This window comes from Excalfactoria chinensis, chromosome 12 (genome assembly GCF_039878825.1).
Source record: "Excalfactoria chinensis isolate bCotChi1 chromosome 12, bCotChi1.hap2, whole genome shotgun sequence".
NCBI classification, from domain to species: Eukaryota; Metazoa; Chordata; class Aves; order Galliformes; family Phasianidae; genus Excalfactoria; species Excalfactoria chinensis.
Window position 1 is genome coordinate 9,579,015 of NC_092836.1, and position 70,357 is coordinate 9,649,371.

Genomic DNA, 70,357 nt, shown 5'->3' on the forward strand with positions numbered 1-70,357 from the left:
TCTGGAACACCTGTCAAGCAGGGGCTGGACTGAGCCCAACAACTCATTCCAGATGCCACCAAGCAATCCTTAGCTTCTAATGACTCCTAGCTATTGCTTCTCTGAAAACAACTATAACTGGTAACCTTGGAGTGAAAGAGTTTCTTCATCCCTTGACTAATTTCCTCTGCCATTCAGACCGGTCACATTAGTTTGTGTGCATACTCCATTTTGCCAAACAATATTCCTTGGAGGTAAATCAACATTGTTTTTCTCCCATATCCACAAAGCATCAAACCAGTCACTATGAAAGAAAATCAACTCTATTCCAGCCAAAACCAGGACAGGAATGTTTGCTGCTGTTTGCAGCAGAACGCAGCTAAGAAGTCAAACACAGCAGTTCAGAACACAGATTGGAAAAAAGCAAGAATGAAGTGGTTGCCTGAGGAAATATCCTAACAAACCAGAGAGAGATTTCAAAATGTTCATTTGTGATTTACTTAAAATCTCTACAGCACAGCTGTGCCCTAAGGAACAGCCATCTAGATTTATTTCCTCTTAAGTAAGAGGCATTTTTCTGTGGGGAAGGGATGCTTGATGAGAGTTTTGTTTCTTTTCCTTAGGAGCAATGATAGGTCTCTAAATATATTTAACAGTGCCCAGCATTCTTTGGGACCGAGTGTTTTGAAAGATGGTTTATTTTAACAGCTACAAATAAAAAAGGTTCAGTAAAAGGATTGCTGTCTTGCTTTAAAAAAATCATACCACTATGTCTGGTGGTTCAGTCACTATGAACCAAACAAGACTGAGTGCTTTTGCCTTGTGCTCTCATGTACGCTACAGGGACCTGATGTGCTTAGCACAAATACAGCCATCTTGCTTCCTGGCATAGGTGCAATTGTGCTAAGCAAAACATGCTGAGATGGCTATGGGTGATCATTCATTGTGATATCCTATGTGTTTCAAGGGTCGGGAAGAATGCTTCCTCTTTAATACTTAAAATTGTTAGTTGAATGTGGCATCTGTGCTGTCACCACTAATAAATTTGGAAGATGATGCAGACTGAGTAGTTACCTCTTGGTAGCTGAGAACACCCTGACTTTTGTTTTTCTCTCCCTTTCACTTGCTTTAGCTGTCAGTGGCAGTGAGAAATGGATCCTGCAGGAGAAGAACAGAAAAGCTCCATGAGACCGGGAAGAAAGCTGTGCTATCCATCAGCATTTAAGAGCTGATGATGTACTGGAGGTCAGAATAATGGAAGAGCTTACAGGTGACTCATGAAAGATGCCACACAGTATTTTAGTTACGAAACCTCATGGGATGACATGCCAGTCTCTAGAGGTCTGGATCACTGGGTTGATGGACAAAGTCTTCTGCTGTCACAGAAAGGTTTGGTTTTGTCTGGATCCCGCATTGCTGACCAATATTTCGCTCCGCTCAGTAGCATACTAGAAAGATGTTAGTTAATTGAGGTGAGTTTGGGGAGGGGCACATGAGTAAATGGAAACTTATCTGCCTGCCTAATGGTGAGAGACATGAGAACTGCTAGTTTGGAAATGAGTTTGGGTTGTCATAAGGATATATGTGCATCAGTGGGCTGGAAATTGAGGACAGACAAGTTCAGCCTCATAAAGAAGTGCACAGTGGCTGATTCTTCTATTGCTGGCTGTTATAATGTAGGGTGGGTGCTTTTGCAACAGAAATGCTGCAGTTCAACCCATTTAAAGGTGCACTGTGTCCTTTGAGTCACACAGGACATCGTTTCCTTCTGGCCTTGCAAGGAATCAGCCAAAAAATGAACTGAAAGCACTGGGTTCTAGCCTGGGATCTGAGCTGCATGTGATGTTTGGGTTAAAATATAGTATGCAATGACTGCATTGTAGTTTGCTTTTTCTTCTGTTTTTGTCTCAGGATGCTATCGGTGTTTGGGGAAAAAAGTTTTTCTTCTTCTCTGGCTCAGGCAGTTGCCCACCTCTCAAAGGTGAGATGACATGTGATCTATTTCCTCCTTCCAGGCATTCCTTCTGGGGCGCAAAGTGCATCTTTCCTGCACTGTTATGTAGAGCTTCACAAGTAATTCATCCTGGGGACACCACAGGGCAACAGAGGGCTTGGGAAAGGATGAATTCTGTGATGCATGTCTCTGGTTCTCATGCTGTATTGCTCGTGACAGCTGAGAAAGCCAAGCAATGTAAACATGCCCAGAGGCAGAAAACAACCCCTTGGTCTCCTTTGCCATTCTGTACCAGGAGTTCCCATTTAGTGTTATCAGCTTTCATGGTAAGGGCTGTTAGTGAGAACAGCCACGTATGCGGAGGGCCTGGGTGTGTGTCCTTGGAATGAGGCGGCAGAATCCCATCCCTGACTCTCACTGGCATCTTCTGCTGTGTGCAGGCTTTGGCACCACAAAATGTCAGGTCTCAAAATGGAAATGGGCCGACATTGTTTAGGACCTATTCCAGGAAATGCCTCTTGGATAGAAGTGCTCTCTTGCTGTTCCTTCTTCATGACCGTGTGAGGAGAAGTATCTAAAATAGGTCATTGTTATGCACAGAGAGAGCCCTGCTCCCTCAGCTCCCCTGGTTTCCAACAAAACGAGCTTTGGAGGTAAGTTAGCTGAAAAGAGGCTGATTCATCAGCAACAAGGGAAATTGGAGCACTGGAGAGGTGCCCAGCTGCCCAGAGGGATTTTCGTAGTGACATGCTTCTCTAGTCTTAACAGACGAGCTGATACACACACACGGGCTTGAACTATATCACAATCACATGCTTTCTGGGCTCGTTTCTTATCTCATGTGTTTCTCTGGAGAGTATCAGTTGTTCCAGTCCCTCACAGGGCTTAAAAATGTAAGTGAAAGAGTCACAGTGAGGTATCTTCTACTGTGAGAAAAACTCTCTATCTGTTTTCTTTCCCAAATTAGGTCACCTTGTAAGGCAGTTCTGGATGGAGTTTGTCCCTGCAGTTACACGAGCTGTAAATAACACGGGTGTTACAACGTTTGACAGGATTTGGTTGTGCCATCATTAGCCTATCTGGTTATCATATCCTCAATTAAAAACCAATTAATTTGATCTGCTGAAAGACCCCAACTGTCACCCTCCTGTCCAGAATGAGATCATTTTCAGCATTTATTTGCTTGCAGAGGGAACAGAGCCAATGTGTTCTGGCTTTGCTGCTGAGAGTAGGCTTGTGAATGGAGATGAGCACTCCCCTTTGGCGTATCACCTCCAGCACGAGGAGGATCTTTTGCCTTTCTGTCGGTGTTTTGGGTGGAAATCAGTGCCAGTGATGAGACAGACACTCGTCCATAAGATTAGAAATGAGAACCCACAAATTGCTCTCAAAGAAGTTGAGAAGCTGTTGGACTGTGGAGGTTTTTTGGCCCTTCCTGACCTGGGCCATTGACCTACAAGTGAAGAGTGAAATCTCAGCACGAGCGGAGCGGTGAGTTCTCATTCCGTGTTCACTTGCTGCCATCTAATGGCAAATCGGGAGTAAAAGGGCCTCGTACAATATAAATGTCTTGTTCAAAGAAGGGTAATAGGGCTGTGAGGAGTCTGGAGCACAAGTCTTATAGGTAGTGGCTGAGGGAACTCGGATAGTTTGGTCTGGAGAAGAGGAGGCTCAGGGGAGACCTTATCGCCCTCCACAACTGCCTGAAAGGAGGCTGTGGTGAGGTGGGGTCAGGCTCTGCTCCCAGATAACAGTTGAGAAGATGGGAGGTGATGGCCTCAAGTTGCACCAGGGGATGCTCAGGTTGGATAATAGGAACAATTTCTTCTCAGCAAAAAGTGGTTAGGCACGGGCACAGGCTGCACAGGGAGTGGTGGAGTCACCGTCCCTGGAGGTGTTCAAGAACTGTGGAGATGTGGCACTGAGGGATGTGTTCAGTGGGGTGGGTTGAGCACTGCCCATCTAAATGATACTTCAAGTCCTGCTAGCTCACAGCTTTACAAAAGGGAAAAGTTAAGAGTTGGAATATTTCTTCCTGCATCCTTGCACTGCAGCTGTCGGGTATCCGTGAGCATGGTCATGATGGGTCTGCAGCCCAGGGAGACGTGGAGCAGCCACCAGCAGCCTTAGTGCAGCCCAGTGGTGGCAGGGGAACTTGAACAGCCTCACAGTCACCAGGTACAACACTGGGGCTAACTGCAATCTCTAGACATAGTAATGGAAAGAGCTGTAAAGTTCCCCTCTGCTTGGCTGAAGGGTTTGCTGTCAAAAATAAAGTCCAGGAATGAGGTTATATGGTGGAGTGGAAGGAAAGATGTTTTTCTTTTACTGAAAGTCTTTGTAAGCACTGTGGAGAGAAACAGGAATGAGTGCAGTGAGTCCCCACATGCTTTGGCATTGCTGGTGCTTCCTACACCTCTATGGGAGAACATAGTAGCACACATAAACATAGCTCAGTGGGGAAGGAAATTGTTTAAACGCGGAGTTGCTCAGCTTGTGCTGCTGAGCACTTCCCAAACAGCAGCAAGCAGCTGAGCCGTCCTATCTGGGAGCTCAAGGGCTCCCAGGTCACGGGGGCTCTGTTTGCAATCAAGGTCCAGCAGCCGTTCCCTTGCGTCAAAGGCAGGGACGTATCTAAACAGTGCTGCTGGGCTTCGGGGAAAGCACGATGTTCTCAGATCCATACCCAGGTGGTACACCAGGAACTGGGGGCAGGATGTGGTTGTGTCTCCTCCTGTGCCTAGGACAGGGGCTGATATGGTGTTGGGAACAAGTATGGGAGATCCCTCATGGCATCCATCCCCAGCATGCCCATGTCAGTCACTTCCCAGGAGGCATTTTGCTTGCTCTGTAGATATTTTTCTTGAAGCTCGGTGGTAAAATGATAGCAGAATACATCTTACAGTTCTAAAAATGGCTTGGCAAGGTCATGGGGTTTTAATCCAAGTCCCTTCCTCTCTTATTTCCCATTGGAAAGTGCCGTCTTCTGACCACTCTCAAGGCTGCAAAAGGAAGACATAAAATTACACCAAGTGAGCTGAAATTTAAGCCTCGTGGCTACAGCAGTGCTGTTCGCCAGGTGATGCACGCAGCAGCTGTGGGGTTTCGTTACTGTCACTTACAAAAGCATTCAGTCCCCATTGGTGCACCCTGACTGAGCCACAGCCTGCGGGCCTGGGGGCACCGCTTTGTCATTCGGAGCTCTTTAGCGCAGTTTGGCATCCAATGGACTTCAGCGGGATATAGTGTTGCTGTGATCCTGAGGTATGATTTAATATCCTCAATTGTTTTGGAAATACGAGCCGCGTGATTCACGAGACATGCATGAGTACGGTTCCTTCAGCGCTTAATGGGATTTATGTGCTTGAGTGTGATGGATGCTGCAATCACAGTGCTGACATTGATTTGGTATGGGAAGGGGTGAAACCAATTCAGCGGGCATTTTGCTGTTGATTGCACTGGAGGAAGGCTTTTGCACAGGGGGCTTTTAGTAAGAGCTCTTTAAATGCCAGAACAAGGGTGGAAAAAAAAAAAAGAAGGCAAACAAATATTGTTTGTTCTCAACTTGGTTTCACCTATTCTGCTGCCATGAGCCATGGGGCCAGGGGGCAGCAGGACCCCTCCCGGATCCCCGGGCATTTCCCTGCAGGGCCCATTTCTCGAGCGTGCCTGGGAGTTCATCAGACAAAGTCGCAACCCTGCGCCTGCTGGGAACGGGAAGGGCCGTGACAATGCCGATGACGGAGCGGTTGCAGCCGCTGCCCGCCCGCACGCCGCGCCCCCGGTGCGTGCCCGGTTCTGGGGCCGGCCCGGCGGCTGCCACTCACCGCTCCGCACCGCCCATGCAGCCGAGCCGTCGGGGGCCGGGCTCGAACCCGCGGCCGCCGAGCAGGGCGGGCTCCGAGCCGCGCCCCGGCTGTGGCGGGCGGTCCCTCTGCGCCCGCGGGCTGAGCCCGGGGAGGGCTCCGAGCCGGTAAGCGCCGAGAGGTTGAGGGGGAGGATGCGGGGCGGGTTTCGTCCTGGAGATGGGGATTAAGGCTGTCCATCCTCCCCCCTTCTCCTCCCCCACCCAGCTGTGTCTGGGGCCTCCCCAGATGTTGAGCAGGAAGAGGATGGATTGCAATGGATTGCAATGGGGAAGAGCTGAGGTTGAGCATCTGGGGCGCGTCCTGCAGGATGGGAGGGGCAGAGAGCAGCAAGCAGCCCTTAGACTGAGTGGGTGATGGGGAAAGATTTGGGGCAGTGTCTGTGCCTTCAGCGGGGCAGGCAAGGGTAGCTGACTTGCAGCAAGACGTGATATAAGGGCAGAAGTAGGGGGGACTGATAACTGATAACATGCTTATATTTTCTTAGAAGGTGCTGTGGAGTCAGGGCAGGTTGTGTTTAGGTAGGTGAGTCTCGTAGTACATGCATGGGTGTCAAAAAAAAATGTTGCAAGAGGGAATAAAAGGGTTCAGATTGGACAGGACATAGAAGAATTAACCTGATAGGATGAGGGAAACTTTGTTCAAACTAAAAGGAGGGGGATTTAGATTGGATGTGAGAGGAAGTTTTTTACAGTATATGGGCAGCGAGGCACTGGCACAGGCTGCTCGGAGAGGTGGTGGGTGCTCCATCTCTGCAGACACTCAAGGTCAGACTGGGTGGGCTCTGATCACCTGATGGAGCTCTTGATGTCCCTGTTCATTGCAGAGGAGTTGGATTAGCTTTTATAGGTCCTTTCCAACTCAAACAATTTTGTGATCCTAACGTGCTATTGAGGAGCGATTGGCAGCTAACTGTTACACTGGGTGCAGATTATACCCTTTTCTGCACTGCAGGAAGATCAGGATGTGACCTTCTCCAAGATCATAGCCAGAAATCAGATGCTAAAAAGAGTTGGGTTCTGTTGAGCCCTTTGGTCCTTATCACCCCCAGCACGAGAACTGGTGGACCCATAGCACAGGGTACCTGCAGCTCCCTTCACAGCCTTCCTGGTATTCCCAGTATGAGAGGCAGGATGCCCAGTGAGCACTCTGGTATGAGCACAGGTCTGGGAAGAGAGATGCGGTTATAGAAGGAGAGGAATGATATAGCGTCAAAACAAGGGGAAGGAGGTTTACGTTAGATGTTAGGGGGAAAGTTTTCATTCAGAGGATGGTGAAGCACTGGAAGATGTTGCCTAGAGATGCTGTGGAAGTGCCATCCCTGGAGGTGTTCAAGGCCAGGATGGATGGGGCCCTGGGCAGTCTAATCCCATGGGTGGCAACCGACTCGTGGCAGGGGGTTGGATGAGATGATCTTTGAGGTCTCTTTCAACCATCCAGTTCTAGGATTGGTTTGAGGGTAAAAATAGTGCCAGCATCTGGGTCTGTAGAGCATCTAGGGTGTTGGGAGTAGGTGGTGATTTGCCTTGAGGTTAGTGCACTGACTAAAATACCAGGGGGTTTCCAGTGCCTGATTCATCCCGTACCTTCTTTCATCATCTCATGGGTTCTGACTTTATTTTTCAGAAAAATTCCTTGATTCAAGAAAGGCACCATGAAAGGTGAGGAAGCTCGGCAGAGGAAAAAAGAGGGCAGAACCAGGAATGGAGAGCGATCCAGGCACAAAGCAAAGGGCAAGGGTAAACACAGAGAGAGCCGGCTTGGCAGCCAGGAAGCAGAGGATGTCTCTCTGCCTGCCCAGCAGAAGCTGTTGGCTGAGGAGAAAGTGTCCATGGCAAAATCCCGGGAAGAGTCAGCCAGTGCAATCTGCCTGCAGGTGCTGCTGCCCTACCTCCTGGCCGGGCTTGGCATGGTCCTGGCAGGCATGGTGTTGGATTATGTTCAGGTAAGGGATGGGAGCTGATCTGATGCACCTGGCGTGGGGTAGGTAGGGGATTTGCTCTGAGGATAGAAAGTGAAGACTGTGTGACAGCTGGGAGCAGACCTTGCCTCTTGTGGCAAAGCAATGCAGAGCTTTATAGCGGCAATGAACACCCGATTATAGACAGTTTACAACTGCAGTTAATACCTAGATTATAAATTGCCCTTATGCAGTAGGTGACTCTGAGTGCCGCGTGTGTTTTGCTAACACGTGTTATCTAACCAGCGAGCTGCTGGGTCAGGCTGCCCTGAGCTACCAAGTGCAGTGATACTGAAACTACTGTGCTTGTAGCGGCAGCTTTCACAAATCTGGAGCAGTGTTCTTTCGCTATTAGCCTAGGGCTGACCTCCCTGAGCTAGAAGAATTGCTAGAGGCTTAAGGATGGTGACACAGTGCCCTCAATTGACCTTAACATGCACTCAATACCCAGCAGACTTCGCCTTCAGAGAACACCAGGGCAAATCCAGAACAAGTGGCAGACCTTTGGTCTCCTTACACAAAGTAGGCATGGTGGTGATGGGTTAATGTTTGGACTAGATGATCTTAGTGGTCTTTTCCAACCGTAGTGATTCCATGACTATCATTCTAGGGCTGTTCTGAGAATTTTAAGCCTCGAGCAGCTGCTTGACTTGCACAGGTCTGTGACTTTCGTTTTTACTTTTCAGAGTGGTTGGATTTGCTCATTCCTATGGATTTCTGACATTAAATACGTTTTACCTCCCGTCATGAGATTGCAGCGAGAAACTGCCGATGGAATTATGACGTAGGAAGAGTTTTCTTCCTTTAGAGAGTTTTTGTTGTGTTTTCTTAGGAAGGACTGCACCACTAATTTAAACAGAATGTGAAACAAACTTATTCCTCTGAAACCACAAAAACATGGTTTCTGTTTTATGCAAATAAGAGCTCACAAGGAAGGTTCATGTTAGTTCTTTGAGCCTGGGAAATCAAATCATGCAACATCACATTAGAAAAGTAGGCCTTTGGCAGTTAGTGCAGTGACTTTCCATAGATAGGTGTGGATTTGGATGTATCTTATCAGGGAATCAGAGCCTTTTCTTTGCCTTTTTTTGCACTGCAACAGCACATGGAGATGTGGGACTGGATGAGGTCCCCAACAAATGAGACTGCTTCTGTTTCAGATGGTCTGAAGCAGTGCTACCTATTGGCTGGTTCCTCAGGGTTAGGGGCCAGTGGGGTATTTGTGTGCAGAGCAGGGCAGTGGAGCACATGCCCAGGGTTTGCTATGAAGCGTGGTACAGCCACAAGCAGCACTTTTCCCCCACCTGGTTGTAATCTCGTTCCGGCTGCTTTGCAACGCACTTCTCAGGCATCGTGCGTCTCTTTGTGAGCAAATACAGTGCATCTCCTTGCCAGGAAAATGTGATACATCTCCTTCCTGGTAATAATGGCGTGGGACTTTAGCAGTGATTCCTTAAATGCATAATAAAATGATCTAGCATACAGGCACAGGTCACCTGAACCAATTACCTTTCTGTACACTGATTCATCGGTCGAAGGCTTTTTATGGCGCTTACTTAGAAACAGAGAGCCGAAGTGTGATAAGCTCATAAACCCTGCCATATTGAAGCTTTTGGAACAGGCTGTGGTTTTTAATGTCGTTTGAGTCATTCGGTCTCATTGATATTTCCTTTGCATTAACGTTTCTGCCTGTCAGCCAGTACAGCTGGCAGATATGGTAACATAAGTTGTGCGTGTTATCAGACCTTTGGAAACCAGTGGCTGCTGCCCAGAGCTTGTTCTTTATTCTTCGTTTCCTCGAAGTCTCCACTTTCTAACCAGAACTGAGCCTTCATGCCTTTGCTCCCAAGTTCCTGGCTGGCATAAAGGGATCAGGTCATGTGTCGTTGCTACCGGATTTTTATTAACCTCCCTCTTCCAGCTATTGTGGAGGGTTTCTTTTCCACTTACATTAGCTGAAGTATACTGCCTGTGTTAGCTTTCAGCTCACCAGGCTATTGTTAGGTGGAAGAGGTGCACACAGTCAGTCACCAAGCTAGCGAGGCATGAGGAAAGCTTTTGGGGCTGTCCCAAAATCCTACCTGTAAAGGACAGAGTTTCCATTTGTGGCTTCTCTTTCCCACCCTGCTGTGCTTGTAGAGGTGTGCTGTGCCATCCCAACCCATAGGCTTGGTGCGTTAGTTTGTCATATCAGACCAAAAGAGACATGCCATCCCAGTGGCTGAGGATATCCTTAGTTCACCGTTTATCTACAAGGCAGAAGTATGCTTTGCTAATGCACTTAGCTCTGGGGACCCAGGCATGGGGCAGAGTCCGTGAGTCACTGATCTCTTTACAGAGCATCAGGAAAGGGGATAATTAACACAAAATGTGTCAGTAGGGCAGTGCAGTTTAACCATTGAATTTGAACTGGGCTGAGAAACTTGATCACAAATGTATGCTTTCACTTGTTTGCTTTTGGTAGGGCATAGCTGGGTTTGAACCTACAGTTGAATAGTGAAAAAGCTCAGTTGCCATTCTGCTAAACTGATCTATACCTTTGTGTTCTAAATTGTGCTTTTTGACCCTGTGATCCAGTTAGCTTGCCTGCATTAATTGCTAGAAAGGAGCACCAATAGCACACCCTGACTTCTTCCCCTCATGCTTGACTTTTGAGTTGCAGCATTCACTTCAGTTGTCACCGAGCAGGATACAAATTCCTTGGCCATATGTGGCTGTGGTGCAGCTCTGGTGCTTGGGCTTGTGTCAGCTGTACAACCACAGAGACTCTGGGGTGAGACCCTCCCTCGATGACAATATCTTCCTGGGATCATGCAGAAGCGAAGCGTTGTGCTGTAGGATGGGAAGGGAGACCTGCTCACAGCATGCCCCGGAAATGCGCGCCCTTTCTCTGCCTTGCCCGTGGAGCAGTGAGATTACAGAGCTACCTTAAATAAGCTCTAGCTATGACTCTTATCTTGGCCTTTGCAAACTAGCAGAAAGTTGAAGTGATGACAGCAGATAAGGGTGTTCGCTTTTGAAGCTTATTGGCTGGTTCTCTGGATTTTATTTTTTTTTCCTCCCCTGAAAGCCAGTCATTCAGAGGTACAGCTGGCACAGCACGGTCGTTCCATCCTGCTGAGACACAGAGAGGACGAGGGGGAATGGGGTCTGGAAGGGCAGATCCCCTCTCCAGTCTATTCAGCTGTGCCACTCGCCTGTGGATGGGACCTGCGTGATCTTGTCAGCCCAGGAGAAACGTGGACTCGTGCTTTCTTTGACCTTCCTTCACCTTGGGGGAGAGCAAAACGGATCTGGTTGTTAACTCCCCACCTCTTCAGCGTTGGGACAGAGAAAAGTTCAGCGTCGCTTGTGGTGGGAGTGAGGGGAAGCGGGGACGGTTTGCAGTGGGTTTATATATTAAACTGTCGTATCAAAGGCGAGCCGCGGGCTGACAAGAAATGTAACCTGAGGAGAAAGGACACTGGTGCGTTGGAGCACGCTGAAGGATTCTTGCATGACCTGTCACTCTTTCAGTGCTGTAGCCTGAGCAGGTCTTACTGGTTTTTTACCGAGGTGGTGGGAGCTGAATGGGGTGTGGGATCATTTCTGTTGGTCCACAGACATCTCTACGATCTTCTTTTATCTTTTATAATAACCCCCTGGATATAACTGGGAGAAATAGTGGCCATCGAGTTTGCTGCCACCTGAGCTCAACCCAGCTGAACCAATTTTGGAGGATACCTTTGCTGCAACCCTCGGGACGTGCTCCTAGGAGGAGGAGAAGATAAAACAGCTCATCATCATTGTTGGAGCTTGAGGAAAAACATTACTTTTGACTCCAGAGCGAGTGACCAGGAAGATCCATGTGATGTCCTGATCTCCCCTGTTTGCCCTGCTGAGCATGGGGTAGCAGTGGCTGACCATGGTGGTCACCCAGTTAGAACTGGAGCTGTGCTTTCATGGCCAGAAACTGAGAGGTTTCACCTGCAAGCTAACCAGGTCAGCCAGTGGATTTCTCCCAGAGACGTCGTTCTCCATTGCCTCCCAGATTTTCGTGCCCTTCCTTCTGGCTGGCTTGGGCATGGTAGCAGCTGGGCTCTTGATGGACGTTGTCCAAGTAGGTACATGTGGTTAGGCAGCTTCAATAGAGAGGGGTGGGCTACTTCACCTCGAGTATTTGTGCTGGTTTGTTTTTAATGCGTGTAGTCCTGGCAGCCAGTCAGCCTGGCAGCTGTAGGCTTGTCCTGTGCTAGAAGAGGGATGCTGTCTGTCTCCTACTAGGTCAGTCCATGGGCAACTTAGGAAGTGGGGACAGTAGCATTCAGCTGGTGTGCCCAGATAAACCCTTCAGGTATGCCTGATCAGCCTGCAGCCGTTGCCCCTGTTGGGTGATGTTAGTTCTTTGCTGCAAAAGCAGCTGATACGGAGATCTAGGTCAAGGTTGTTATTAACTACCTCATTTATGGGCAAGTTTATGCTTCCAGTTCTTTGCAAACAACCTAATGTAATCTTTGGTCTAGGAGGTATTTAGATACTGGGATGACAGGCATGCCAGCATAAAGAGATAAGCATTGCCTGCAAACGGAGTGCTTCTTGGCCACGTTCTAAGGTTGGTGTAAATTTGGGGCAACTTGCACTGACTTCCAAGGAGTTGTGCTGAATTTACATCACTCTGCCCACCAGCAGAATCTATCTCATCCACCTTCTCTTTGTACCAGTGGCACAAATAGAAATGCAAAATCTGATCTACTTTGGGGCATCTAATGCCAGTGGATTTACAAATCAAAAGGCTGGCAGAACTTCCCAAGGATATATTCTGCAGTCCGAGTTCGTTGGAGTACATTGGATTCTCTGGCATTAGTACCACAGCAGGAGCTAAATATGGACACGGGGGTGTTTGGAAAGACAATACCTTGCTGTTTTTTTCTTGCACTGGAAGAAACGAAGACATTGAATAAAGGGGAATATGAGTAATATCAAAGAAGGGTTAACTGGAGTGGCACAGCTGTTGCTATGCTGTGTTTGTCGTCTCCACCTTGTTGTGCAGTGCTTAGGCACAGACCTGTCTTGCAGCATTACAGAAGTTCTCCAACTTCCCGAGATATTAATTGTTAGCAGTTATCTTTGGCCAGGTATCTCAGGGAAGGATAAAGACACAGTACGTACCTGCTCCATACCCTTGGCAGGTGAATAGGTCTTTGTTAAGAGCAATCCAACGTGCTTGCTGAGGAGTGTGCTCTGTTAAAAAACATGACTGTATCTGAACTGATGGAAAACATAAGCCTTGTATCCCTACATTACACATGTTTTTTTAAAATACCAGAGAGCAATCTGCTTTGTGTATTTGCTTGCTAGACTCTTAGAAATGGGGTCATGCAGGAGGCACAATAATAAGAAGCATATTTTTTTTTTTGGTGAAGATGTTTCCAATTATGATGAAATAGAAGCCATCAGTCGATGGATTCAGCTCCCAGAGGAGGGAGCTAGTGCTCTAAGAGTCACAGCTGCGCTCTGCAGATGGCAGTGAGTGCAGGAGTTTGTGATCTGCCCATGTTTCAAGGGATGATCTGATGGAGGGACGCTTTGCACTTTGTGCAAAGAAATCACCATGTCTATAGGGAGATCTGTGGGCAAGCTCAAGCATGGTATCTTGGGCATACGTGTGAGTTTGATGGTGCTGCCCTTCTTTTCTTACTCAGAGATGCAGTGGATCTGTGCTGGGAGTCCAACTAGCTCCATCGTTTGTAGGCTGATGCAGTACAAGCAGTGAGAGCACTTATCTGTGTCCATCAAATGTTACAGGAATTAAGCAGTTTCTGACCTGTCAAATCAAGAGACACCAAGGCTTGAATCTGGGTCTCACACTGTAACAAAAGGATGCTCAAAGCAATGGCCATTTGCTGTTTTATCAGGTGAAGAGTCAGGTTGAAGTTGGACAACTGCATTTCAAACCAGACAATTCAGAAGAAAGTTTCCATTTCATTCTCCCCTTCCACTGCCATGGGACACAGTCCAAACTGAAGTCACAGACATAAGACATCCCTATTCTCTGTTGATAAACGCCTTTGCTTGCCTTTTAGAACCCAGGATCTTTTGCTCTTCCTGTTGGCTTGTTCAGGGTTATGGCAAACGTATGAGCTTTCGCTGTTGCTGCTGTGGGAGGATGGGTGCCCCAGGAGAGGTAACAGAGCAAAATTGGGACTGAGGGCAGTGCAGGGACAGACAGTAGAGCTAGGCTGTGCCACGTCACTGCTCTACCTGTCAGCCCTGCAGAGTGATGGCATGGAGACCTGCAGTCTCTAACACAATGCAGTCCTCGCTACTGTGGTATAAATCATTATGAATCTGTCCTCAGGCTCTTAATGAGTCACTAATGAGACGAAAATGGAAGCAATTAAACCAGTCTTTTTTTTTTTTTCTTTTAATTAGTACAGTTATATACTTCTTTTATTGGTTGTTCAAGGCCTTTCAATGTAATTATATGTAAGGCAGCGTCATAAAAAAATCATACCTCAGGTGCTAAGCCTTCTGGTGCGATGACTTGAGATCAGGAAAATTCATCATTAACACAAAGACTGTAGCTTATGTTAATACAGTGAAGTTGTATTGCCCCATAGTGACCCACACATGAAATGCGAAGAGTTGAGTTTGTGTCTTTCTTACCTACATATCTTTTGATGTGCAAAGCATACATCAGATGTCAGCATATTTGTGTTTTCTAAGTGTTTGGGCTTTTTTTGCATTGTGGCTGTGAGCTGTTTGCTCTCCTTTCTTTCAAGGGTGTCAAAGATATGTTTAGATCTTTCTTTATTCCTAACTAAAGGGATAGGGGACAGAGGGATTTGTGTCTTTAAGAGATGTCCACTCTCTTTCTCAGGTATTTAAGTAGCAAATTAACAAATTCAAACCAAATAGTGGAGTGTCAAGTAAGGTCTCTATTCTGTTGTCTGTTATTTACTTTTAACATTTTGAAATGCTACTTTCCAGGTTACCACTGCTAGGATCGATAACAATGTGTATTGATAACAATGTTCAGCCTCCTATCTGCACCCCTAAGGGCAGTCTTGCACCACACATTTGGGTCTGGCTCAGCCCTTCTTTCATTCCCGTTGACTTGAAGGGTGTTGTTAAGTGTTCCCAGCAGACAGCCACACCATTGCTTCCCACAGCTTCCCCTGGCACAGTCCAAGCAAAACACCCTGTGTACATTTCCCATCAGCCTGATGGGGGAATGTGTTGATATCTGTTGGGTCTGTCCACCTCCAGGGGTGGGAATGGATGTGAAAAAGGTGAGCTGAGATCTTTTGTTAGCATTATTTGTCCTCTGGCATCGGAATTCAGTATCTTTGTATGAAACCAGCCAGTGACAAATCCAGAATGGATGAAAGGATGCGATCTTTTGTGTGATGCGTAGCTAAGCCACGGGATGACATAGGGGCTGGAGGGGAGGGATTAGGTGAGTACCTGAAAGAGAAATCGTAGAATCACATCTGAACTATGTTGAAAGGCACTGCACGGTAGATATGCTAGAGAAGATGTATGTTAGTCAAAAGACTTTTCCTTAAGGTTTCCGATCATCTCTGGTGTTGCAGCTGATTCAGGAGTTTTGTATAGCTCAGCTTCAGAGGAGCAATGATAATCCAGCAGTTTGGGCTCATGGGATACCTTAATTCAAAATCCTTTTTCCAGCTATGCTGAGAGCGTGTGTGTAACAGGAAGATTTAGGAACTGCATGTGGAGAAGAGATGCAAAAAAGACTTTCACTCCCATTAGTGGCCTTAGTTGCTTAGTGAGAGATATGGTAAGGAAAGGCAGACGCAGCTTCTTGCTGTTAGATCATTTCCAGATCTCTGTGTTTGTTCTCGTGAATCTGGATAGCAACAGGCGTTACTAGTGTATCTCGTGTCAGTACAAAGGATGGAGGGCATGCTGTATTTCATTTGGCTTGTGAACCTTAATTATTTTTCATGTTGTCCCTGGCAAGTATTATAAAGGCACATTTTAAATGTTAGGCTTTCCAAAATGTGCTGCTTCCCCTCAGAAGTTTCCTACCCTGTCAGGAGAGATCTTTGCCATACATGAGATCAGAAAGAACACTGCAAGCTAAAAAATTGCTTCTTTCACACCCAAAATGCAACATCTGCCCAGATGTGCAGAGCAGGCACCTATAGAGCATGCAGTGAGATGGGAACCCACTCCCCTTCGAAACAGCACTGAAGTTGTCTGCATAACTGAGGTTGTTTCTATCCTTTTCTTCCTTTCTAGCACTGGGAAGTGTTTCGGACGATTACAGAGGTTTTTATCCTCGTTCCTGCCTTGGTTGGCCTGAAGGGTAATCTTGAAATGACACTGGCATCCAGGCTCTCTACTGCCGTGAGTGCTCACAAGGTGGTGGGTGGTGGTGGCTGGGGAGGGAGAGCAGTCATCAAGAGGTGCTGCTTTTATATAACCCACCGTGTATGAGACAAGCCTGTGTTCGCAAAGTAGAAATCAGTGGTGTGCGAGTATTAAAATAATACATTTGCCCTCATTTTGTAAATGGAACATCAAATTTCTGTCTGCTTTGAAGGTGAATTAATCCCTGTGTGGCCGGTTGCTGATATCTGGATCCTTGTGGAACATAAATGGGACAGAGCCAGAGATCCACCATTGTCAGCTATGGGGTTGGGTTACTTTTCTGCAGCTAGTGACCTGGACAGGATGAAGCCACCTTCAGCAGCCGCCTGTACCCCAGGGATGGGTCTTCAGAGTGTCTCTCTTGACTTCTAGGCTAACACTGGACAGATGGATGATGCTCAGAAGCAGTGGAAAATGGCCACCTGCAATTTAGCACTTATCCAGGTGAGTCACTTCAGCTGGGAGAGGAAGAAAGCCTTCTCTGATTGTTGTGCCGTGGTCTGACAGGATCTGTTCCCATCAGTTCTGGGTCCAGAACTGTTGATTTGGGGCAGATATTCACAACAGAGCCCAGCAATGCTTGGGACTTGGCCTCCAATAAAACTCTGTATATCCCTGGAGCTTATGGTTCAGAGGCAAAACAGATCTGGACATTCATTGCCTTTGTGAACAAACTGAAACAGTGAAAAACCTCTTTTTGCAGGAGGAGCTGCAGCACAGCCCATTTCACAGCAGCTCCTAGATAAAGCCTGTCATTTCCAGGCAGCGTTTGGGAATCAGCCTTGGGTAGGAGGGGAGAGATGGGAGAAACAGGCTCTTTCTGCTTGTTGCAGTGCAGCAACCAACTCAGAAGGTTGCACGTGGAAGGCCAGAGTGTTTGCAGCATGTGTCTGTGTGCTTTCCCTTATCTCCTTCCACAGCTTTCAGCTTGCTGGGAGCGCTGTGTTGACGGGGAGCCCATTTCTGTGTTGACCAGAGCTATTCCTCTGCTGATGGACTCAGTGTCCTTTGCTAAAGTGTTATCTGTCCTTTACAGTCCTGCACCGTTTCTCACCAAACTTCATCAGGATTCTTTCTGAATGTAGCAGAGTCTCACAGGGACGCTGCTTAAATACACAAGAAATCAGCATTTCTGCCAGTCTTTATGTGCCCTCCTCACTGTGCAGGAACACTGCGGTTGCACAGAGCTGGGCAGCAGATACAGCTGATTGCTCATCAGCTGTATTTCAACTTCCAGGTCCAGGCCACAGTAGTGGGACTCCTGGCTGCTGTTAATGCTGTCATTCTGGGTGCCATCTCCAAGGGCTCTGTGGAGCTGAGCCAGGCAGCGGTGCTGTGTGCCAGCAGTATGACCACGGCCTTCATCGCTGCGCTTTCTCTGGGTGAGTCATTTTGGTTCCTCAGATCCAGCATGGTACAAGAAAAACCTGTCCCATCTGTCCCGCTGGCTCAGCTGCAATCCCTTTGGCCTAGCATGGGGATGAGAGGTGTGTGGAGGGTTAGTCCTATGCCCACTGCTTTTACTTCCTCATCTTGTCCTTGTTTCTCATCTCCTGGGATCTGTTTGCTGGGCTCTTTGCATCCACAGCAGCAATCAGTGTTAGCTGATACTCACAAAAACATGCTATGTGTACATAAATATGTTGTGGCAAGGTTTGGGTTGGGCTCTTCTTCTGGTTAACAACCATGGAACAAGAGGGAATGGCCTCAAGCTGCACCAGGGGAGGTTCATGTTGGATATTAAGAAAAGCTCCTCAGAAAGTATGGTGAGATATTGGAACAGGCTGCCTGGGGAGTGATGGAGTCACTGTCCTGGAGGTGTTCAGGAATCATGTGCATGTGGCACTGAGGGATGTGGTTCAGTGGGCAGGATTGGTGGACTGGATGCTTTTAGAGGTCTTTTCCAACCTTGATGATTCTGTGGGTGGCTGTACACGTGCCATCTCAGTTTGGCTTTGGTGACACATTAACCATCTGCACTGTACCTTTCCTGGGGGGGTGTACTGATGTGGTGCACAAAGCTGAATATTGAGTCAGTTTGCTAGCAGGCAGCTCCAGATCATGCCCAGGACGGACAGCAGAGGGTTGTGGCTGTCCCTAAGCTCCTGAACCCTGTCTGACCCTGCCCACGGCATGTGCTGAATGGGGAGGAGCTGCTCTGATCGTTGAAGATCAGCTGTGATCAGCTGAAGATCATTTTGTGGGTCTGCCATGGGAGGGCAGCATGACACTCTGAATGGAGGGAACTGGCGGGTTGGGTACCATGCATTTTCCAAGGGAAAGGGACAAATTAGAACAAGTGCATGTCCTGGAGAGGAAGTCAAAGGGTGATTATAGATGCTTTTAACGAGGAACACTGGATGAGGCAGTTGTTTAAAAAACAGCCAGCATTAATCTCCTCTCTGGACCTGGTCACAGGTGTGTGAGTATGCGTGATGGGAAGCAGGTAGGCGTGTGGCTGGGCAGGGATGGAAGTGTTCAGAGCCAGGTTGGATGAGGCCCTGAGCAGCCTGATCTCGGGGTGGCAACCAGCCCACAACAGGGGGTTGGAACTAAATGATCTTTAAGGTCTCCTCCAACATAAGCCATTCTGTGCACCAGAGAGTCTGGGCTGTGTGAGGGCTTGGCTGGGCTGAAAGGCTTTTCCTTACCATAGAAAAGCTTGCATCTTTTTGGCAGTGTGGTTGAAACTCTCTGAAATGATGGTCTAATATGGAAAATATATTTGTGCCACAGAATCCTGAGCAGGAGATGGCACCAGGAGGCTGTTGCGTGCCTGCTGTGTGCTTATCTGTGTGTGCTTCGTGCCTGGTCCTGCTTCAAGGCAGCAGAGATTAGGCTGCTCAGGAGGGGAGCTGCTGCACTTGGGCTGCCTGTTACTATAGTAGTATCTCCTTTGATCCCTGGAATTTGCCTGTGTGCCTGTAGGCCTTTGGTGAACTTCATAAGGGCAGACTGATACCCTTCAGATGGATCCCTGGGGACATCTTGGCTGTAGCTGCACGGTACAACTATGGGCAATCTGCTGCTTGCTTTTTCCAGACCCCACATCCCTCTGGGTGCCAGAATAGCAGTTCCAGGATGAAAGACAGCAGGTTGCTCCCTCTGATGCCTGCTCTATGTCTTCTCTAGGTCTGGTGATGATTGGAGTGATCATCGGAGCCAGGAAAGTTGGGATCAACCCAGACAACATCGCCACACCCATAGCGGCAAGTCTTGGAGACCTGATAACCCTTTCCCTGCTGGCAGGAATCAGCAGTACGCTCTTCAAGTACATAGGTAATGAGCCCTTGTTGAATTATTGGCGGGTCCTTACCCATTTCTGGCATTTCTGGCCATTTCAGCGTGGAGGTTCTCATGCCACAGAGGTGGGAAAATGACCGCTAACATTTTTTTTTTCAAGGCACTCTTTCAGTAACAAACAGGAAGGCAGAGATGAAGAAACACCACTGGGAATTCTCAAAGATGTGACCAACACTGATTGTATTGCTTTAGAGCAGGAGGTTGATTCGTGACACCAACTTTGCCTGCATCCATCACAAGTCTGGTGTAACTGCTTTCTGTGTGGCTCGTAGCAAAGCCTTCCTCACAAAGCTGCAGCAGGGTCTTGGTATTTGTAAGAATATTTTCCTGTCTTCTTATGTGGAGAGTCATGGGTGAACGAGGTAATGTCTTGTTGGAGCTGGGGAGATCATGTCATGCTCCCAGGGCTCTGTGGGAGTTGTGGCTGTGAGGCTGGTCGTGCTGATAGTTGGCAGAGGCTTGGGCACCTGTTGAAGCTGAAAAGCTCAAAACATGTTGCAGCTTGATGATATATGCTTGTAAAGCACTCAGCTATTTACCATGAGCATAACCTAGAAGAGGAACGGGAAAATAAAAAAGATCCAGCAAGCTTGATACCATTTGAAATCCAAACTGTTGCCTCAGCCTCTGAGCAGAAGCAGCACCAGCAGCTGTTCCCAGTTTGCATAACTCCTTCCATGTGCCACTGAGTGAGGGAGCACACATTGCAGGGAGAGGCCCATGGATCGCTTCCATCCAGTTCTCCTTCAGCTTCAGAGGTATGGGTTTTTTTATTAGGGTTTTTCCATGATGCCATCACACCCACCCCGTGAGTTGAGTTTGTCTTTCCATAGCTGTGCCTCTGATAACATCTCTCAGGGAGCACATGGCAGAATAACACGATGACCTCTGCAGCTATGACCAGAGAAGCATCTGTGATGTCTTCAGAGTAGTTTAAATAACTTCAGCCTCTTGATATGAGTAATACGATGCACACAGACACCTGGCTGTTGAAAGCAGGAAGGGAGGCAGCATTGTTGGCAGTTGAATAAATCCATTTCCTTCCTCAGTGTGTAGTAATTAATGGCTCCAAACAGCAAGAGTGGGGTAGGAGACCCAGCACAGCAGCTTAATGTCCTACAACCCATCCATGCTAAATGACTCCAGGTGGGTCAGTGTACTGGCAAGACTGCAGCTAGAAGTGGTTGCATTTCAGCACTGACTGAGGCCACGTTTAAAGAGCTCATCTCTTTATGTAAGAGCCCTTGATTTGGGGAAGATATCATCAAATCAATGCTACTCAGGTAGCCCGAGGCCCTGGCAGTGTCATTTTGAAAAATGCTTGCTTAGAGCCTGCAGTCTCCCAGATTACCTGCAAAGTCTGTGTTACAGCCCGCTGGCATTGGCCCCGGCACAGAGACCAGATGGAGAGCTTTGTTGAAGAAACATTTTTTGTATCAAAAGGTTTGGCATCATCCCCATTGCTTGAAGGTGTTTCTCATGGTTCTGAGTCATGTTTATTTTCTTTTAGTGCTGCACACACATTTATTTTTTAATTCATTTGCTGCAAAAGGTCACTCCAAGGTTATGGCCCTACTGAACGGAAAAAGCTCTTAATGAAAACATATGTAAGCTGGAATGAAATAAACCCTGGATCTTAATTGGCTTAAATGTTCAAGAGAGCATTTGTCCCCATAAAGCAGGCCAGCTGCTTGCTGAGAGTGCTAGCTTATCACCAAAGGTATCTATTAGTTCTTGTTTTAGGTGAAGGCATGAGCTGTCTGTCTTAAATGTGGTACAGCTTGCACACAGGAGAGATCTCTCCTCGCCCTGCTGTTTGAATTGTACCCTGAAGCCAGAAAGCTTGTAACTTTTTGTCTTGCTTAGTTAGAGATGAAGTTGGAGACTTGTTCATCTTCAAACGTAGCTTGCTTTGAATCCTGCTGATTTTCAAATAACATCCTCTAGCAGTAGTTTCAGAGGTTAATTATGGATTTCTGCGGTGTAGTGAAGTGGTCATGTGGGGAGCATCTTGGTTCATGTGATTTTTCTGTTAACGCTTCTCAGTTTGAGCCAGAGCCCTGCTGCCTTTCTTCCAGACTTTACTCAATATGAGTAAATTTGGCAACCTGTGAAGCCAGGGGTGTTTGATTCAAGGTATTTTTTCCTTGCCAGATATCAAATACCTTTCACCTCTGATCTGTGCCATCTTCATTATCATGATCCCGCTCTGGGTTGCAATTGCCAAGCAAAGTCCTTCCCTTGCTGAAGTTCTGAAGTCTGGATGGCAGCCGGTCATCGTTGCAATGAGCATTAGCAGGTAAGGCAACAAACTGCTTCCCCAAACCCACACAAGTGGGCATGCTGCAGCGAGGTCCCATGCTCATGTAGAAAGTCATAGAAACTGAAGGGAACAGCAGAAGGTTATTTATCCTGTGTTTCTCAGCCATTGGTGGCCCTCCAGCAGGCTGTTAGAATGAAGATATGGAGCTCCTGGATGACTGGGAGTCATCAGTTTAAATTGCACCCGTGCGTTCACCTACTGTGTGGTTCCAGCCAGGATACCTAAAAGGTTGATGATGACCATCACAAACAGTCAAACTTCAGCCTCATCTTTATCCAGCTGTAAACGAAGACTCTGGTTCATTCCTCCCATGCTAAATCATTCAGACTCAGCTGAGATCTGAGAGGGTTTTAAAACCCTGCAAAGATCAGTCGAGAAGCAGAAGTTTGGCAAGCATGATAAAGCTTCCCTGGCTAGTATCAGTTTTGCTCAAGGAGAGGTTCCTGATCTCCTTATGCCATGAACAAAAAATGCAAGGCTATCTATCAGTAAAAACAGATGTAAAAGGAGTAAATATCTGCTATAGGGAACGTTCCGGCACCGGCAATGGGGAGGAAGCAGCAACTCATCTCAGCGTGCTGTTTTCACAGCATAGCAATTGCCCTGGGAAAGTGAGACTGATCCACCTTCTTTGCCTCTCCTTTTTCAACAGCATTGGTGGACTCATCTTGGACAAAACTGTAACTGACCCAAACTTTGAAGGCATGGCAGTTTTCACACCTGTGATTAATGGTAGGTTGGATATATAATCATAAAACATACACATGTTTTTATTTATTCCTCCCCCATCTTCTCAAGGGTTACGCTATCTACTGTTGCCCCTAAACAGAGATCTGTGTTCAAATCCCTCTCCCATCACCAGTGGAAGTGAAGCTACTAGTCCCCATTACATCCCTACTTATTTGTATTTTGAAGCATCTCTGGTGCAAAATAGCAGGCAGGTCTGAAAAATGATAGAGCTGTTGAAAAGGTTAACAGCAGCTGATGGGTACCTGTGATAGCAGTGCTGACACCTTCACTTTCATAATATCATATCTGCTACGGGTGTCACAATAAATCCATTTACCATGTCTCTCTCCACTCAGCAATTTGAGCTGTGCAATCATCGCCTTAACAGATTGTTGATAAAGATTAGTATATTAAGATTATAGATATGTGTGTATGTATGTATACAAGATGATATGCGTAGATTTATATTTATATATATATATAAAATATATATATTTGGTGTGTGTATTTGTATTAAGCCTCACAATTATACACACGTGAATGCATACCTATAAACTACCAGGGATCCTGGCATCACGGAGGATCCATTGGGTTGTTTTTCTGCTCTTAGGGTATTTCTTATAGACCCGTTCCAGGGAAAACCCATGTTCCTAGGGAAGACTTGGCCTCGTGCCACTGCCAAAGCACGGTGTCCTCTTGCAATGTCAGAGGGTGTCACCCAGCTGTCACCTTCTGGATCTGCGTGAAGACAGACGCCTTGCTGACAATCTCTTTCCAGCATGGTTAGCCAAAGAGCTTGATTAAGAAAGTACGTCAACAGCAGTTCTGCTGAACAATGGCTGACCCAGACACTATTGTGTGGGGGTGGGTGGACTGTTTGGCAGAGCTGCTCTCAGTTGCGTAGCACTCTGTGTTATTGCACAGGTAGTTCTGTGCTTTTGCCTGTGTAGGGGAATCCTGCAAAGTGTGTTTCAGAAACATCCTTCTCTTCAATTCCGCTCAGTTCAATCTCACTTTTAGCAATGGGGTATTTCCTTCTGCAAGGCAGGGAAAATGTGAGGTAATCCTGTAGGATCTGGCTCACTGTTAATTTTCTGTGTCATTTCTACCCTGCACACGCTCAGGGTGGTGGATGTTTGCTCCACAGATCATCAACCCTCTATTTTCTGCTGGAAAAATATAGCAGCATTTTCACGTTTGCTGGAATTAATCAATCTGGAAGGAATTAATTGCCTTTTAATTACCTAACATATTTGGGCTCTGATTCATTCTCGTATGATTTCATTTGACAAGTGTGTCAAGATGCCTTTAAACAGGCACATAATCATTCTCCATGATGTTTATTGTCTTTTAAACAACAATGGATCTCTGGCTGCGTAAATCCAAGAGGTGACCATGAGTGGCAGCTGCTGTTGCCTGCACTGCTTTCCCCAGGTGTTGCTCACAGACTGCATCAAACCAGGTGCAATTGCATCATCTTCAGAAGCCACGTTGCATCTGCTGCTGGTGCTGGGAAGCCAGGGAAAAAGTTTCCAATAAAGCATTCAGAAGTTGGAGCCTTCTTGATTTTTAAAAGCTGTTCCTGCCAGGTGAATAGCACAGCATCACCATGACAAGTGGGATCAGATTTTCCCTTTCTCACTGCTGTTCCCAGAGGGTTTGTAAGTGAATGGCACATCTTGGGCTAATTTTGAGGCTGGATTTTCTGCTGAAGTAAAGTTGGTTTACAGGTTTAATTTGTTTTGTCCTCGTAGGTGTTGGAGGGAATCTGGTCGCCATCCAGGCCAGCCGTATTTCCACATTCCTACATTTCTGGAGCATGCCTGGAGTTTTGCCATACAAGATGAGGCAGAATTGGCCCAATCCATGCACCACATTCTTCTCATCAGGTAGACCTTGAAACCTAGGTGTCCATGTCTCAAGGCCCGTCATCACAGATAGCTCCTTTATCCAGCCTGGTTGGAGAAGGACTAGGTGGGTTTCAAAGGCAGAACTCCCTTTCTCCCTTGCAGGGAAGATCCTCAGATTGGAGAGCAACACGTGTGTAGTAGAAGCTTTGAAAAAAAGCTTTTGTGTGTACTTAAACATGGAGTCATTAAGGTTGGAAAAAACCTCTTAAGATCATCAAGTCCAACCATTAAGATGTCAACTCATTCTTGCTCTCTAACATGTAAGAAACTGCTCTTCAGGGAGCATTTAGAGAAAGTAATTGAAAAGGAATCCCAAATGTTATCTGATGGGAGGTTGTTCTATCTATGGCCAGTCTAGAGCCATCAAGTGTGGAAAGGGGAGCGAATAGAGCATAACTTTGCTGAAAATCAACAATGGATAAAACTAAACATCAGCAAAACTGGATCTCAGTCTGTTGTCCTTCTGGATTTCAGATTCCCCTTGATTTTCCCTGCTAGGTTGGGAGCTACTGCTGGAGCAGACTCAAAAACTGGGGAAGTGGGCTGAAGCAAGACAGAGCAGAATCAGTGGGAGGCAGGGAGCTCTTGGAGGAGAGTGTGTGGAAGATGTAGAGTGAGAGGATCAGCATGGAGCAAGTCTTTGGCACAGTTTTCAGTGACAGACAGAACTGCTGGGTTGATACTGCAGATGCTCCAAATAGCTGCAAAGGCGTTAGCAATGCGTCTGGTGGGAGGAGACAGTCCCAACTCTGCCTACCACCACTATACCATGCAGCCGTGTTCTGTCCTCTCCCCACCATCTGCAACCAATGTGATCACTGTCTCTGTCTGTCCTCTGCAGAGGTGAATTCCAAGTCAGCCCGAGTCCTGTTCCTCCTGGTTGTCCCAGGGCACCTCGTGTTCCTCTACGCCATCCACCTGCTTCAAGGAGGCCACACATCTCTGTCCTTCACCTTTGTGATGTTTTATCTGATTGCTGCTTTGCTGCAGGTAAGCCCCAAACTCTCATCCCAAAAATACCATGAAAACAAAACAGCTGGACAGGCTGAGAGACAGACTCCTAGCAATGACCCCATTTCCATTCATTTTAGGCGCAGCATTGTATATCTTCTGTACACCAGTAATACTTCACCCAGTTTGCAAAGGTCTCAGTTTCCCATAGGTGTGCAACTACCTTTAGGAGAGATCAGAGATGAGGAACAAATGACCATCGTAAGCTGAGCTGCATTAAGCAGGGAAACATAGCAAGCAGATACTTCTTGCTGTAGGTTGTACCTTTTTAACCATATTAACTCCTGGAGTTTCTAAGCCCCAGTTATTCCCAGTCATCCCAGTAAGGAGTAAGTGGGAGGCTACGAGACCCAGCCAGCAGGTTTCCTCACTCATTTTGAAACCACTTCTGCAAATAACAGTAAGGATATGGGGATCCCTCTGGATAGGGCCAGATGTGTCCGTAGTGAAGGGAAAGCACAGCCCTGGGAAGCTCATCTCTGAAAGTGAAGGTTCTGGGTCAGAAATGGACAGTTATCCAATTTGTTCTGCCCGTTCCCTTTCAGTGTTTTCAGTGCTCTGTAAACTTTGCCATCTCATTCAGAAATGCATGTGCATGTCACAGAGTCACAGAGGCTCTGGCTTTGCTTGCCCTTTTAAATCAGTGATTCATTAGGTTGCAGGGCAAGGTAACTGGCTTCTTGCTTTGCCTTACAAACAGTCGTGTGTCCACGGGTAAATTCCTTGCATGTGTAAACAATCAGTTTTTCTTGACCTTTGCACAACCCTAAGCCCGGCACCACAGCTGTAGTTGCAAAGGAAAATATTTATTCTTTTCTTTATGCACTGAGGTAACTCCTCAACCAAAGCCAAGTGTGAAAATACGCTGAATAAATGCCAGAGTAAAGAGCAGGATCCCAGCAACGCCACTGACCCAGGAAGACTCCCAGGGAGCCCAAAGTGTGCTCAGCCTGGTTCTTTCTTTCCCTCCATTACAATTCATAAATGCAACCAGAAAGAATGAGAAGGGGAAGTTTGGGTCAGCTGGAGGGAAAGATCAGAGGCTGATAAAATAGGACCTCAGAATTGAATGGGGTGAGGTTAGCTGGTCTAAAGAAGAGAGGCTTGGGAAAAGTCTGGTAACAGCCTTTGTTTAAACTGCTGGGTTTCTGTAGGAAGGGACAGATTAATGTTTTCTCTGTGGTCACTAGGAACGAAACATGACATCGTGGCTTTCAAGTGGAAGGAGGACCCTTTAGTTTCTATCCAGCTTTAGTTTCTGTGATTCTGCTTATTTAACTTGCTCCCTCTGTCTCTCCTCCCACCCCTCGCTTAGAACTGCCACCTCTGTTTTTGGTTCCTATTCAGTTGTGATCTCCTATGGAGGGACCAGAAAAGTGGAGTGCAAACTCCCTCTGCCCTCTTATTTCAGTTAACTAGATGGTCTTTAATCTTTAAGAGAAGTATTTTTTTTATCCTCCGTCTGTTTATCAGAATCAGGAGCTAAATAGGAATTAAATGAAATCACAGCGAAGATTTTGAAGTTGTTGAGATGAAAAACAAAGAATTGTTTTTCTCTTTTGAATGTGTCAGTGCTGCTTGGGGTAACTTGGATGTAAAAACTGCCTCTAACTCCTGTTGTCTGCTGAGATCAGGCAAAACAAAGCAGCTGAGATCTGAATTTCTAATGGAGAAAAAAAAAACAAACAAGAAAGATGAGGAGAAAAAAGTCTGGCCACAAACTTACGCTTTGAGTTTGCAGTTTGCATGCATATTCATGGAAGTCCTGTTTCTGCTGGAGTGAATAGGAACATTCATGGTATGGGAGGTGGGAACTGTGCATTTGAGAGATGCTTTTGGCCCATGCAATGCTGGTGAGAAGTTGATTTGTGGTCCTTGCACCAGGAGAGCTGCCAGGGGGCTGTGGCACCATGGGTGATACTGGGCAATGCAATGCTTAAGGGCATGAGCCAGTAAGGTTTGCAGGAATGCAAAGCCAACTATAAAGATGCAACTTCATCCTGTAGAGAAACACTGATCCTCTGGTGAGCTGGAGACCTCTTAGAGATGCTCATTAGCTCTGGCACACTGGCTGTGGTCATGTCATTTTGACCATAGCCACAACATTTTGCTTGTGAGCTGATGGAGGCTGTGCATTGCTTTCTTGTTACTCACAGTAGCGCCTATGTTGCCTCTCCAGGTGGGAATCCTGCTCTACGTGGCCGACCTCATTGTGCGCCTGATGTGGAGGAAGGCGTTGGATCCTGATAATTTCTCCATCCCCTACCTCACTGCCCTGGGGGATCTCCTGGGCACTGGATTCCTCGCAGTCTGTTTCCGTCTGGTTTGGCTCATCCACGGTGCAGACATGAACCTGGGCAACTGAAGGACTGCGTGCTGCTCCATGTCACTGATTCGACACGGCACATTTCTCTGGGACAGTGGAGGCTGGGTTGGACCCCACCGCCCTGCCTCTCCTCCCCATCGTGCCTTAAGCTGGGCTCACCTGTCTGGAGGAGTCAGCACCCCTAGACTTTGTACCATTGCATGTGAGCAAGCTGGTTTTAAGCAGCACCTGCTGCTCACACCTGCACCCAGCCAGTGCAGCATTAAGGAGAATTTGGTGCCATATGGCAATGAGCATTTTGATTGGCTTCAGTCCCCAGCACCAAAACAGCCTGCAAGGCCATTCTAAAGCCTGCTGAATTGTCTGCGTCCAAACCTGTGAGTTGATGTCACATCTCCGTCCAAATTTCATTCACCGTACAAATTCATGCACCCCTTTTCTCTCCCTGGAGGAGGAGAGCACCCAGCTCTTGTTTTCCCCTCTCCATCGCTCAGACATGGGGGCTCTGAGCCCTGTTGGCTCCTGGTGGGAGGATGCATAGAGATAACTCCTACCTGTACGGCACTATTGCTGCTGTCCAACCAGCTGGATTGATTGTGTTTTGGGAGCAGGAGCCTTGGGTTTGTTTTTACGGTTTATGAAATGTCCATTAGTTAAGATGTTTATAGAAACGCGCACACACACAAATAAAGTGGTTAAAAATTGCCATGTGGTGCATGTAGGGCTGGTTTTACCTTGCTGTGGCTCTGCCTCTTTCTAGTTCAGACTTGGCAGGTGGAACTTTCAGTATCTAAAAGAGAGCTGTAAGAAAAAAATAGGACAGACTCTTTAGTGGGGTCTGATAGGACAAGGGTAAATGGTTTCAGACTAAATGAGGGGGCATTTAGATGGGATATAGGAAAAAGTTTTTTGCAATAAGGGCAGTGAGGCAATGACAAAATGGTGGGTGCCCCATCTTTGGAGATACTCAAGGCCAGAATTGAGGGACTCTGAGCCACCTGATAGAGCTGTGTGTGTGTCTGTATTTGTTGCAGGGATTGGACCAGATGGTCTTTAAAGGTCCCTTCCAAATCCAATGATTATATGAGTCTGTGAACTTCTTGTTTGCTGCTTTCTCTTCCTTTCAGTGTTGGACAACACAATTCTAATAGGACTTGACCAAAATCAGCGTTTCCTAACCAACGATGGATTTTGGCAGCCCATGTTTCAGGTTAGAATTAAAGCCTATTCGCTCTCCACCCTCACCATCCATCCTTTGCACGGTGAATCTGGGACCTCTGTGTATGGAAAGCATCTGATTGCCAGTCCTCACTCTGAGGGAGCTGCACTGAGAGATGCATATTTTAATAACTTGAGCTTAGCACTCTATTTTGTGCACCCTTGTTAGCTTCAACTTGGTGCTGCTGGAGCAGTCCTGGCAAATGACTTCTCCTGCCCCGTCTTTCTCTTCCCCACTCTGTTGCCTGTTCCTTCTGCTTTGGAGAGGTCCTCTCCTGGTCTTGATGCTTTTGCTGCAGGTGTGAATAGGGCAAGGCTAGGCTGCAGCTCCCCCCCCAAGCCCTCTGCAGGGTTTCAGGCACTCTCCTTTAAGAGCACAGCTTTGCCCGTGCTCCATCCATCCTCCAGGTGCCCTCAGCTGGAGCTGTGCAGTGATAGGTCACACTCCTCCAGCATCAGTCCCCATTACCCAACACACGGCTGCCCCAAAGCCCTGCCACAGGGTTGTCCCTTGTTGGGCGATTCCTGGGCAGAGCTCTCTTTGCTGTGGTTTTAACTGCTGACAGAGGGCACAGTTGGGAACATGTAATGGGGGCCATCTGTGCTATACTTGTGCTACTCAGCTGGGCTGGGGGGACCCATGCTGGGCTCTGGACAGAGGTGCTGGTTCTGCAAGCAAGGATGGGTGCATTGCAGGGGCTCTGTTTTCTGTGCAGTGCTCAGTGGGCAGCCAATGTCAGCCCCGTGCCTGTGCACTCAGTGTGGTGAGCATGCTTGAAATTGCTTCCAGACTCAAGACCAATGACATAACCAAAGGAAATGGTTTTAATAAAAGGGGATTTTTTTTCCCCCTTATATTCAGGGGCAGCAAAAGGCCAGTTATTTGGCTAGTGGCACCTGTTTACACTTTTTCCTTCCTCCTTTTCTCTTTTCCCTGGTGCAAATGAGAAAGGGCCCCTGCTGACAAAGACTGTATGTAACCCTGGAGCAGAGTTTGGTTCAGTGTTACTGAAACTACACCTGAGCCTGCTCCTCCCAGGCAGAGCACACAGTGATGGGCGGCACTGCTGGGACTACAAAGGTAGTCGAGTATTTTCCTCCATTCGAAGAAGAGGTTTGGCATTAAATGCCTGCGGGATCCTCTGCTTTTAAAGCCTTCAGTAAATCCCAGCAGGCTCTGCCTGGCTTTGTGCTACCTGGGGTGTTTGCCAGGGTTATTTCACTCTGGGGGAGGGGGGGTGCTGTTGCTTTGCCTCCATGAAATTCACACAGCTTCAGAGCAGACCTGTGTGGGTAGCAGAGCTCAGGCAGGGAATGGCCATTTCAGCGTGATATCTGCCTTTAATCTAACCCAGCAGGAAAGCCTCAGCTGTTGTGTCTGTGTCATCAATGTGCCCAGGATTGGGTTGGGCTGTGCCTCCCCATCACCCCATAGAACCCTAACTGCGCTGACACTGACCTTCATTTTTCTCTATTCCTCAATGGCTCCCAAAAAAGCAAATTCCTTTAAGAGGACGAGGCAAGAGAGGATTTACCTTCTCTCACTGCAGCCATCCTTGCACAGTATTTTTCCAGAAAAGCTCCTTTTTTCAGGACACACCATCCTCACCAGGCATGAGTGAAGTGCAAGCCAGCAAACACAAGCAAGTCTGAAAAGCCTCCTTCAAGCGAAACACCGCTTCCAAGGCATACTTGAAAACACTTGCATATTTTTTTTTTCCCTTCAATGGAAGTCTATTAATCCTCCAGCTGGTAAACAACCCAAGCTTCATTGCACAGCAAGCTTAGGACAGAAAGCTCCTGCTCAGTAGAACTTGAGTTTGTTGGCCTGTAGGAAGGCTCAACATGGGAAAGGGCGCTCTGTTTGTATGTGTTTGTGTAGGCACCACATACACACACACATAAACACACAGATCAAGCAACGCACTCCTCTACAAATATAACCACACTATTAACAGTATACTACAATCATGTTTGCTGTTTAATTATTCTCTTAACAAATTTTATACACATACTTATTACATATAGTCCATGTATTAACATATAAATATTACAACTGAAATAATTCTATTATACATTAGAAAAGAATTGTTATTTACACTGTATACGTGTGCATGCACACAGACATTTATAAAAGTGATGCTGTTCTCTATTTTTTGCATCCCTGGGGCTCTGAGAGCTCACAACAAACCCCATTGCCCCATCTCAGCTGTGACTCAGAGGTCTGAATGCTGCTTCATGGTTCTTGGTTTTAATTATTAATTTTTAATAGGCACTTGAGGGGGGAGATGCAGAAGGGAGGGTTCAAAGAGAGTTTGCAAGGTTGTTCCTTGCCTGAGGCCAAGCCGTGTGCAATTATCACAGCTCACTTGATTTACTCTGTTTGTCTTTGGGCTCCCATTGCTGGGGTGACCTTGGCCACAGTTCATCCTGCCCTGACCCATCACTGCCCCAGTGCAGAAACACTAAGGGTTATGCTCTGAGCCCCATGTAGCAAAGAGGTAGAGAACCAGAGAATCATTAAGGCTGAAAAAGACCACTAAGATCACTGCGTCCAACCCCCCACCCCCTCCATACCCACTGACCACATCCCTCAGTGCCACATCTCTGTATCTCTGTTCTGTAACACCCCCAGGGATGGTGACTACAGCACTCCCTGTGCATCCCATGCTAATGCATCACCACTCTTTCAGAGAGGAAAGTGTTCCAAGTATCCAACCTGAGCCTGCCCTGGGGTAGCTTAAGGCCACGATCTCTCATCCAAACACTTTGATTATTTCTCGTTTGGCAAGAAGGAGGGATGCAGGAAAACAGATACTTAAAAAAATAGAAGCCACTCAGAGAACTGGATGCCAGCACAAAGTCTCGCAGGTGTCACGCCTGCAGTTGTCCCCTCCTGTCACACGGTGTCCTCCTTGCTCCATCACCACCCACTCCGTGCTGCCATTTTCTGTCCTTGTCACGCTGTGCTTTGGGGAGTGATGTTTAGGCACGAGACAGGCTGAGAACGTGACCTAAATGCACTGGATCGCAGCTTCTTTTTTTCTAGAAAGAGCCCTGAAGTGGATATATCTGAACACATCAGCCCAAAGACAGCACATCACAGAATGCAACGGGCAGGCTGCAGCCCTACTGCATAAGGCAAGGATTTGCTGGGGATAGGATGCAAAAGGAAGGAACACCCCAGCCAGAACCAGATCCAAACTGTCACCATCACAGGGACAAAGCCTGGTTGCTGGCTCCCTGCTGTCACTGCAGAGCTCTCCCAGCCAGCAGCATGCATACCCAGAGGCAGCACCACAGGAGCCAGGCTATGTTTGTCCCTGCCACCTGACACGCCACCAGCTACCTGCAGAACACTGTATTCAAGAACACAAATCCATCCAAAACCCCATTCCTTCGTGATGCTGATCGACTCCAAACGACCAAGAGCTTGTGGTGATTGGAGCTATGATTTCATTTCCAACACCAGGCAACGCTAACCAGGGACTGCAAGACTCCTGAGAACACAAGGAATACACACAGCTCAGATGTTGACATCTGCAGCATCCCATCAGCTGTTTCTGTGCTCTGAGATCCATCTCTAGAAAGGCCGTTACAGCAAGAGCTCCAACTCAGGCTGCCAGCATCACCAACAATTCTATTTCCTTTTCTTTTTAATGCTTGCTAAAACCACTCTCCAAACAGCATAACCAAGGAGGGGAATGTCAGCAGAAAGGTACAGATCAGAAGCAGAGAGCAAAAAAGGTTACGATGTAACAGCCGAAAGTTGTTAGATGAAAACATTATTTTTTAAAACAGTCTGAGCACACTGGGGCTTTATAAAACCTCCATTGTATTGCACTAATAAGTCAAGAGCTCGCAGCTGGGCCAGCAGACACACTACAGCAAATTCTATTACAGCTGTGTTTATTTACAAAGGCAGCCACCTAGCTGGGGCTGAACAGAAAGGAGTTTTTAAATATGGTTTTAAAGAAATAGAGCTCCTAAGACTGGCTTGAACTTAAAAACCCCAGGATCAGGTTTGTCATTTTCTTTCTTGTTTTCCCCCTGCTCCTGTTTCTTCTATAAGGGGTGAATTGTCCAAAGCCAGCCAAGCAAAGGGGAATTTTCCTCTAGGTGTCTCTGTCTCCATTTTTAATTCTCTATTTTTTCTGGTTCTCAGGCATAAATACTCTCTCACACATACTCACTTATATACGTTCTCCTCCAGCCTTCCCAATGCAGCATCACCTTTGCACGATGCTCTTCCTCCATCCCTTCATGCCAAGTGGGTGTACCTGCACCTGTGTTGGATGTATGTCTTTGCAAAACAATTAACACCTGTTTTTACATAATTAAGAAAAAAAGAACCTGGATTTATTGGACTTGACCAGAAATCCAGATGCACATACGCACAGATTGAAGGCTCTGCTGCTGTCATTCAGGAGGAATCTATCTCTGTCACTCACACCAGCTGCAGATCTGCTTCTTTCTCCCTGTTCACAGCATTCTGCATCCCAGCTGGGAGCACATGGAAGAAGAGGAACGAAAAGTCCTCCAGGCTTTGTCTGAGCAAAATGCAGCTTGCGTTGCTGCCCTCCCCAGCAGTGGAGATGGCTCAGGGAGCTGGGATAGGGGGAGAAGAAGGCAGAAAGGTGGGAGCAATTCGAAATGAACAAGGAAAACTTAAATTATTGCTTTATTTCTGGTCCTATGTATATCTCTGACAAACTCCATCCTGCTCCCCAGGCTGACCTCAAACAGCCCAATGAGGAAGAGAAACACCCAAAGGGATCCTGCCCCAAAAAGGACCCTTCCCAAGACCTGGATGTACAGAGGAAGCTCTTAGTCACAAGAAAATCTCCAGTCAAGGCAAGCCCTCAAAGCCAGCAGCTTCCTGTACCCACTGACAAGTGCCAAAGTCAAGGGTTGGGAGGAAAGGGGAAGGAGAAACTCCAGCCCCAGCATTCTGCAGGGTGTTCTCCCTCCAGACTATGCCTGAATGAGGCACATAGAACAGAACAGGCATGGGGAGAACTGAGAGACGAGCACAGGGTGGGATGAGAGGAGTAATGGCACGATGAAGTACCCAGCTCTCCCCCACCTCTCCCCAGCACCTGCCTCACCGGATGCGGAGGTAAGAGGGGATGGAGTAGTTGAAGAGCAAGTAGTCCATTTTGTATAAATTAAAGAGTCTCCTTTGGTAGAAGGGGCTAATGTCCTGGAAGAACTGGGCCGTCATGTCATCTGTGGTTCTGGTGGTCTTAGACGAGGACGGGAACTTGACACTCATGTCGGCACCTACCAGCTGGAGGATGTAGTTGGCATCTTCAGCCAAGGTCTCGTACTTGCCCACCACGTCATAGTGGACGATGCAGGGGTGGCAGAGCGAGTGCACGCGCTCCCAGTGCTCATTGAAAGGCTCCTCCCGCTGAGTCCGCGGATCCAGCAGGTAGTAGACGAACTCCTCAAAGCGCACATCATCCCCGCGCTCCAGCGCCTTGTCGCTGGGCTCCTGCCGGTGCCGCCGGATGATTTTGGTCCCGTAACGCTTGTGGAAGGCCGTGTTGTAGCTGCGGGTGAACTTGTTGCGGTAGGCTGAGACCAGGCGTTCGAAGGGCTCCCGCACAAAGATGAACTTGAGGTAGCTGCGCAGGCGGTGGTTGATCTCGGGGATGCTGTATTCAGAGAGAGTGTGCAGGTTGGATGATACGTGGGCCTCGTTGGCAGGGATATCCAGAGGATCCCGGTACTTGCCCTGCCCCGTCAGGACCATCATCACCCGCTTCCAGTTCGTACAGGCCACTTTGGGTACGTAGCAGTAGAGCAATCCATGTGTGTCATCCACCACCAAGTGCCGCAAGTCATCCGGCCGCAGCAGCCGCCGCTTGCGAGTATAACGGTTGCAGACGTTGCTCAACAGCTCCCGTCGCTGCTGGTGAACCGCCTGCAGTGATGACTGTTCAAACTGTGGAATAAGAAAGAGGTGGTCACTGTCACACCCACACCAATGGGGACCTACACAGAACTGTTCCCATCACCCTCCCTTTCCCATTTTCGCAGGCTTTTTGGAGGCAGTAATCACTTTGAACTCAACTTGCTTTGGTGTATTTAATTCCCCACATATGCCACTCCAATGTCTCTCCCTTGAGGCAGGACAGTTCAGAGATGTCCACAAGTCGTCATTCTTCCCCTCCTCTCCTCCTGTTTGATTCTTGGCATCACAGCCCAGCAGCTGCTGCAGTGACCTCTCTGGAATCACCCCAGCTGAAACCCCCCTCCAGATGGTCTGGGGACATGACCTTTCCTGTCTTGCTATTCATCAGAAACTCCAGAATGGCACTGTCACATCTGGGGAAGGAAACCATTTCCAAGAACTCAGAAGGGGAAAGTCCCCTCCCCCTGCTCCCGCTCCCTCTGCCTTCTCTTCACTGAGACTGGCAGATTTTGCGCCAAGGCCAATGTCAGGAACCTCCCAATAGCCTCATTTTGTCCTCAGATGCTAACAGTTTTATCCTCCATTTCTGACCCCACAGAGCTGTTGCTCCAGTGCAGTGCAATGACCCCTCTGTCACAAGACAACAGCGGCTTCCACTTTGGGCTATGCAGTCTAGCTGGAAACACATAGTACCACAGTTGTCCCTGCAGCCTGTGGATCCCTCTGGCATCCAATACAGGATCAAGGGGAAGAGCAGGATACCTCCTCAATCCCTACATCCTTGCTGCAGGCAGCAGGCAGGGCTTATTCATGCCAAAGGATGCTCTCTATCAAGCTTCAGCTGCACCCTCTCTTCTCTCTGGAGGCCTGGATAGGATTTTGGGTGGCCACCAGAACATGAGAGAGGCAGCACTGGGGAGATGGGATGCTCAAACAAACTGCTCACACCAGAGAGGATTCAGCAGAGTCCTCACCTTCACAGTAAGACTAACACCTGGGCAAAAACCTCTTCCTGCAAAGCCAACACATTCTACGTGCCACCAAGGGATGATGTTGACATTGTTGGCAACCTGGATATGAGGAATATTGACTCTAAGAAGGTGATGATCATACATAAAGAGGAGGTTTCATGGTACAGCGTGCTACTGAGCCAAACTTTCTGGTAGAAATTTCTCCTGCTAGGTTTTGTTTGGAGGCTGCCCTCCATTTTTCAGATTGGAAACACTCTTTGAAAGTGCTAAAAAACCCAAGCATTTAAATGGTGTGGGGTTTTTTTCAGGTGTTTTTCCCTGCACTCACATAATTCAAGACTATAGGAATGGAAAGACAGGCAAAAAGACAGACAGACACTGTCTGCAGGCATGGCAACCAATAAATGTGACTACTTTTCAAGAGCTGCCCACTGGAATAAGTGCATGTCTTTCAGTTATTTCTGAGCAAAATTGCTCCCTTCATTTCCTTCCTTTCTAAAAGCCAGAGAAATTAAGCATCACTTTTAAGGAAACAACACCAGGACGTTCCAGCAGGATTAGGGTATGCAGGCATCATGGCCTGCATTAGCCATTTTTCCCAAAGCAAATGTAACTTGGCTGCTTATAGACATGAAAGCACCACCCTAGTTTGGAACACCAGTGTCAAGCATAGGGAGGGATCTGGCCCTGGCTGCAACAGGACCCCACTTGGGCAGGGGCCTACCAATGCCCCCTGTCTCAGTGGGTGCAGGCAAGGTGATGGAAAGAACTGAAATGACCCAGGCTTATACGTGCTTTGTGGCCAGGACCAGCTTTACATATACACACACACATGTATATACATGTGTGTGTATGGAGATTCTTGGAAGGAATCCACAAAGACTATCATGGAAGTTTTGATCAACAACTGTCCCCCAAAACAGTGTGGTCTTTTCTTCAGGACGCAGCCAGAGGTTTTGGTGTGGGACACTGGGCTGACTGGTGCCTCACATTTTGGAGGGGATGGGAAAAAGGGTCAGCCCACTCCCCCTTCACCCCACTTCCCTCACCCCTTCCCCTCACCTGATCACTCTCATACAGGGCCTGGAGTGGGCTGCGACCAGCCTTCCCCTGCCAGGCTGTCCTCATAGCCCCGTCTTCTGCAGCTGCAAAGGGAGAGAAAACAAAAATCAGAGGGGTTGGGGGCTGCCTCCCTCACCCCCCTCTAGTGGTGATGCCCAAACTGGTGATAGGGGTCACATCAGGATGTAGTGATGTCCCTCAAATTGAGTCCAGACATCCTTTAACCACAGGAAAGGCCATATATAAAGAGAACAGCTTGTTCTGATTTCAAGAGTACCTGAGAACAGATCCATGCCCACATAGGAACCTACAGGCAGAGCCAAGCATCACTCACACTGCTTCTGTTAATGTGGAAGTTTGTAACACCGAGGCTTTTTGCTTCCAAATTCCCTCTTGCTTTTTTTTACGTGCTTACATTTTGCCTACATAAAGACTGCTCCAAAAGCACAAAGCCACCCAGAGTAAGCTCAGTGTCACTCCTTCAGGCTGTAATTAGGGGAAATGCCTGGCTGAACTCACACTATTTCATCACACGCACGTCTGACATGGGAAAGAATGCTTCTTGTGGCACCACGGGTCACAAGCATGACTCAATGAGGAGCTGTTCCTTCCTCATTGCCTTGTACCAGTTACCCCACAGGAGGGGGAAACGGCCTCAGTGCTAACAAGAGACAAGTGGAAGACCCAACATTCACATCCTGGGCTGGGGGCACTGAACCCAGCAGATCCCATTTCATATTTCCCAGCTCGGCTTTCTGCAAGTTGAAAGAAATGGGATTGAACTTGCAGCCTGCATCTGCCAGCTGTAAGCAAAGAGCACTGAACTCAAGTGGGTCAGAGTTAACAGTGTGGGCACCGCATGCACTGCTCCTATCTTTAGCAAAGGCAAAGTGGAGGCGTTTGTTTTCAAGGTTACCTCGTGCATCATCCAAAACTTTTCTGACAAGGGACATAAACAAGGCCAGGGTGACCTGAAGCTGCTACGGATACACACAGCTCACACCAGCATGGCTCAGAGCACTGTGGGCTTGTGCTCCTCACCCGGCTCAAAATCCCAGTTTGAGCACAAAACCCCTCTCACCAATTTTAAGCACCTTGTCATGCCATCCCATAATGAGGTCTCTCCCCATCCAGTCCCTATACCATTCAGCCCAAGCAGGCAACAGCCCACCTTAAGAAAACTGAGCTCTGGGGATCTACAGCAGGCTGACCCGCACAGATGGAGAGGAAACCAAACATGCAGGGGAAAGGCTTGTCTTCGTCTGTGCCTGTCTCTTCCATTAGGTCTGGGATGCAGCCTGGAACACAAAACAGAGGCTCCTCATCCCCTGTACCATCTGTTACCCATCCCTGGGATGCTCCTGGGACTCCAAGCAGTTTGGAAAGGCCAAGGATTACTGACACGACAGTGTTGAGGAGGGAGTATCATCAGAGCAATGTAATGGTTTGTGCTGCATTTTGGCACCAGGGCCCTGAGTACAGCAGGATCTTCCATCACAAGGGAGCTGCCAAGATCTCTGCATGCTGGCTGTCCTCCTGACTTCATAACTTCTTACTGAGGCTCCTGGATTCCACCACACACAATGGTAATCCACAGAAATTTAGCACTGCTGTAATTGCATTCGTAAGCAGAGATGTCGGTTAGCCAAAGCATATCCCATTTCTAAAGGGGACAAAATGTCAATTCCCAGCAACTACTGGATCACCATTTGAGTACAGACAGTACACAGCCCTCATCTGAATCCAAAATGCTTTCCACTGAAACAGGCAGAAGGAAGCATTACATTTGTCCTTTGCAGTTTCTAAGTATGAAGCAAGAGGGTAGCTGTGATAGACCACCAAATCCCATGCTAAAGCAGTAACACTGACCAGAAATCATGGAATGAGAAAAGGCTGAGAAGGAGCTCATTTTGGAGCCTCCTGCACTTTTAGTCTTTCCTTTGGAGCTTGGAAAGACAACACTTTCCCTCCCTCTTTCCCCTACAGCCCAGATTTTTGTGCTAGCCCATCAAAACCAAAGCCATTCTCTTGCAGCGGTGTGACATCAATAGCACTGCAGGATCTGGGCTTTATATGCCAGTTTTCTTTGGAAAAAGGAATGGATTTTAAAGCCATGACTATTTAGGTGCACTAACTGATTATGAAGACAGACGGTCATGTGTGAGCTGAGCAGAAACTGGATCGTGCCCATCCCAGCCTTCTGGAAGCACTAGGGAAGGAATTCACTCTTTTGGCTGCAGAGACTCTGAATTTCAGAGGGAGGTTCTCAGTGTCCACAGCAGCAAATACAGTGTCTGAATTTAAGATTCTGGCTGGGAGACAGGATTCAGGCAGTGACAAGCCCATCAGTCTGACATCAGCATCACCGAGGCTGAAGGAAAGAGTCTGGTGGAAAGAAAACGATTAAAAATGGGGGTGCAGAACTGGAAAGGGGAATAAAATGCAGTCTGGCAGTCACTGAGCGCAGCTCAAACCCATGCAACCCAAAGTATCAACAACGTAAGCAGTTTCTGCAGCTTGAGAGAGAATGTGGCAGATAGTCACCCAGATATACGTACAGCACGAGGCACAGCATGCCACAGGAAATGTGTATGTCAAAACAGAGAAGCAGCAGTTTAAATGGGGAACTGTAAAGGATATGAGTAGCTGGAAGGCGAGCAATGCTTGAAGGGAAAATGCTGGGCAGGAGGTGGATTTCTAGCATAACATCTCCTAGATCACCTCTGGGATCAATACTCCAGGAACTGGCTTGGCATAAAAACAGAGCAATACCAACAGACAAAGCATTGAGAAAGTCTGCTATGGCAGGGAAAGACTGAAACACCAAGCAGGGAAATGGAAGCTTTGTCCTGGACCAGGGAAGCGAGAAATAAAGCAGAATTTAATTTTGCAGTGCTAGAATTTAGCAGTTTCTGCAACTTTGCTGCTGGAAGTGGCAGGAGGTCCCAGATGCATTAGTTCAGCGCTATCAGTTGCCAGTACGACAGTGATAAAAAAGGCAAATGGTGTCCTGGAAGACATCAAGTGAGGAATTTACCATAGGAGAAAAAAAGAATAAAGCATGAATATCATTATCCACAGCATAGCAGTCTTCACTTGCAACACCGTCAGCTCTGCCCTTGGTGGCCCAAGGCAGCTCCAGAGCACAGAAAAGAGCAGCAAGGTAAGCTGTCTGTCCCCAGGCTGGGACGGGATGCTCCAGCTAGGGGGAATGAAATGTGCTTCAGGGATGGGGCACTTGGATGCCCACTCACCCCAGAGCAAAATTCCACAATTAAGGGGACGTTTGGAAACCCCAGATGGGTGAGATTTCAGCTGCAAAGAATCCCAGCTCCTTTGGGGGTGAGTCTTCAGGGATTTGGAAGGCTGGGTCCCTGAGCTATCAAGAGTCCAACAGTCCAGTTGTGGTATCCAGTCCAAAACAGTGGTGTCCAGCCTAGAAGAGCAAGCACACCTGCTGGCAGGTGAATGTGTACCCAAGGGGCCCTAAAGAGTTAATCCTGACCCCAGCACTTCGCCTCGCTCTACTGCACAGCAACAGATTCACTTCCTGTTGTGTCTGCACAAAACCTAAAAAAAGGAGAAAAAAATAATGGCAATGCCTGGTCACCCAAAATGATGGGTCTGCGTGTTAATTACACCCTGCAGCTCCCCACGGGGCAGTGAGAAAGGCACGGGCAGTCCTTTTTGTAAAATGGGGAAATAACATCCAGAGATCTGCATTTTTAAGGGACCAGCTTAAAAACACTTGTTTAAAATCATGGTATAGGCTAGAAATTAGGACCTGGGTCTCTATGGCCACTGGTGGCTGCAGCAATGAGCTTCTCTAGGCTTTGCTGTTTCTGATTCCTCAGCGGTACCCAACACAGCAAGCGACCAATAGGCAGCACAGCCCTGCTCCTTGGAGATGGGCTCCTTGATATTCGAGTGGCTGCAGCCAGGAGACACAGAGAAAGACCCCACCACCTGATTTAAGAGAGGTTACTGAGACCACTTCATTCAAAGGCAAACCCGAGCTGCAGTCACAGACTGCTGAATCGGTCCAATTTTCAGTTATAGCATCCAAGAGGAAAGAATAAAAAAAAGAGAGAAAGTGAAAACAAAGCTTGTTATCCATAGAGGCTGAGCTCAGTTTTCCCTCCCAGTCTGATAGCAAAGCCTGAGACATGCAGCCTGGCTGGACACCTCGACCGTCTGAGGATGGACCAGAGCACTGAGGCCAAAAGATCGCACGTGGGAGCAGCCGCTGAGACCTGGGCAGTGGCCCACGCTCTGTGTGAATGGCCTTGGCTGGAAGGAGCGGAGCTACTGGAGCCAACGAAGCTGGTTGGAAAGAAGCTTAGTTCTAGGAAGCTCTGGCTTTATACTTGGGCTAGCTCTGATGGAGAAAACATTTGCTCAGTTTCCACCTAAGAACAAAGGATGATTGTTGGGACTTTTCTATTATTATTTTTTAAATAAATGTGATCTCAAACACCAAAATCCCAAATATAACTCCAGTCCTACCGAGCCAATGACCCCAAAGGTAGTGACCACCGTTTGATGGAGACAAAGGCATGCCCCTTTCTTTGCTTTTGTACTTGCTGCATTCAGCTGTAAAGCATAGCAGTCCTGGCACTGACATCCTTATCCACCTTCAGAGTTAAGGGAACACCTCCGGGAATGAAAACCTGAACTGTTCCAATTATCATTCTTACAGGAAAGTTTTAGAACAAAACGTTATTGCTTCAGCAAAGAGGCTGAATCCAAACTGTGACCACTCAGATTTACTGCACCTAAAAAGCTGGAGATACAGACAACAGAGGCTGAATTAAAACACTAGAGAAGGAAGGAAAAGAAATCAAACAGAGCCATGTGTTTGACTTGCTCAAATGCACCCTTCACTGCTGTCAATTCAGACCCAGGATCCTCTTCTGGGGAGCTGGAAGTGCATTGCTCCATGTCCCCAGCTACACCACAACCTGCAGGCACTGACCATGGGTCCAATGGCCTGTCTGAAACCTCCACCACTTACAGATCTCAGGCTCAAGAATTGCCTCCAGGCACCCTGGTTTCAGGCCATACAACCTTGGCTCTATTTTCGAGCTGCCACAGTGCCTGGCAGCACACCTCTCTGCACATCAACAGGAACATCATCACTCTCTGCCCCAAATGTACAGCCTGCTGTAATCCCAAAAGCCAAACACAAAAGAAATTAAACCAACTGAACTTGGGTGAATCAGATAGAGTCCCATCAGCACAGGGATGCTTGAAAGCTTAGCTCAGGCTTTTTTCCAGCACTACACAATTCCTCCCATTCCTCCTTTTGAAACAGAGAAACCAAATAATTAACCCCCACACACCACTCACCCCCCAGAGCTCAGAAACTGCATGGGGGCTGCAGGAAGACTCCTTGCAAGGAGGTTATCCACACAGCTGAGGGGAAAACCACAAAATAAAGCAGCTCGGAGGCAACATGGAGCAGGATGATAGGGGATGTGCACGTGAGAAGGCTCACACGATGAGCTGCAGCAGTGAGGTTAGCTGACAGAGGTCCTAGCAGCCCCTATTACCCTCCCCACTTGATGTCCTCCTCTGGGAAGGAGGTGCTCAGAGCAGTCCAGCCAGCTCTAGTCTCCAGGATTCACTACTGCAGCCCCAGCTGGGAGCTGGCATTTCCCTGGCGCTAATGACAGCCTCCCTCCAGCCAAGAAACATACTGACAAGTATTTTACATGGGATAATTCGACAGACAGCGCCGCCTTTAACAGGAAAAATCACTCACTGTTCTAGGGATGAGCCCCGCTGCTGGAAGGCATCGGTCCAGGGACAAGAGAGGTGTGCCACCTCCAGGCAGTGTTAACTCAGGACACAGAGGAAGGCCCTATATGATGCTCTGTGGAAAGGGATGGGGAGAGCCAGGCGTGGTGGTGAGCACACGTCCTGCTCCTGTTCCAGCCAGACAGGGAAGTGCTGAGCCTGCCAGCAGCAGCACTGAGAACATCTGGGGTGGAATCACAGGGCCCCAGAGAGCTGACGTGGGCCCTAACCCCACACACACCTGCCCCAACCTGTGCCTGTGATCGCAGATGTCTGCAGCAGTCGCCTGCTGTCTGGGACCTGGTGCTTAGGGGCAAAGTGCCACCAGCACTAAGTGCCAACAAACATCAGTTTTCTCTGTCTGGAGCCAGCTCCATGCAGACTTTCATAGGAAAACGCCTCAGCTTAACCTCCAAAACAAAACAGTAAGCAACCTCAATATGGGAGGCACTGCCCCATGCCAAGGAGAGATAGCATGTGTCTCTTCTCAATAGCCTCACAGCCTCCTGGTGACCACCCCTCATCACCTCTGTCCTTCACCAGAAGTGCTTTCTTCCCTTCACCTCTGCTCTCCTGCACATTTTCCTTTTCACTTATTGTTTCTGAAAGCAGTTTTCCTACATTTCTCACCTTGGACCATCACCACATCACCAGCTGTACCCAGGGACTGGAGCTGGCATAGATGGCACTTGGCTGCATGGCTCTCTTCTCTTTGGAGACAGGCAGTTCTCAAGCTCTGATCCTCAAGGAAGGCTTTCTTATTCCAATTTAGACAACTTGAATCAAGGAGCAGCCAGGGAAATGCTAATCAAGTGATGGAAAAAGGTGACAGCTATAGGATTAGCTCACAATAAATCATGCAGAAAGGAAAAAAACCCAATCCAGCTGCTTCACGCGACCTGCTAAATCCTGCAGTGTCATCAGCAGGGCTCGGAGCAGGACCAGAGCCAACAGTGGCTGGTCTGGATGCTCTGTCCTGATCAGAGGTCCCTCCCAAGCCACGTGTCCCCTTAGTGGCTACAAGAGGTCACCTGGCAGCAGGCCGAGGCAGATGTCAGCCAGGTGCAACAGGAGGATCAGAAGCACTTTGAAGCAGGGGATGTACTTCCCTGGGGCAACATGCCGAGCTCTCTGCTATCGCAAGGAATGCAACTGATATCTTGATAGGAAACACAAAATGATCAGCGTCCAGGAGGAACATGGACTCTCTGCAGAAGTACCATGAAACTCCCTTGCTTCGAATGGTTAATTTCTCCTAGACGCCAAGCTAGAAGCCTTCCAAGAGCAATTTCCCTTCCCCATTCATTATGCCTGCTTCTCTCCTGGCCCCGGCTTGCTGCATGCATGTCTGATGCAAGCCCAAACTGCCAGCTTTGCCATTCCATGTCAATAAAGCCCCTTTCCAGGCTGCTACTCAGCAGGAATCAGAGCAGAAAGGCACATGCTGGCAGTAACAAGGCAGAGATAGATCCCTACCTTGATGTACAGGGGATAGGGTGCAGGGTGTCCTGGGCCAGGCTGGACTTGCTGCAAACCTGCCTGCAGCTCAGTCTAGTTTGGGCAGACATGCTTTGTGCCCTCTGCACACAGGTTTTTGATATGCACACAAGAACAAAAATGCAGCTCTGTAAGGTCACCCGGCTCAGCAGCTTGCCTGCTGAATGTGTTTCAACACAGCCTGTCAGCTCCGTGCATCCGGAATTGATGAAAAGATCTATGAGCAGATCTCAGGAAAAAAAAACGCACACTCAGCAAATACTTCCATGGCAGCACCTTAGGCATAGCCACGGCCCTGCCCAGCCCAGTGCCTGTGACCTGGGAGTGCCTTTTGAAATGACAGTGGCACACAGAGCTGTGAAAGTCACTGCCACAAGGAACGGAGAAAGATGCACGTGTGGAAGAGATGCATAAGCTCGCAGTACAGAAGCTCATTACAGGCTGCTGGAGGCCAGGGAGGGGGATCTCCAAGGCAGAACTTCTCCCGTGATAAGAAGCTCCTTGCACCAACTTCTGCTGCATTTAGATAAGGGCGTTGCCTAAGGCCACCAAAGAGCCTGGAAAGGATGCATCACCTCCAGCATCACCGCAGCACTGAGATGCAACCAGTCTGAGGGGCTGGAGGACCTGCTTCCCCCCTGCCAGCCAAACCTTGCAAATGGGTGTTCTGGAGACATCTCTTTCCTTTTTGCAGGGAGTGAGCAAGGTCAAATGGAGACCAAAAGGATTCTTGCACTTGTTCTCACTCAGCAGCAGCCATTCATGGACAACTACAGCAAACCAACCCCCTCCCTATACCCCCAAGCCAGGCCAGCCTTCTTTCAGCCATGCAGTGCCTGCATGTGCTGGCCCTATTAAGCTAAAGGGAAATCAATCTGTTCAGTGCTGCCAGGAATAAACTTGGAAAGGACCCAGCTGTGAATATACTACCACAACAGCCTAGCCAAAAGGAACAGCCCAGCTCTGCAGATGTTTGCAGGATGCAACTTGCCACCTTCCCATGCTAAAGAGAAACGTGACTGTGCAGATCCACTCCCCAGGGCCAAGGGAAGGGCAGAGTCACACACTTGTAAAGAATCATGACAGGATCAGGGATGGGGAACTGCTGAGGAGCTTCTGACCTCTAATTAGTTTGTGCTAATTTCCCAGGTCCCTGCCTTGAAGGAAGCGCTCCGAGCCCCAGAGATACCCACATCCAGCAGCTCCAAACAAACAGCACCTTTGAACCTCATGTCAACATTGCCCTCCTTCCCGAGAGGTCAGCAATTCATGACAGCAGAGCAACATCTGGCGCAGAGCAAGGATGGATCAGGTTTCACATCAGCAATGAGACTGCAAATCTCCATGGAGGAATGAGGGAGCTGCCCTACGAGCAGCTCCAAGGGACAGTCCTGGCCCCGGCCAACGCTCCCCTGCAGAAGGACTGGGAGAGCAGCCAGGAGCTGCTTGTCAAGCAACACTTCCCCAGAGAAGGATAAGCTGTGAGCAATGTGGTGACAAGAGGGCTTGTGGCTGGGCTGTCCCTCCATATGACGCAGGATGGGATGGGACCTACGGGCATGAAGTGCAGCTCCCAGATTTCCAGCACATCTCCATGCACACGCACCATTGGAGAGCTATCAGGAGCTGAGCCGCCTTCAAATGGGACATTCTGCAGGATCAAGTTCAGCTGGATGATGCTCCAAGTGACTCTCAGCAAATTAAGTTCCATTCTGAAAATGAGCATGAATGCCAGAACCCATGCTCAGCCATGGCTTGTGTACATGGCTGATGCATATGGTCCTATAACACACCCATTCCAGCATGACATTCATCTCAGGGGCAGAGCAGCCTGCAGCATCTCCCAGCTGCAGAAACAGCTCCACAGGATGACAACGCACAGGGCTTGGTGACAGTCACCAGCATCATGGGAACACTGAGAACATTTCTGCTCTGCAGCCTCAGTGCAATGGGGATGGTAACTCACAAAGTGGTAGGAAAGCAGGGGGAAGAGGAAGGCAAATGGGATCTGAAGGAGCCAGGCTGGGCTCTTTATGCAGTGGGAATGGCTGCAGAGCTACATAGTTCTTTCCACTGCGTGGGAAAGGACTGCAGACACTGAATCCCTTTGCATTTACCCCCTCAAAACCAGACCCTGGGCTGTTTTAAATACTGATACTGAATGGTGACTTCCACCTCAGCACAGAGCTGTTGAAGGATGTGGGTTGTGCGGCCAATGCTTTCCTGTATGGGGAAAAAGTAACAAGCCACCTTCACTGCAGATGTAGCTGCTGAACCCAGAGTGTCAGACTCCCTGCAGGGTGAGAGACCTTTCTACCTTTTGCAGGGTGAGAAACTGCTTTCTATTCCCAGGAAATACCAACTCCTGGCCCTTCCCAGCCAAATTCCCATCAGACCCTGCCCAAAAATTTACAACCATTTTATCTCAGCCAAACATGAAAAGCTCTGGGGCTTGATGAGGAAAGCAGGATCAGACAACACAACTTACTTGTTCCCATGCCCAGCTACAGCTATTCCCCTCCTCCGTGCCTTATAGCTCAGGCAAGGCTCTGAGGCAGGAATATTCAGGGAGCTGCCCCAGGAATGGGCATAGATAAAATACAACCTATATGGGACAGCTGCTTCCCCAGCACTGAGCAGTCCCCCAGCAAACTGGCATACAGATGCTGGTATCTGCTGTGTGTCTGCATGAGGTAGCGTGGTATGTTTGTTCTTTTTGCAATCACTGTCCTGTCTGCAGGGTTCAGAACATTGGTCAAACAGCACCAACTCTGGAGAGCACTCTTCAGGGCAATGCAGGCTGACCTCTGCAGGGACAGCCTAGTCAGAGGGCAGCAGAAATACTGAGGCTGTTGGATGGCCTGGGACCAAGTTCACCTGGCTACAAAGCTTCCTTGGCTTGGGGACCAGCTTGGTGGCTGCTGAAAGCCACTGTGCCACCTCCTGTAAAGTGTTTGGCACCTGGGAAGGTTGGGCATCACTTCTGCACAGGGCTTGAATCACACAAAACCATTTCTCACACTGTGTCCTTTGGCTCCCCTTCCCTCCCCTGTTCTAACACAGGCTGCGTGCTCTCCGAGCATCATGCTCTCCTTCCAACACAACAAACACAGCATTAGCTCTGCTCCCTGGCTCATTAAAACTAAGAGGAACAAAAGTAAAGCACGTGCTGCCATGCTATCTCCTACATTCAGGGGTCTCCAGGAAGAACATGCATGAAGAGGAGTTTGGATTCCAGGGATGTGAGGACACTCTTTACACCCACTGCTGCCCATGTCAGCCTTTGATTTTGGCTTCCCAGGTAGGGCATATGAGATGTTCCTTCTCTCCCAGGCCTCTATCAGCCTTTAACTGCCTTTTAACAAGGGAAGATTCAGGCATTTGCCCTTAAAGCCTGAATGTGAAACAGCCCTGGCTTGGCCTCACGGAGGTATCTGAGGATTAAAACTCCTCTTTAGGTACTCAGTTTTAAGGGAGAGTAATGGGAGTTGAGCACCTAATGCCTCTGTAGCTTGCTGGCTTCTAGCAGGTCCTAGGAAAGCCAGCTGTGTTTGCACTGGGATTAAGATAGAGGCCTTGTAGTGCTTCTCCATTCAGATGCTGGTGGGAAGCAGCCACCAAGAATGAAAATCCAGCATCTAACACTTCCCAGCACCTCAGGGCCCTTTTTGCAGTATAAGCACAGTTGCAGAGCGCTCCCAGGGAGCAACAGTGGGACCAGGACATCGTGGGATGCAGGGCAGCAAAGAGCCATCGAGATGTGAGTCTCTCCTGCATGTACAGAGTTAACTTCCAGCATACCAAGCCCCCTTTTTCCCCCTCCCAAACCTCTTACACATATCAGAGATTCTCAGGAAACTGTATAGAGCCAAGAAAGACAAGAAAAAGCATTCCTCATTCAAGGTCTGGCCCTCGGGAACAGATGGGCTTCATTATTGCTCTGCTTTTACCACTGGACTGCGCTGACTGTTCCACCACGAGGGGTCACAGTGATGGCATTTCACATCTCCCAACATGGCAGCCCTGGGGGGGACCTTCCAGCCCACGTTGCCCAACACGCTGCAGCCACACGCAGTGCACTTTGAGCGCTGGGTCTGTGCCGGCTGCCAGGACAGCGACTGCCCCCTGGACTTCACAGCAACCTGAGCCCAACAGAAGCGCCCCATGACAAAAGCAAACAAAAACAAAACACGGCAGAAAAAGCAACAAGATCTCAGGGGGCTTCTTCGGTTTCACAGCACTGCTTATCTGAAGGGCTCTGCGCCTGCTGGGTCACAGTGGGGACCTGCCCGAGCTTTGGTCGTGCCTGAATTTCAGCCTGGAAATCTAACAACAAGGAGGATCTGAGGTCTAAAATAGGCTCAAACCCCTGGTTTGAAAAGATCTGCTGATAGCTACGTGGCTCTGTTCAGGCTAGGTGCATTTGCAGGCAGGCTCAGGGATCAGCACCCTGCAGGACCTCTGCAAATCACCAGCAAACCGTGCCCTGGAGGGGCAGTTCTGTAGACACAAGGACAGAGCTGGCTGTGGATGCACAGCTCAGAGAACCTGAAAGGCCGGATCTGCAGAAGTCACGAGGCCTGAATCCCTTGTGCCATGTGATGGCGGTGTGGATTCTGGCACTGCCACCCATCCTGTAATACCCCAGTCATCCTTCTTTGGACTGGTGGAGTGGAACCTGCACGCCTGAAACAGAGAGAAGGCTTTTCTCTGTCAGTGCCCGGAGAAGACCCAACAGGTTGGTGCATGAGCAGACCTGATAAGGCCCTGCTTCTTCCCTGTCCCCACACCCTTCTAGTTTCTCATCTAACAGTTGGGGTGGTGTCATGGCCCTGGTGCGACTACATCCTGGTTCTGGTATCTCTCACAAAGAGTCAGCTCAGAGACTAACTGACCTGCAAAGCCCCATGGAAGTCCCACAACTCACGCTGAGGGCAAGATGTGAAAGAATGAGTGCAGCAGTCGGCAATAAGCAAGTGCTGCTAAAATGACAGAAGGAAAAACAGCTGGATTCTGCAACTGGACAGAACCAGAGAAGAGAAAGCAGCATTTTGAGCTGGATTGTTTTTCCTTTTTTCTTCTAGAGATGGTGATTTAGCACTGGAAGAAGCTAGAACAGCAGTAGAGGAGCATCCATCACCCCACAGACTGCTGCTGTGCAAGGTCCGTCTGCTACATTCCCCATCACCTCCAACATGCACAAGGCATGGACTTAGCAGAGCAAGGATTGGGTAAGAACAAAAAGGTTGGTACTTTTGTGAAGGGTTTCTGGGCTTAGACCAATTTATCTCATCTTCCCTCCTTGCTTCAGGCACCTAAAAGTGACCCTTCTTCCAAGCACTCCTAGGATTGTTCCCTGAGCTGCAAGTGGATTTCATTTCTTAAGGAATGCCAGTTAGAGAAGACGGAAGCCTTGAGACGACAGAGGTTGTATAAAATGCTTCACATCAACCAGCTCACATCAGGAAATGTTATTTTGGAATGGAGCAGCTGTTTAGTAACTGCTCAGGAGACTGCAAGTTCATGCACACGTCCCTCCAGCCCCACGCTGGCAGCCTTTGGATGTCAGTACAATTTGCCTACAGATCCTTCCCATAAGATCTACCCCTGGTATGGCAGCACGGCACAATTAACTGAGGCCTGAAGGAGCTGAGGACACAGCTGACGCAGGACCTTTCTATAAGCCACTCACCTCCCTCTGCATTGTTTCTTCCCTATATGTCCCTACCCAGCATCCATACCAGCACTGTCATCTCCCACTTGCCACATTGCTGCTAAAATCAGCACAATTCCTGATACCAGCAATGGCCAATCCTTTGATACAGACAAGGATCAGCAGCCTCCAGCATTTACCACCACATCAGTTTAGACATGCTGCAATCAGGGTTAGATGAGACAATGGTCAGAGATCCCCAGGGCACACTACCACCTTCCCTAAGCACACAAAGTGCAGCATGCTGTGCTGTCCCTGAAGGAGACAGCAAAAGCTCCAAAGGGGGATGGTGCTGAGTCCAGGGGGGTCTCCTGGATGGCCATGCTCTGACACCAGCACACCAAGTCTCTCCAAGGGACTACACTGCTCCCAGAACCACACTGAGACTGCGTGAGGCCCATGCACTACACTGAATGTAATGGTCTGTGGGTGACCCAGGAAAGCAACCTGCTGAATCCTACAAAGGATGGAGAAAAGAAACCGATTGCTCCAGAGGAGAACTCCGAGCACTGCTGCATTTTCCAGCATTTTTCTTCATTATTATATAGAAACCAAATGACACAAGGCAACCAGAACTCCAAATAGCCTCAAGGCAACCATCACTTTAGAGATGACAGTTTTGCCTGCAAATTGTTTACTTATTCCTGTAACTGGTAACTCCTGAAATACAGGTGAATTGCCTCAGTTAGCGCTCCCTTGAGCCAAAAGGAAACGCAGCAATTTTCAGCTTGCGTCTTCTCAGTGTCTGGTAATGACCCTTCCTCTGCTAGAGCCAATTTCTCACTGAACTAAGGAGGAAAAAAATACTGTAATCTGAAAAATAACAAAGGACAGAAGGAGCATAGAAACGAAGGACGGGCTGTGGGAGGCAGCGTGAATATCCCTTTAAATGCAGCTCCCTGGGAAACTCGAGGGGCTCCCAAGTCTGCAGATGGTGCTGACCACCCTCACCAACAGCACTGTTGGAGTGTCAGATGTTGCTGGTATGCACCCATTTGGGACCCTCCATCCCACAGCAGCCCCCAAACACAACGCTTGACCCATAGCAGACAGAAGAACCCCAAACCCATCAGGAGATGCCATCGCCCCCCTTCTGCCACCTGGTTTGCTCTGACCTGATGGGAACTCTGCCTTGAGATGGTGCGAGGCGCTAAGAGTTGAGGGAGCGCAGCAAGCTCTGCTGACGCAGACATGCAGAAGTCTTTTGAAAGCCAGAATCCTCAAAGAGCCACGTTTCCCAGCCAAACACCAAGCAATGAATCCAACGTAAAGCACAGACCCTTCTCTATTCGGAGCCGTGGGGATGAGAGCTGATGGAGGGCTGCGCTTTCTTATCAAACGCTCCCAATATTAAAGTGAGGCAGCACAGATCGTTTCCTTCTCAAAAGTTACCATGGAATGAAATGCTAAGCGTGATCCTCCGGGATCACTGAATTCATTTGATAAATCTCATCAGCTATTCCAGAAACAACAAATGCTCGCAGAAACCCAACTCCTCTGCAATCTTACCCAGCAAACAACTTCTCATTTTTAGGGGAAAAAAACCAAACACATTAAAGTGATGGAGCATCCCCTTTAAAAGGGAGATTTATGAAACCGATACAATCCCACCAAACATCTCGGTCAAACCTCCCTCCTGCATTTCAAGATGTAACTTTAAAGGCCCCACTGATGGATGGCTGCTGCAATCAGAAAACATGAGCGCGCCGTTAAAACCCAATAGAGGAGCTCGTCTCGCCAAAAGAGCAGAAAGCAGCCAGGGAAACACACAGCCCTTCCAGCACAAGGCACTGTATCTTAGCTCTCAATTACTGAATCACTTCCCAGCGTGGAAGATACCTCCAGGAGCACGCGCTGAGCTCGCGCAATCCAGCCCCGCCGGCGGCTGTAAAGGGGCACTGGCGGAGCAGAGCAGCTCTGCCCCAACTCCCACGCCGGGACAGCGCAGCGCTTTTAAAACGAACCACGCGCTTCCCCGCAACGTCCAAGTTTCGGACCCACCTGGGTTGAGGCTGCTCTGGAAGTAGAAGACGCCCAGCAGGAACGAGCCCAAGCAGGCGGCCAGCGCCAGCCGCGGGGCCCGGCTCCTCCGCATCCCTCCGCCGCGGCTCGGCGGCGCCGCGCAGCCCAGCGGCCCGGGCCCGCCGAGCCTCCGCCGGCCCCGCGCCCCGCCCCGCGGCCGCCTCGCCCCGCCGCCGCCGGCAGGAAGTGACAGCCGAGCGGCCCCGCTGCGGGAAGGGGAACGTCGCCCCCCTGCGCCCCGCAGGCAGCCCCATGCGGCCCCGCAGAGAGCAGAACCGGGGCTCGGGAACGCGCTGCCCGCCCCGCTGCACGGTGGCTCCGTGCCGGGCAGGAAGGAGTTACTGATGTGCTGGCGAGGTTTGGGAGTGATGGCTTTTCTCAGCACGTTCCACGCTTCGTAAGCATCGCAAAGTTGTGTGGCCTTAAAAGATACTTTTTTTTCCTTTGGATCCTGCAGGTTTCAACTGAAAGCAGCAGCGCTCCAGAGCAATGCTCACACAGGCAATAAAGTTACGTAGGAGAGGGATTTTCTCCTAATTTTCTCCTAATCTCTGCATGCTTTCAGAAGGCAAAGAGTGTACAAGTCTCATACTGCATCCCCTGACCTTCCGGCTCTGTACCTGCCGGCAAAATGAGCTCTGAGCTTCTGAAACAGCAGCAGTGCTGCTGAACCCCCTCTGCAAAACACCCGTGCAGAGAACAGCCTGGAAATTCAGGCTAAGAGTGGGGTTTCCACAGCCAACACTTGCTCACTCCTTCCATCCCCTAAAGGCTTTAAGAGGGAGGACAGCTCAAGGAGGAGCCGCGGGGAGTGACAAAGAACGCACGTGGCAGGCTTTGTTCTGCCCTGGTGTAGGGCTAAACCAGGAGGAGGAGTTCATTGTATGAAGGAATGAGCGGAGCACGAGGGGACGCATGGTGAGCTGTACCCGTGGGACTGCACGGCTCTGAGCAGTGGGATCCCCTTCCCGTTGCTTTTCAGGAGCTGGGAGGCGCACTCTGTGACAATTACATCTCATTGTATTAAACACTGGAAAACCTCACTTAGGTTTCTCAGAGGACCAAAGTTAATAACCATCCCCTCAGCCCAGCTTGCCTGGGTTCAGCAGCAGAAACAGCACCAGCGTGAAGCAGCTAAGCTTCACTCTAAGTATTCCTTCCTTTCAAAGAAAATAAAGCACCCCATTTGGAACCCAGGCACTGACCTGCTGAGAGATGTCCATGTTTTGCAGCTGCAAGGCCTGGGCCCATCTGTGCTCCAATCCCAGGTGAAATCCACAGGGGTCAAGCAAACCGAGGGGAAGCACACCCTTTAGACGTGCAGGGTACCTGCTTGGGCTCAGCATCAGTGCTAAATACTGTAATTAAAAGAACAAACACATTTTCAGGTGCATCGTGTTGGAAGCAGCTGATGGCAATGCACACATGGTAGGTCAAGGACTTGATTGGAACGTCTAAGAAACAGGTATTGAAATGCTAGAGACTGGCACTAGTTCCTTGCTCCCCAGTTGCACAGGGCCTCTCACCATGGGGTCTGAGCATGGCTAACACTACTGTGAGGGCACCACTGATGGCCACTAACAGGTTACTAATCATACCACGTGGAGGAAAATGATTTGTTAATGCTGAGGAAATGCATTTGATCTGTGGGGGTGAAAAGGGGTGTGCTTTTGGCCAGCAGAAGGATGCAGTTCCTTTGGTGTAGTGCACGCTTGATTCCCTCCCTGCTCATTAACTGTGCTCGTTACTGTCTTCTCAGCAGGTTTTTCCCCAGTGATTGTTTCCCAGGCTCCTGGTGCCACTGAGTGAGATTAACCCCAAGCTTTGGTCTGATGACCACAATGAATAGCAAATGAGCAGCAATGAGTTTCAGCTGGAAAACTGAGGAATCTGTTGAGTTCTTCCCCACATCCTGGTTTTATGGCTACAAGGAAGAGGAGCCCTTCTAGGGCATATCTTGCTTTTGTGCACAGCTGTTTAATGCCACAGAAAATGTTGACCTTGGCCTCGTGCTGGTGAGACCTCCATCTGCTGGTGGTTGGGCTTCAGTGCATATTGCCAGAGCCCCCATATCTGACTATAACAGCCAGGGTATGAGCAGGTCTGTAGGGAATTGCTCTGATTCATTACAGGCTTTCTCCTGAGACCAGGAAAGGCCAGTTTTGCTCATATCAGCCAGCTGAAATACTAGCTTTCTCAAGCAGCGCACTGATTTTTCCACCATCTCCTGTAGCCTTTTACATTGGCAGAGCATGGGTTTCCAAATGGAAAAAACACGAGTGTTTAAGGCCACTTGGTACCAATTTACAACAGCTGTAGCTCAGAGCGGCAGGGAATCATTGGGTGGACTTCTTTTCACCATTAAGAGCTGCAGTAACTGTTTGCAGGCTCAATATACGCAATCATAGAATACAGCTGAAATAGTTTGGATAAAAGGGAGAATTTAGATTAAATACCTCTGGAAAGGTACCTGGGGAGTTAAAAGTGCATATAATAAAATAAGAGGATTGGTGAGCCTTTAAAAATCCATGGGCAGGTTTTGCTACTTGTTCTAACCTTGTAATGCTGATGCTTTGAGAAACCTCCTCGGTCTTTGGGGGCTGTGGCAGGGAGTGTGCAACCCATCCCAAAGGCATTGCACAGCCTGGGGAATCCCACTGAGTTTGTGGGTATGGCAGCATATAAGTTCACCATAAGTTCAGCAGGTGCATACACACCTTGTCAGAAGAAGGATAGTAAGGATTAGCATGTGGGCCTGAGTAGTTAATATTGTAACCTTGCTAATTCCACGGCTCGCTGACCTTTCTGTTCCTGAGCAAAAAGCTAATCGCTTCCCAGAGATCCTTTGGCGTTTGTCTCATGGGAAATCTCCCCAGAGACAAGGACATTAAAAACTGGCCGCTCTCCTCTCAGCCCGAAATGCTGGCCTCTGTCAAAGGAGACATCCAGAAATCATTCATGTCACTTTCTTACTGCCACAGCTTAATAAATAAAAGCAGCAAGTGTTTTCCTTTAAAAGCACCAGCGGTGATGGGAGCAGACCAAATTACAGGCCCTGAGGACTGCTCTCTGCCTGTAACACTTGCCGCTAGAAATACCACTGGTATGAAGGAAACTCCCACCAACCATTTTATTCAGTGGCAGTAACCGGGGACCCTGCTTGCCTTTTGTACCAGTCATTTATATTTCATTAGTTTATACACTGTAACCAGCTGGGAGCTTGTTCTCTGCTGTCTGATTTAGAGGCTCGCAGGCAGAAGGGATGGGATTTACAGGTACATGGTAGAAAACCAATTGCCCTTGATCTTAGCACACTGGGAACTGCAGCTACTTCCGACAGCAAGAGCAACAAATCTGTCAAGCCTCCCACCAGCAGCACAAGACTCCCGCAGTCAGCTTCTACTCTTTGCACTGCTGCTGCCTGCACATTTCCAGCCTCAGCCTCAGCCTCTCTTGCTGCTGCCCAAAGCACCAGCTGCTGACGGTCAGCTCCATCTGCCACCCCCAAAGCAGCTACATGTGGGGTCATGCAAAGAGAAGGGGATGCTGATGTGTTGTTCCTGGCTGAGGTGGGAGCCTGCTGGTGGCATTCCTGTACATGGGCCATAGCAGCTGGTCCTGCTCTCAGCCTGCCCAGCAGTGCATTCACATCATGGTCCTCTCAGCTGGTCCACCTTTCCCATTTGGAACACCCACGTGGAATCATGGAATGATGGAATTGTTTGAGTTGGAAGGGACCTTTATGGGCCATTTAATCCAACTTCCCTGCTGTGAACAGGGACACTTACAGCTCCATCGGCTTTTTCTGTTTGTGTATCATATTGAGTGAAGGAGAAAGTGCTCATTTCTAACAAAACATCCCAGTGCATGAGAAGACAGCAGATATCAGTGAACAAACCAATGGCTAACCAAAGGGAGAACTCTGCCCCCAGCCCCTGCTGGGATTGCTGATCAATACCAGGTATCCCACGTCCTTCTGATGTTTGGAAGCTGGAAGATTCAGCTCATGCCATGTCGAAATCCACCTGACAGACCTGAGGAGGAGCAAAGCATCAAATGTCATCAGGTGGCATCTCATCAGCTGCCAGAAAATGAGTTCTGTCCATGTGCTGCCTCCCCTCGTGGAAGTGGCTGGGGCCTGGGGACACCATTGGGAGAGCTGTCCTTATTTCAGGGTGACTTGGGCACTCCGCTCTTTAAGCATTTGGCTGAAGCTGGTGATAATGAGGAGGAGGGAGTGTTTGCCCACTCTGCTGATGCATTTGAGAGCCCAGAATTGCCAGTTTGAAGCCTGCACAGAACAGGACAGGTCTTTGCCTGCGCTATAGGCATTTTCTCAAAGACTTTATTGATATTTATCCCAACAGAGTGGCGAGGTGCAGTTTGTCTATACATGTGCATTTGATGCATTTTTAACAGCACGTTCTATACCTTCACAAAAGGTATAGAATAGATTATGCTAAGCTTTGTTTGCTTGGAAGCATGTGACTCAATAGCTTAGACAAGCCCAGTGCTTTAGGAGAGCAGATAGCAAAGGCTGCTCAGAAATTGCAGTGAAAAGTCCTGTTTTTCAGCTGCTGTTTTGCTCACATCCATTGAAATGGCTCCAAATACAAAGGGAATTAAAGAAAAAACACCACTACCACACAGGCCAAAGACAGTCTGACCCTGACATAAAATGCCATCAGTGCAATGCTATAAAAGCACAGTGGCGCAGCAGTGCTGTAAAAGTCTCCTCAATCACAGAATGAGCATGCTGAGAGAGTTATCTTGCTCCTTAAAACCTGGTGTGTTAGCAGGGATGAAAGTGCTGCACGTCCTTGTCCTTCTCATACCAAGGGCTTTTCATTGACCTGCAGACATCACTTGCTGCCCTCTGGGATGGTAGGGGGGGCTTATTTTATGCCTGAGAACTGTAGACTGAGCCATCCTCCCAGTCACACAATGCTGTGTGTTTTAGTATGTGGTAACATGCAATAGTGTGCTGCCTGCCTCCTTCCAGGGGCTGCTGAACCTGTGCCTTGTGGAAGCCCTTATCACCACTTATAGCCCTGACAGTGATCAGACCATCAGAAACACTGGCATCGCCCTACAACACAGCATAAAGGCCCTAAAAGAAAAGGAGAATGAAAGGATGCAACAGGATGGAGCAGCGCTTCCAGTGAAGCCTGTGTGATTTAAGTACACACTTAGGTGAGTCTTTAGGTCCTTAAATCCCCCGAGTGCCACTGAAATATCCCTTCATGAATAAAAATAGAGTTTCTTGTTTACCGAGGGGGGGTATGATTAAATTAATCATAACCTGAGTACTGTTTGAGAGGCCATACCCTGCATGTACTGCCACAAAGTCAAACGCACAGCCATTCCTCCAATTTTAAGCACAGAGGACTAATTGCCCACACCTGGGCATGACAGGGCTGGCCAAATCCAAATTACACAGCTTCAATTTGATGAAAACCCCGGTTGAAAAATCATATTTGTGTTCTCCATCCAGCCATCTTCCATGGCTCTGTGTGTTTTCACTATTCTGAGAAGCCTGAGATACTATTTTTATTTACACTAAAAATAATAAAGGCTTTTCTCCAATCCTCTGGATGCCCTAATTGAATTATGCCTGCATTAGTAAACCCTAGCACTGCTAAAATCAGACAGCCAACTATCCAGAGTGTCTAGGAGGAACGTCGAGGAGGCACGGTGTCTGCCTCCTCCAGAAACTCTATCCAGAGGTGCCTTGTGAAAGAAGTTTAGTCCTGGCGTGTTACCAGATGAGGTTAGTTGACATTACGGAGTATAGAAAGCACATTCCATGTCTCTGAGCCATTGCACAGTGCCTCCCCCTTCAAAAGAGATTTCTCTAACAAGGACTTTGGTCCAGTGTTTGCACAGCCCGTTGTAGATAGGAGAGGATGGGGCACTGGCTTTGAGCCACTGTCCTTATTACTACCACAATGAATTCAGAGGAAACAGCTCAAGGATGGCTGAAAATGCCAAAGAATGGTCTGGCTGCCACCAAGCCAACATCTTATAGCACTGAATGGCTTTGCTTGTGAAATATTGCTGCGTTTCCAGCTGGCTGCAATGGTCTCTATGCTTTTCAGTATAGCTAAAATAATCCACAGAAGCATCCCCAAGACTGACCTTCTCAGAAGTTTGCTGTCATTGAGGGGGAGAGAGAGAAAAAGCTGATTCTTTTCTACAGATGTTCTCAGCAGCACTGTGATTTCAGCAAAACCACAGAGATTCAAGTGCCTTTCTTAGCTAAGGAAGCAAGCACAGTCAAATGCCTTCCCCAGGCCTTCCTCCCAGCTAACAGTGCAACCAGTGTCAATGAAGAAAAAAAAATAAGCAAACAGTGGGGATTTTTATTTACTTATTTATTTTATTTTTTGCTGTGATTTCTGTGGTTAAAGCTGCGGCTAAAAGCAGCAGTAGCAGGTTACAGCAGAAACTGAATACGCTACTGTGAAGAGGTTTGGCTCGGTGAACTGGGCAGTCTGGAAGAGAAATTGGTTTGCAAACTTCAGAAATGGATTTAAACAAAACAAGATTATCTCTTTCAATGGAGACACGATTTTTTTTTTCTCACCAGCTGGACGCAGTACAAATTAGCATCCAGGAGCTAATGGAGTGGAGGAACTCGAACACAGTATTTCACTTAACCTCTCAGTTATGTCCTTCCCCCCGGCAGCTCAGTGCAGCAGTTCTCTGCTCCCATAGAGGCTGTTCTCACATATGAGACAGGAAGGTAAATCCACCCCCATCCTCACAGCCTCCAAGCTGGAAGCACCAGCCTCATGTTGCTTTCTTTCTACAGATGCCCACTGCTGATGTGGAAAAGCTTCTTGCTGCCCTTCAAAGCAGCTGTAACTGAGCAGTAAAATCTGCACTGAGAGGGAACCACGATTATATATTATCTAGAAGTATGGTTGGCTGAGAATATAAACTCTTGCTCCATGCAAAGAAAAGATTAGGAACGGGGGAAAAAATGTAATAAAGTGGAGTTATTCTGCCAGTTAATCCTCATCCACACTGCAGTGCAGTATATATGGTTTTACTGCCCTCTCAGCTTTATTTCCCTTGATAGTTGGTCTGCAGCCAGCCAAACTACTCCTGTGGAGCCCAAGGGAGGTTCATGGTGCTAAGCCAGCCAACCATGCAGTCAAGGCAAGACCTGACTTTCCAGGACCTCCTCTCATGATTTCCAAAGCTTGACAAAGTGGGCATGGCTCCACAGGTCTCGTGAGCCACTGATTGTCTACCCAGAAATGTATAGCAGTGTGGTTGCTACAGCTATAGCTAAAGGAGAGACTCTTCTGTTTCATATTTTCCAATGAAAGCTTAATTGGAGCGTGCAGTAGCCAAGAAAAGAAAATCATTTTCAGCTGAAGTCTCTAAAATGTATTGTGCAATCCATCAGGACAAGTGCACATTAGCGAGAAGCCTAATCCTAAATCCTCTTTGTGACCAAGACTAGAAACGACAATGAATGACACAAAGCAAAATCTCTTTGTTTTGGTTACAGTATCCCCAGTATCTGCCCTGAGTCCAAAGAAGCCACTTCTGTGGCTGCACGTTGACATCGGAGATTATCAAGGAACAGGAAACAATGAATAGCTGCATTAAACCACTTCATGTGCCTCATTAATGTGTTAAATAATGGCTGAATAAAGAAAGAATGTGTAATAGCCGAGTGAAATATTAGACCATACAGAAACACGGCGCTAAAAGCATCGGTTTTTTCCTACAAAGAAAAGCGGTGATATTTCTATGCAGACTCAGCCAAAAAGACTTTCCGCCCACTCCAGCTTTTGAAACAATTAATCTCATGGAAACCAGAGAGGGAAATCCTGCTGTGGAGCCAAATGCTTCAAAAACAGTACTTTGGTAAAAGGTCCAGTGGCAGTGAAAGCAAATACACCTGACTCTGTGGGCTGCACTCAGAGAAAGCTCCTATTAGCTTCAGTGACAGGTGGGAATACTTATACTCTCCAGTATCTCACCTCTCTTTCCAATTTTAAATTACATTAAGTGCAAAATAAAGGGGGAAAACCTTTCCTTACCTAGAGCCAGAAATCTGTTCTTCTTCTTATCAAAAAAGCCTTTCCAACCACATACCCTCAAGAATATTGGCTGCAAAATCAATCAGCAGTCTTTTACCTAAGAACCCCATTTAGCACAAGCATTTCCCTGGGTCTAAACCTTCTCCAGGGGCAGAAGATGCCATTTCTGATGGCATGGGATTTGGTACCTAATCAGCATCTGCATTACCCCAGGAACCCTATGTTCACCTGGGTAGAGCAATGCCAGAAGGTTAACTCCTAGACAAAAATGAACCTTAGAGCAACCAAGATGGTTGCCATTTGGGAAAACTCTAAGCAAATTGAAACGCATTGCTGTTGGTAGAAATGCTGCTCTAATTTAACAATAGGTGGTGGATCTGCCTTACAAAAACGTGCACACAAAACCTGGTTTTGAGATGACAAATGTAGAAATGAAGGCTGGTAATCGCCATCACCTAAAGCACTGTAAGGAAGTCATGGAAAGCAGCTTTTTCCTTGGAGTCAAGAGGTGGTAATTTCGTCCTCTCTCACAGTAAAAACACTGGTTCCTGGATTTAAAGTCTCACAGAATAAGACAAAATGCCCTCCAGGTTGTTTCTTATCCACAGAATTAACTGAGGCCATGAATTTTGAGACTCTCTCAAACAGACAACATCTCATTTTCTAACGCTTTTCAAAAAGCCTAATAAAGATGAAATGAGCAGCATTTTTATTACCCATTTTAACACAGAAGCGAGGAGTGGAAACACTGGGGGACACCACTGATTCAGTAGATAGATGCTGTCGTGTCTCTGCATTAAAACCTTAAGGATGAAGCTGTGGGTATAGTTTATCTAAAATCTAGATCGAGCTGTGTAGAGGACTGAGGTGAGAGAAGGAGATGATGGAAAGCAGTGGCTCCCAGTTTACTGCACTGAATGTGCCCTCTGTAAAACCAAAAGTGACACATTCAGCAGCACTTCCCAAAGTCAGAGAGGAAGGCTCAGTGGCCCAGGGGTGTTAACAGCTCCCCACACCCTCCTTCTTTAGGAAGGGGGTACTCGGTGCTTCCTTGCAAGCTCCAAAAGAGTTTTAGTGTTAGGACTATAAAGGCTTGATTAGAAGGGCCATGTTGCTAGACAAGTTATTGCCATGGGGAACACAATACTTTCATGGCTCTTTATGGCAAAAAGGACACAGTTAAGTGCACAGTGAATCTTGTAGGCTTTGTAAAAGCTCCATAAACACTTCCAAGTGCTGATGAGGTGAGAACGTGAAACTCTGTGCCCTACCAGTAGCTGCAGGTTCCTTTCCACTTAACTCTTTAATCAATTACACATTTGCTACCATTTAAGTGCTCTATCGCACATTTGGCTGCTGTAACATGGACCTCCAATTCACACAATTGTCTTCCTAATACAGGAGCCACGACCCCACAGCAGGAGGAAGACAAATGGCTTTCTAAAGCCCACTCCAAAGAGCACCCAGTGTAGTGACAGAGGATTCCTCCAAAAGGAAACCCATGGGGAAACCCTCATGCTTGCAAGCTGCCATCAGAATTGGAAACAGCCTACCCCTGGCTTGTACTGAACACCCATCTAATGTGAGTATCATGGACCTGGAGGGTCCATCTGGCTGTTAGACTGACCTGCTATAGAATCCCAGAGGGTGAGCAGCTCTCCCACAGCACAGTGTGTGAAGTGGAACAGTCAGGCAGGCGGTGGTTACAGTCTCCAGCACGTTGTCAGGTTTTGATCTGAAAGAAAAGGAGAAAAGAAGTCAGAACTACAGAATCATCAAAGACCTCCAAAATCATCCAGCCCAACCATCAACCCATCGTCACCATTCCTAGAGCTGTAGGACTCTGTGATGTCCAGACTCAGGCATCTGGCTGAATGTGTGCAGGCATAGATGTGTGAAGGAAACACTGATCTGCAGGTCTCTGAGGGCAATGGAAAACATTCAACCTGCTTCTACACTCTCTTTGTGTACAGATTTATTTATTGAGGGTCCCTCACAGTTCAGGAGTACACAGAAGAGTTAATTTAATTTACTATGAAGTGCCGCACAGTGGTATGAAGTGTTTCATACACAGGCAGGATTAAAAGGTTTCTCTGAATTGAAAAGCTGAGTTATTTTCAATTGCATTCAGAAGGGTCAGAAAACAGAAGAATGGGAAGAAAATCTTTTTCCGTGGGATGAAAGGAGATGGAAGTTAATGATCTCTCATGATTAACTTACAGCCTCTTAGGCATTAATGTTAAATCAGCTAGGCTCCTGCTGACTTATCTCCTCTAAGACACCTTTAACAACTAATCCATTTCTTTCTGTTCACTGTAAGTACAGGAACTTGGACACCTCCGTGTAGGTTCACTTCCAGAGTAAAGGGGAAACCTGTCACTTTGCCTGAACTAAGCAGCAAAGGATGAGTATAAGAACATAGTTTGGGTTTTTGTCATTTTAGCAGGTTCACCCTGGTGCCCAACGTTTAGACCAAACCACTGCCCCCTGTGGTTTTGTTCTCCATGGCAGCCCACAGGTGTTCTACAGTTGAAGTTAAAACACAGACAGAATGGCAGAATTTCCAGAAATCATAGCATCCTTCCTGGGCAGCACTTCTCCTTGAGAGCAGGAGGGTTTTGCTGACATGCACCGAGCTTTCACCCCATGCTGGGGATGCTCTAACCTCCAATTCACATCTTCCCAAGGATGCCCACTGCAGCAGGAGGCCAGCATGGGTCCATCTCAAGCTATAAGTCTCAGAATCATAGAATCACAGAATTGTTTGAGTTGGAAGGGAACTTTGAAGGCCACCTGGTCCAACTCCCCTGCAGTGAACAGGGATGCCTGCAGCTCCATCGGGTGCTCAGAGCGCATCCAGCCTGACCGGGGTATTCACATCCAGACCTGTTCAGCGTGCTGCTGACTGACACAGGGAATAATGCCATTTTTAGTACAAAGACAACCTCTATTTGCAGAGAGGTTGCGCTGCTCTTTAAAGTGAAGCCAGGAGCAGAGTGTGCTCTTGCATCCTGCCGAGGGATCCTTTTTGCATGGTCTGAGCCCTGGCAGCTTCCCCAGCAGCACACCGAGCTGCCAAACATGCTCAGACCCATGAAAGCAGCATATACACCCCAGAGCAGCCCTGCATGTGTCTTCAAGTTTGTCCAATCATACCCTTAACCCTTGTGGGCATCCTAACTCCACCCCCCCAAGAAAGCACTGCAGACAAACCCTCTCTTCATTCTGTTTAAGAGAAGGCACATATATGAAAGCCTTAATAAAGAAGAGCACACTTCCCTCTTTGTGCATAGGGAGCATCAACTGGAAAGCAGCCAAGCAATTACTGAGCCCAAGAAGAAAGAAAGCATCAAATTCGTTACCCAGAAGACTTACAAACCAAACTTGAAAGGAATTATAAAACCCCATCCACACAGACATAGCAATGCTACAGCAGAGACCCCAGCCCTCAGGAGGAGAGTGGTACCCCAGCGGTGTAGGGCAGCCATGCAGCTGCCTGCCCATGGGCACTGTGGCTGTACCAAACCCCACTGCCTGCCCCATGCCAGCCAGCCAGTCCCAGCCCACCAGGAGATAACTGTCAGTAAATCAGCAGCAGGAGACATTCCTCCAGAGGTCATTTTTCTGCTGATCAGGGCCCTGATGATGGCTGGCTACGTTGCATGAACGGGCTCTGCTCATGCAGGGCACCTGCTGTTGGCTTATGGCCTGGCTGGATGTTTGCACAGCCTTTCTCAAGTGTATCTGCTATTCCAGCTGACCCTACACATTCCATTGGTATTTTGTTTTTTTGCTCTTTTCCCCCTTCTCTGTGCTCATGTCAAGGAGTTTGCTAACAATGGGCTATGGCACAGCCTAGACCTGGGACTGACCATGTCAAATGACAAGATATTTTTGTTATAACCCATATGAATAGGGGAAAGCCATGACTTTGAAATAGAATAGGTTTGTGTTTTTTTTTTCTCTTGAGAATATGAAATCTTCCAGATCAGACAGGCCTTGCCCAAGGCGGTGTTCCTAGAAGAAGGACTGTTTTAGCTTTAACCTCCAGCTGCACCCTGAGCATTGGCAGTCTGTGGGTGCAGATGGATGTCAGCTCCTCTGGCTGACATTTTGGCTGGCCAGATGGGTCAGAGCCCATCACACACGTGGGTTGGAGTTGAGCCTCTTCCCCATCCAGTGTGAAAGAGTGCCCACATGGGCAGGGAATATCTACCTGGCAGAAACTGCCTAAGAGCTCAGAGAGCATCAGCAGTGCATTTTCATACCTTTTTGGCTATCAAGCAAGTTGTGATTCCAGTGGGTTACATGCAGCACCATCCATTCAGGGGAAACACCAGCAAATAAGTGCAGGGTCACTGGAGAACGTGTCTGCCTGATGCCAACTGCAGAGCTTGCTCCTCTGCCCTCTTGCCCCCATGCCAAGGATCTGATGAAGCAGCCAAGGAGCTACGTGAGATGGGGTTTAATTACAATAAAATACACCAAGCACATCTCACACGTTGATTTGTAGCTCTCACCAGAGGTTGTTTTCATAAAGCAATTGCAGATGCTTGTTCTCGTTGCTTGCAAGTCAAATCTCGGTCTGTCTCACTTAACAGCCTCAGCATCACGGATCTCACGAGAGGTTTGGACACTTTAAAAGGATCAGCAATTATCTGCGGTGCTGGCTTTGCATTTACTTTCCTTGCATATTCGTGCCAGCAATATTTTAGCAAGCACATAACAGGAGGAAGCAGAGACTGACAATGGGAGATGCAGCTGAAGTGAAGCAGATGTCTTTTAAATTCAGAGCACACAGAGCACAGAAGCAGTGAGTAATCGAACACAAACCAGAAGTGAAACTGGAAAAGCTGAATTTTATACTTACACAAAGAGTGGTGGTGAAAAAAGGCCTTATTTTAAGAACTCCTCACTTCTTTGAATACCCCCATTGCACAGATAAAGAATTCCAATAAACTCAGCTTTGTGTTGACCATCTCCCTCACATTACTGCTTTTTGGCACAACATGTAGGACACCTCCAGGCCAAAACACAAGTGATGCCGAAAGAACAACTGTTCCTTCCCTCCAGGAATGTGAGCTTTCTGATTGTTACATAAACACATTCGGATTTATTTTTTGGGGGAGATTCACCACAATAGCAATTATACCATTACCCGTGAGTCAGAGAACATTTTGCTGACATTCTGAAACACATAACTTAAGGTCAGAACCTCCTAAACTTCACAAACAAGTAGAGCTGATGGGAAACAGCCTTATTCACTCCAGTGGGATTGCTCTAATGAGCAAGGGTTTGTAAGATGTGATCTTAGATTGTGAACTGTATGGAGCTGCTTTGTTTTAATTGCAAGGCACTGGGCACATCCAGGCAAGAGCAAAACATGAGGATAAAAGAGCAGCTCTGGAGAAACAGCAGATAATTATAAAATGAGAAAGAACCAAGGGTGGAGGGTTTTTTCTTTCTGCTGGTTAATCTAGGAAAGCTATTCAACTGAGGCAGAAACCAGTGGTCATTAGCAAAGTGACACACAAGCAGTAAAAAAGCCCCAGTCTGGACTTTTACCGTAATCACAGACCTGAAAGATGGTCTTTCAGCTTCTTTTGGAACAGTTCACTTCTAAAAGCAGATCCGAAACGTAACCCACACACCAGAGGCTATCTTTGGTTCAGAAGCCCATCTGGATAAACCAATGCAAGGAGGTTTTTTGGCAGCATAGGAGCTGCTCATAGCCCTGCTTGGGCTGTTGCACAGCCACAGACAGAGGCAGGCCGGGAGGCTGCTCCAACTCAGCTGCTGTGTTGTGCTACAATTCAGCAGAAACTTTGGATCCATGTAGCCCAGACATCAGCCTCCTCTCCCACGCTTCACTCACATCTGGATTTCAGATAAAGCTAAAATACCCTGGAGTTAATCTCATAGAATCATAGAAACCTTTGAGAAGGAAAGAACCCTTCAAGTCCATCTGGTCCAAACCCCTTCAATGAACAGGGACATCTGCAGCTCCATCAGGTGCTCAGAGTCTGTTCAGCCTGACCTGAGCTGTCTGCAAGGATGGGGCACCACCACCTCTCTGGGCAGCCTGTGCCAGTGCTTCACCATCCTTATCATATAAAAACAATTTAAAACACAGCTTCTGTTCACTGTTCCCAGTGATATGGAGTGGCCATTTTTACCCAGCCTTGATAGAACACTAAAATCTCAGCTGCGGGCTCTCAGTGCCTCATGCCCTGTCCTGGCCGCGTGGCAGAACCACACGGCTGTTAGACGGCTCTGCTTTCTGCCTGGCCACGTTTCTATTAAAGCCGTTTTGCTGCCAGAACCACAAAGGATGAGGTAAGGAGGAAAAAACTCAAAGGCTGTCAGCGAAACCACACTCGAATAAGGTGACATAAGCCTCGCGTACAACAGATTAAGCTTAATCTCTGAAAAGGGACAGCAGAAAGGCTGGTAGGTTTCAAAATGAGCCACAACAGCTGTGTTTGGGTTGGCCAACATCAGCTCTCCCTTTAGCTACTGCTGGCTCTGCTCATGCAAACAAGGCAGATTAAAATGTGGCGTTCTGCAGACCCAACCCCAGAGCACTGCAGGCTGGAGGCAGTGAGAACAGAGCTGTGATGCTCCGGTGACAACTCAGCAATAATTGCACAGTGCTGCACTTCAAAGGCGAGATAACATTTACTGGCTCAAAGCGTGTCTTTTTTGTTCTTGTTTCAAAAATACCTTTCGATAGAAAAACGCATGCCCTTCTGTCTGTCTGGTTTAACTGCTGGGTTTAATTGGTCTTTTTTTAGAGCATAACAAATCAGCAAGATGCGGTAAAAGTCAGAATAGATCGAGTGAAAAAGCCTTCTGTAACTTGCCGCCACAGAAAGAGGCACTGCCCGCTTTCCACATTAACAGCTATACCATCAACCTGAAAAGTAGCTTAAAATAAGTAATAGTGCTAAAAACAGAAAGGGTGTGTGCAGGAGCATATCTGTGGAGCCACTCCACCCAGTGCGATGGGAAAAACTCAGCTGGGTGGACCTGCATTCCAGTGGCAGCTCAGGATGCCGGTGCTTCATATTCCTGTGCCTGCAGATATACTTTTCTTACCCACAGTCACAAGTGAGGAGGAAAAATAAGAGGCAGCTTGATAAACAAAGCAAGGCACAACAAAGCACTCAAGAGAAAAACGGAAATAATTTGTTCGACAAGACGAAGAACAACACAGTGTGTGTGTTCAGGAGTGCTGCTTTTCATCTTTGCGGTAATTGCATCGTTTATTAGGCGATGCTTCCTGGGATGGTGTTTAGAGTTATTGTGTAAGGATGTCATAACATCCGTGTTCATTAGATAACTTCGGGGACCTCGCTGTGGGAGACTGTAAGGAGAAAGAATGAGAGAGAAATTGTCTGAGAGAGATCAGGTGCGCTGCTGGGAGACGAAGGGCACAGTGCTCAAAACAAATCAAGCTGCAACCTTTTCCTGCAGGTGTAAGAAGCCCAGGGTTCAGGTCTAAGCTGACATCTCACATACTGGTGAGAACTGGGGAAAACTGGGTGCAACCCATTGGCTCCTGCTGCAAAGGAATGAGCTAAGAGAGGCTGGGAGATTTGGAACTGGAGAAGGCTTGAAGGAGCTTTGGGAGGCATGCCACGCTGTGAAGCTCTACTTTAGGGCATGAGGTAATAGCCTTAATGGCCAGATGAGGTTCAGGTTGGATATTAAGATTCTTCTCAGAAAGAGTGGTGATGCACTGGCACTGCTGCCCAGGGAGCACTGGGAAAAAAAATCAGTTGTAAAAAGAAATATTCTAAGTATTCAATTTTGATTTCTGGAGTCAAATCAATTTGATTTCCTCTCCCTCAATAGGATGTTCCTTTGGTATTTGATATCTTTTCTCTATTTCGGAATGTCGGTCTTGTTAGTGAAAAAGATGTTGAGTCTTCGTTGAGTGCAGTCATGAATAAAACTTAACTTTACTCATTTCCTAAAGATCCCTCATCTTGGCTGCAAGAGCATTTGAGGGAATAATCCTGCAAGTGCACTCCTGGTTGCTCCCTGTCTCCTGAAAACATCACTCCATTGGTTGCAGGTCTCTAACAAGGCCAGCTCTCCTCCCTTGGCAGGTGCAAAACATGCTCCTGCCTCAATAGTCAGAACACTGTACATCAGGCATGGGAGGATGAACAATGCATGCAACCATGGCTGCAGTGTGCAGCTATTCTTGATGGTCGTACCTGGTTTCTGGAGCTGAGAAGCTTTTTTCTTATTTAGAAAGTAAGCTTTATGGATCAGCAACAAAGTGGTAAGGTGTGCCTTCACTCTATGGTTTTTATTTACAGCAGTGATGAAGGAGAGGAGGAAAAAATTGGGTTTTAGCTCTTCAGAGTTTGGAGGGACTGCAGTTAGAAAGTCACCTCCTGACTTGTAAAAGGAGTGCATCTGATCCGGGAATTGCTCAGACAGAGAAAAATCAATATGGACTGGCATAATTTGTTATTTACACAAAGGTGTTCTATACCCAACTGCTAAAGGCTTTACACCTTTTATTAATAGTCATTTTTCAAACACATTGCGCTAAGACTAAACCACACACAGCTCTTCTCTCCCTCTTGGCTTATGGTTGAAATTTTAGGCCTAAAGAAGAGGTAAAGCAGCCAAATGAATGTGGTGGATCTTGGTGGATCCACCAACAGAACCTTTGCGGATACCTGGCTGAGAGAAATCGTCCTCAGGAGGAGGAACAGGAACGTTTCACCTGGTGTGCAGCTCCAAGTGCAGGACCAAAGCAGGGAGTGAATCACAGGTGTCTGTCTCTACATGCTTCATGGCAGAGCTGCAAGGCAAAAGGTAGCTGAGAAAAGTTCACATACAACGTGAGAGGTCTGAGTTGTCAAGATCTTCAGACAGGGCATGTTTCTCTTTGTCAGCATGAACATGCAGTGGTACCACCCTAATGGGGCCGAGCATCTTCGAATTGGGCTCCATCCAAAGGATGATGGTTTAGTGGACATGGTGTTGATGAGTTGGTGGTTGGACTTGATCATCATAGAGATCTTTTCTAGCCTTTATGGTTCTACAAACCTGTGTCCTGTCCCAAAGAGCTGCACTGGGCAGAGCAAAAGAAAACATCAAGCTGTGTTCTGCTGCAGCACTTTAATGCTGAAGGCAAAAAGCATAACCATCCCGTTTGCTCACATGGAGAGAAGAAATTGCTCTTTGCTTTCTGCATGCTGGGTTTTTTTTTCTGCACCGCTGCTAAGCTGTTTGTTGTTTTATTTTTTTAAACTTCGGCAAATGACAAAATCCATATTTAAGAGAAAAAAGCAGCAAATTCATTTTACAAGATGAATGCAAATGAAAGCAGTTGTCTAAGCTGTCTCTGTCTTAATGCGGTGTGCCACTGTCAGTGCCTGTGATTAATGCTTCCTGTTTGGAGTAATGCTTTCTGTCCCATTGCCATGCCGTCCCACATCCAACACGCAGAGCACGAGCACCCCGATGGTGCAGCCACGTGCTGACTGTCCTTTCCCTGCAGTAGAGAGCTGCGCCTTTCTGAGACTGTCGGTGTCATTTGGTCTGAGATCCTTTGGTTTGCAGAACTGCACAGTGGATCTGAAGTCTCTCACAGCAACACTTCCATAATAGAAATGAGACTGGTTGTGACAGTTTCCATTATGAAAGAGCAGATGAATTCTTATCTTCTTTCGTCAAAATTAAACACTTCTGCTTGGCTCAAAGAGATAATTCCTCCATTTGAAATGCAGATCTGATATTTTGCTATTCAATTAAATTTCTCAGCCTTCTTGGATAGGCTGCAATTGTTACTCAATTTCCTAACTGTAGTGCTGCGATGGAGGGAGGGCTTTGCTCGCTGATCTTCTCCCTGAGGCTGCATTTTGGATCTGCAAGAATTGTCCTAGAAAAGTATTTTGTCATGCAGCTCCTTGCGGTTGCTGTGCCTCCTCCCCTGTAAATACAGTCCCCTGAAGTGGAAAGCTTTGATTTAAGGCAATTTTTGGTGTGGGTCTCTCATAATGTAGAAGGAGTAGATGGGGCTATGATCTATGACACAGAAACAAGAGGGAGTGAGGCTGTGGCCAAAGTCTTGCAATGATGAGAGTGTAACTTTTCATAGAAGAGCTCAACAGATTACTGACATAGGGGGAGCCAAGCCTGAATTAAAAAACCAATCTCCAGGGCCCCAAAAGGTCTTTGGCTACAAGGTCAGAGCACGTAGCTGCATTCCACATCCTCACTCCCTCTATGTTTAGGTGTGGAAGGCCATCATTGATTGGTTTCAGTATTTCTTTCTCTTCTTTTCTTGAGAAACCAGTGCCTCTAGCTTCATTCTGTTGGTGCGGTGA

General features: G+C 47.9%; 2 protein-coding genes across 7 annotated transcripts; one reads left to right on the forward strand and one right to left on the reverse strand.

Annotated features, from left to right (window-relative positions):
* Positions 1-5,772: 5,772 nt before the first annotated feature.
* SLC41A3 (solute carrier family 41 member 3) lies at positions 5,773-28,447 on the forward strand. Of its 4 annotated transcripts, none has more exons than XM_072347258.1 (11): positions 5,773-5,906; positions 7,426-7,744; positions 16,007-16,114; positions 16,511-16,582; positions 17,376-17,520; positions 19,271-19,417; positions 21,596-21,740; positions 22,417-22,496; positions 24,248-24,382; positions 25,245-25,393; positions 27,594-28,447. In XM_072347258.1, exons 2-11 carry the CDS (start codon positions 7,454-7,456, stop codon positions 27,777-27,779), a joined length of 1,458 nt encoding a protein of 485 aa, XP_072203359.1. In that variant the 5' UTR covers positions 5,773-5,906; positions 7,426-7,453; the 3' UTR covers positions 27,780-28,447. The 4 variants fall into 4 exon arrangements, with proteins under 4 accessions (XP_072203359.1, XP_072203362.1, XP_072203361.1 ...); XM_072347261.1 differs by having other exon boundaries at positions 7,426-7,460; XM_072347260.1 differs by lacking the exons at positions 5,773-5,906; positions 7,426-7,744 and adding an exon at positions 5,984-6,081.
* Positions 28,448-30,943: 2,496 nt separating this feature from the next.
* On the reverse strand, positions 30,944-53,290 carry CHST13 (carbohydrate sulfotransferase 13). Of its 3 annotated transcripts, none has more exons than XM_072347734.1 (3): positions 53,148-53,290; positions 36,912-36,994; positions 30,944-34,908 (listed from the first exon to the last, which is right to left on the reverse strand). In XM_072347734.1, exons 1-3 carry the CDS (start codon positions 53,191-53,193, stop codon positions 34,063-34,065), a joined length of 975 nt encoding a protein of 324 aa, XP_072203835.1. In that variant the 5' UTR covers positions 53,194-53,290; the 3' UTR covers positions 30,944-34,062. The 3 variants fall into 3 exon arrangements, with proteins under 3 accessions (XP_072203835.1, XP_072203834.1, XP_072203836.1); XM_072347733.1 differs by lacking the exon at positions 53,148-53,290 and adding an exon at positions 51,922-52,057; XM_072347735.1 differs by lacking the exon at positions 53,148-53,290 and adding an exon at positions 43,341-43,399.
* Between the last annotated feature and the right edge of the window lie 17,067 nt (positions 53,291-70,357).

Excerpts from the sequence above, each read along its gene's own strand:
- SLC41A3 (XM_072347258.1), top strand. The coding sequence starts at position 7,454 with ATGAAAGGTGAGGAAGCTCGGCAGAGGAAAAAAGAGGGCAGAACCAGG. Across the intron at positions 7,745-16,006 it reads TGGTGTTGGATTATGTTCAG|CACTGGGAAGTGTTTCGGAC; the intron begins GTAAGGGATGGG and ends CTTCCTTTCTAG. Across the intron at positions 16,115-16,510 it reads CATCCAGGCTCTCTACTGCC|GCTAACACTGGACAGATGGA; the intron begins GTGAGTGCTCAC and ends CTTGACTTCTAG.
- CHST13 (XM_072347733.1), bottom strand. The coding sequence starts at position 52,015 with ATGCGGAGGAGCCGGGCCCCGCGGCTGGCGCTGGCCGCCTGCTTGGGC. Across the intron at positions 36,995-51,921 it reads CCAGAGCAGCCTCAACCCAG|CTGCAGAAGACGGGGCTATG; the intron begins GTGGGTCCGAAA and ends CTCCCTTTGCAG. Across the intron at positions 34,909-36,911 it reads CCCTGTATGAGAGTGATCAG|TTTGAACAGTCATCACTGCA; the intron begins GTGAGGGGAAGG and ends CTTATTCCACAG.